The sequence below is a fragment of the Thermobia domestica genome, chromosome 18, assembly GCF_964235325.1.
Source record: "Thermobia domestica chromosome 18, izTheDome1.hap1.1, whole genome shotgun sequence".
NCBI lineage: Eukaryota > Metazoa > Arthropoda > Insecta > Zygentoma > Lepismatidae > Thermobia > Thermobia domestica.
In genome coordinates, this window is record NC_137471.1 from 148,378,829 (window position 1) to 148,450,917 (window position 72,089).

At 36.6% G+C, this 72,089-nt stretch overlaps 1 protein-coding gene across 1 annotated transcript; it reads left to right on the top strand.

Annotated features, from left to right (window-relative positions):
- The first annotated feature begins 7,716 nt into the window (after positions 1–7,716).
- Positions 7,717–26,369, top strand: LOC145676141 (uncharacterized). The gene is made up of 3 exons (XM_081747049.1): positions 7,717–8,009; positions 14,419–14,537; positions 20,173–26,369. The coding sequence occupies exon 3, from the start codon at positions 21,289–21,291 to the stop codon at positions 22,195–22,197; it is 909 nt and encodes a 302-aa protein (XP_081603175.1). The 5' UTR covers positions 7,717–8,009; positions 14,419–14,537; positions 20,173–21,288; the 3' UTR covers positions 22,198–26,369.
- The last annotated feature ends 45,720 nt before the right edge of the window (positions 26,370–72,089 follow it).

Consider the following 72,089-nt stretch of genomic DNA (forward strand, 5'->3'; position numbering starts at 1 on the left):
TAAATCTAGATTTTGTTAAGAGGAGGAAGAGCAACTGGTTAGGATATTGGCTGAGAAAGAACTGTATTATGAGGGACGTGCTAGAGAGTATTGTGGAAAGAAAGAGAGGGAGAGACCGAAGCAGACTAGTTGAAGCAAGGTATTAAAACAGAAAATTGCTACATTAAGACGAAGAGACTAGCTGAGGACCACCGAACGTCGAACCTTGCCTGTTGAAGCAAAGAACCTGCCAATAATGGCAGAAAGCTATGATGATGATGATGATATGTTTAGCAATATTGACCAAAAAAGAGGGAGAGACAATTAAAATAATACTTATTATAATCAAACCTCTTAATATTTTAGTATAATTTGAGTGAAAACTGAAAACGATTCAACTGTCTGTTTTTGTGTAAACTCAATTTATATAAATACTGTTGATCTGTATTAGAAATACAAAATAATGGCATCAAACTCCAAGTTACTTGAAGTCTCACTTGTGAATAAGGATTACTAGCATCAAGTACCCACATCGTTGGGTTAAACTATACTAAATAATAATAATAATAATAATAATTCGTAAGTCAATCACTTTTTTACTATTAGTAAAGCGCTCTCTAATATCGGTCATTTTCGATTATTTTTATGTTTCTCTCACTTCCTCCTCCCCAAGTTGCGGGGCTGAATTTGGATTTAAACGGCATCACAAGTGTCACTCTTCGTGTCAGAGACCCCGAAAACTATGGTATCGGCACTAATATTTGGTCATTTTTTATAATTTTTATATATCTCCCCTCCCCTCCGCCAAGCTACGGGGCTGGATTTTGATTTAAACAGCACCGGAAGTATCATTGTTTATCTCACAGTCAGCGATCCCCAAAACTATAGATTCCATTTTAATGTCGATCATTTTTAAATATCTTTCCCTCTCCCCTAAACTGCACCGTCAAAGTGATATGACAGAAACCATCTCAGGTCCGATCTTCATCAATGTTGAAAATAAGATTGAGTTCCGTCGGGTGGATCAAGAATTATTAAGTTTCATTTATTATATATATTATATAATATTTATTATATATAATATTTATTATATATATTTATATAATATTTATAATATTTATTATATATATATCCCCTTCCACCCCTAGGTTTTACCATCAAAGTGAAACAAACTCTAAGAAACTTTCCAGGAAAGAACCTCATACATGTTAAAAATTTGATTGAGATCGGTTCAAAAGTTATTGAGTCACAAACTTAGCCACTTTTATTTTTATGCATATTATTTTTTTGTTCATCTTCGCCTCCCCTACGTTGGTCCGTCAAAGTGAACTGACATATAACATTCCAGGCTTGAACCTCATCTATGTTAAAAATTTGATCGAGATTCCTCGTTTGATTCATGTTATTAAGTTTCATTTATTATTATATAACTCCTTCTTCTCCTCTCCTCTAAGTTTTACCGTCAAAGTGAAATGACGAAAACACTCCCAAGCCCAAACTTCATCTATATTGAAATTTGATCGAGATCGGTCGGGTGCTCCAAGAAATTAGGAGTCACAAAAATAGTCACTTTCAATTTTATAATATAGATTTATTGTTGTGGTATAATTTTATATCGCTCAATTCTCGATGTGTCGTATACCTAAGGAGGCTAAAAGTTATATTGATAAACAATTATTCAACGTATAAGCATCCTCCCATGAAATCAAACTTGCGGTCACATGTACCATGTTTTTGTCAATGTCGTGATAACGTTATTTCGATATTAACCCTACAACCACACCGTGCTTTTATTAGGACATGTATCACACCGTGGGGTCATATACGACCCCAGTCTGGAGAGTCGTTTTATTAGACTAGATACGGTTATATTATGTTAGATTAGATAATATTAGGTTAACTTAGGGTAGAAAATGTGTGGTTTGTTAGATTATATATGTTTATGTAGATTTATGTATATATATGTATACATGTATATATACAGTATGTTATATCTATATGTATTAGATTAGGTTAAGTAAGGCTAAATGAGGTGAGGTTAGGTTAGGTTTATTAGATTATATAATCTTATACATTTCACGTATCACGTTTTATATATGTTGACATAATTCGTTTCTTTACCGATTATCCAATTAGTCTAAAATACACGAGTTCTACATTATAACAATATTAAATGTTTTCATTAGGTTTCAATTGTTTGATATTTTCATTGTTTTACATGGAAATAAATGAAGCAGTTTTCATTGTTTACCATTGTTTACATTTTGCAATTCTCGCAAATGTTGTGTCGGTGTTCAGTACACACACTTCTCTTACACAAGTAACACACTGCTACTCCTTCTCTGTCTTTCTTCCGGCTACAGAAAGCACATCTACCTGGTCGTCCAACTGGTGTCACACTTTGTACCGGTTCCTCTTCGATGCCAAGAGCATGACGAATATTGTTCCTTAGCTGTTTTGGCAACCTCTCGTTATTTGCTCTCCTTTTGATGCGTTTTTCACAGAGTGCCAATGCAAGAGCCTTCAAAAAATCGGAACGCTTCTTCAGTGTTGAACTAGATCCCGAATTGCACCTGAAGATAACGAAGCTATTTAGTGCCGCTGATCTAACATACCATAAAAAAAAACTCTTAATGGCCACCTACGTGTCTTCCTGGCAACTGTTTTCGAATGACAGTATTGATCAAAGTGATCCACGTCTCCTTTAGTTTGGTTGTAGAATAAGTTTATTTCTGGTTTCTGCGTCTCATTGTCTGTCAGCTTGATTATGCATAGACGATATCAGAACTACGCACCTGTTTTTTCTTGGTACAAAGGAGACAGCGGTTTTGTTTTCCTGAAAAAGAAACAATGAGGAATAAACTGGTTTCCCTTTTGTTTCAGTTACACATGGTGGAAGTTCTGGTTTGTTCTTCCTCATAGTGCCAACCATAGTGAGTCCTTTTTCCAAGAGCTTATCAGCTACCTCACAGTAACTAAACCAGTTGTCCATAGTTAACATTTCTGTTTCTGTGATGGATGGATTGTATCAGATTCAACACATATGCAGTTGGAATTGCAAGCTGTGAATCTCTTCTCTCTTTTCCAACATATGGTTTTGCTGCACACATATACGATGTTTTGGCGTTACACATCATAATAACATTATCCCATATTTATCGTGCTTGCTGGGAATGTACATTTTGAAAGGGCATCTACCCCTGAACCCCAATAATTGTTCATCTATCGTGACATATTCTGAAGGAGTATAATATTCAGAGCAGTGACGCACAAAGATATCCCACACTTCACGGATGGCAGCGAATTTGTCTGTAGATTTCCTTTGGTCCCTTATATCTTTATCGTCAAAGCGCAAGCAGTTTATGAGAAATTCAAATCTATTTCTTGACATAGTGCTCCTAAATGCAGGTGGACCAAACGCTTCAGACCACATATCACTTACTGCCAGGTGAGAATTTTTTAGAACACCAGCTAGATAAAGCAAACCAAATAAGGCACACAATTCAATTTTGTCAGTGGGGGATAGATAACTCTGATCTGATTTGAAGACACACTTTTGTCTTTCTATTTCTTCATTAGTAAAACTCACAATTGTGTTCAAAATGTCATCTGAAAAAAACAGTAGCCAAATGTCCTTTGCATCGGTTCTTTGTTTCGCTTCCTTCTTGGGCCCTGGGAGATTAATAACAATGTTTTTTTCTTCAACGTTCTAGTGGATTTTTGGTGGGAGGGTTTAGTGTACCACTCTACTCCCATTCTACCCATAAATGACTTTACGTTGTAACAAGTCGGCAACATCATCGTTATCAACATCAGCTTCAAATTCATCCTCCGATTGATCATCCTGCTCCTCATTATCCTCGTTTTCACTTAACAGTTTATCAGCATCGGATAGATCATCATCTGATTCTTCTAAAATGCTTACAATATCTTCCTGGTTAGAAAACTTCCTTGATGCCGCCATTCGTAAAAAAAAATCGCCCACTAGAAAATGATTTGTTATATGGCTATTCAAAACAAACTATTTTTCATTAATCACACCGTGGGGTCATATATGACCCGAGCACTGAAAATAACACAGAACTTTCCGCACCAACACAACAATGCAACTTGCAGTGTCAACAGGATGCTCCGAACTGAAGCTAGACGAAGTGTTGTGTTTCCCTCTCACAACGGCGCTGGCGCAGAACGCATTTTATATGCACTGGGGTCGCCGGTGACCCCACGGTGTGATTGTAGGGTTAATTTTATGAGCATACATTAAAAATTTCCAACGGATGCTTGAGTCTCGGAGCCAAGTCCATACCCATGTAGTCGACATACCCTGTAGGTGTACGGTATTACCGATGTTCAATACTACATTTCTCTTTAGTTTTGGAAGAAAAACACTACTATTTTTTTGAAACGAAACGAAATATCTAGTTTAACGTCCCACGATTATGCATCGAGGCTAAGGGAGACGGTAATGGAAAGAAATGAATGAAATAGTGGAATGAAGAAAGTAGAAGGAAACACCGCGACCCGAGAAAACCCACGCACACGGTGTTTGCTTACCAAAAAGTTCGCATGGCGCAAATTAGAATCCAACCAGGGACCCGTATAACTACACGTGACTACTGTACCACCGAGCCGGTATTTGTGCAAGAGTCTTGGTCTTGCAGGTATGGTCTTGGTCTTGGTCTTGGTCTTGCACCCCTTGGTCTTGGTCTTGGTCTTGCATCGGGATTACTGGTCCTGGTCTTGGTCTTGGTCTTGCATGCAAGACTCTTGCAAAAACTGCAAGACCAAGACTATTGCGCTCATCACTACTTCTTACCAGCCTCTTTATGACCACTATTTTGAAATTTATAACCCAGAATGAAACATTAAACATCCTAAGTCTTGAACAGTGTCTTATTTGCAAATACAAATTTTCATTGTATTATACATTCGGTGATTTTTTGAACCTAGATCAGTTCTTTTCATGATTTTCATTTTGAGTTTAACATCCCTTTTAGCAGCGATGCTTATGAGTGTTCTTTTCATTTATTTAACAAGAAATTTGATAATTAAATTTTATTGCGAAACATTGTTTTCGACAAAAGATACAGACAGGGGCGGATCCAGAACCGACTTCTGGGGGCGGTGGGTTGTCATACTGCTACTTTTAAAGGCTCCAAACTTTGGGATGGATTTTAGTTATATATATAAAATAAGAAAGTTTTCTCTTCGGGGGGACGATCGCCCCCTTCCCTGGATCCGCCCCTGGATACAGAAGTGTTTAATTTGTCATAATTGTGCGGCATAAATATAGCGTGAGGATTTATCCAAAATTGACACGTACAGGTCATGCTGGAAAGACTACAAGGTGCAATGCAGTGCTACATTCTTGTCGCTCTTGCGCATGACGTCATCTTGGTAGCAGACGTGACCAGCGAGAGTCAGATGAACTTTTAACAGGCGCTTGCTCGCTGGTATCTTACACGCAAACATCTCTTCTATTTATAGTGATCTTCAACGAAGTAAAAATTTTAGTAGAAATAATAATTATATAAACGGAATGTAATCAATGCTTAAGCTAAGTGAATTCAAAGGAAGATATTTACAACAGCAAAAGAAAGAGCAATATCAGTTCATATTAAACAACTTTGAAGCTTGAACAAACTAATATTACTCACTACATTTTTTGCTTTTTCTTTCTTTCTTTTCTTTTTTTAAACATCTGAAGTAATACACTCGAATATGTATAGGTCTGAATAATCTATAACACAGTGTGTCGTTTGTGCATTTCATTATTATATATTTATATATGCTCAAGTATATTTTCGTAACACATTGATCGGTTTTGATTTACTGTTATTATTATTTTGCTTGAAAGAGAATTCTTTACTGATGACTCCATATAAATTTTGAGAATATCTCAAGGGAAAATTCATGGTTTTCGTGAACAGAAATGCACGTACGTATATTTTCGTTATGCTTGGACAGTTTTTTAAAGAAGTTGCTCCCACGTAAGTTTCGTCAGAATCTCAGGGGAGGTTAAAAACTTTATTGAGCAGGGACGCATGTATTTAATGTTTTAAACATCGTTTTTATTTTTGATTTACAAAAAAAAAAGAAAAAAAAAAGTCATCTTATTTGAAATCGCTGATCGCTTATTTATAGAATTTGTATTTAAACAAAAAGTTTGGTGCAACTGACAGTTCTCTGATTATTAGTGTCAAAATTTACGCCACAACAAATTGTATTATTAAACATTCGTACAAAATAGAACGTTACATATACTATTGTGTTCTAAAAATATATAGAAATAAATATGTATATACAAAGCACCTCAAACAAAGAAATTGTAACTGGGCTATTTCAAGCAAGAAACAAAGTACTAGGCGTAGGTGAAGACGATGTAGGGATGTTACAGCTAGACTAGAAAACATAAACCATAAAATTACATAATTTTCTTGATAAGTTTTCTCTTTTCTGTGACTTGGACTAAAGAAGACAAAAGATAAACGCAAGTGAATGATTATCTGAAATTTGGTGGAATGAGAATGCGGGAGTACCCCGCGATACTCACGGACACGATGTTGTCCACCAGAAACTCACTTGACCGAGAAGTGGACCAGTATCCCTTGCACCAGAGGTGAGCCTTCTGCCACTGAGCCACCGTGCTTCCTTAATTGGTTGAGAATCTACCATATTTTAAAATTTGCTACAGTCATTTTTAATTTTGTAATTCTGGAGGGGGCCCCTAAATATGTATATATAATTATCCAAAGTTATGATTAAAATGAACAAAAATTTCAAAATCTGAGTGTAAAAATGTCCCGACAATGTCGCCCTGACATGGTAGGTGGATACTTTATTCTCTTGATCTAATACATTGATATATATCTTTGTAACCGTTAATCGTTATTACGAACCTTCCATTCGTGAGTTAATTTGAAGTGCAACATCCCGTTTTAGCACCGAGGCTACAGGGAATGCAGACCTCCAGAATGAAATGGGACCTGAACTACTTTAACGCGTTCAATGCTCTCCATTTGCGTAACTCGAGGGAGGTAAGCCTCCTAGATCATCGTGCCTCCCTTCTCGAGTTACATGCCCGCCTCTGTGGGGAAAATTTTGTCTCAATATCTTATGTAGAACGAAATGATGATAGAAATGATCACCTCTGTCGGTTCCCCTCCCTCATGATTTCGAATCCGGGTCTTGCCTCAAAGTTCGTCTTTTTAAATCGTACTATTGGATTTTTGTATGCAGAATCAACACAAGCTACTGTAGCCCTATATACTACTATTACATAGTACGCGCCTTTTGCCCGGGAAGACCCGGGTTCGATTCCCGGCGGGAGCCCTTTTGGTTCGGATTCCACGTTAATCAGTAGGTCCACGTCTCATATAGCCTCGCTGCTGAACGGGACGTTAAACTCAAAACTCAACTCAACTCAACTACTATTACATACTATTAATACTAAAAAGAAACTACATAATGTAATCGCTTTTTTATAATTTCATTTAACATTGCGTTTATTTATTACTTTTATGTAAAACTTACCATATTTTAGGTTTATTTTGTCCTGTGGCCTGCAAGCTAAAATCCATTTCTGGAGACATTACCCCTCTTTTTGAGGAAATCTAAAGTATTTTATATTAGTTCCCTTAGTTTTTCTGTAATAATTACTACAGCCGTACGCATATTTTTTTTTCAAGCCCGAGAATCCACAACCGGAGAAATTTCGCAGTTCTGATTGGTTGAATTGTTCATACGTTATAATTCCATTCTGTGACAGAAACGGAGTAGTGACACAAATCGAATCGTTCACCTGGATTCGAAGTAACTAGTGGAGCTGTAGAGGGCATAAAGCAGGAAGAATAATGTATATTCTACCTACAAATATTAATTACGTGAAATTAGAAAATAATGTAATTAGACTTTGTATAAGAGAAAGGAATGAATGGAACTCGTGGTTTAAGGAATTTGAAACATTAAATCGACTTACTTATCGAGTTGAACGAGGAATTAACAATGATGGAAGACAAACAATATATAAGGTAAGTGAACTCCATGATTTGATTAATTATAACCCTTGTAATTCTATTCCATAATTTAGTTGCGTATATAAGCTAATGCTATATACATTTCAGACAATATCTTATAAAAGAATACATTTAAAACAGGAGTACTTTCCAAGTTCAACAGGCGTCACATTGCAAATACTGTCCAGTGTATAAACATTGCAATGGAAAAATTTAACTAAGTATCGTAGTGCAATTTTCAGCGCAATAATGGTGCAGATTTGCTGTACATGTTTGTACACTTTACAAAACAAATTCGTAATAATATTTTAATAGACTACTGTGTAAATCTAAATGGTTGTGTTCTTACATATGAGACACGTGTCTACGTAAAAAACATTAAAGTCGATCTTAAGCACGGATTCACCCATAAGGTAGCTAGTAAGCACAGGATACGAAGTGATGTATCCGAAGTCAATGTACTAACTCATCACGCGCTGCTATAGAAATGTCCGAGAGTTGAGCGATTCATGAAATTAAGAAATTTACGCTGGTAATGTGTTATGTTACTTTGCAACACCAATCTGTAATGTCTTTAGTAACGCACAAATGCATAATTCAATACTTAAAGTAAGAGCTTTTAAGCCATATACAATGTCTTGCGCCAACCTCTATGTGTTCACCGATCTTCTCTGACGCGCCTGCTCCATGTTCTTATTATGTACGTACACCGAAGCCTCTTAAAGTAAATCTGTAAAAAGGAATACACCCCCCCCCACAAAAAATGAAAATTTGTATTTTAAACGGGGTTCACTCGAGCAGACTCTACCAAAAATAAGATTTATAAGTTAAATACGATGTCAAACACTTTTCGTGAAAGAAGTAGAGTGTGAACATAAGCAATTTCTATCATTAGATATCATATTGAAATACGTTTTGAGTGGGAGTGAACGTATTGTAAGTGTAACTGCCGGTATTTACTGAACCGGAAGGCGGAAGAATACAAGAATGCGAAGAAGGTGGAAATAAATAGCGGAAATGTTGTGTTCATGTTAGCAATGGACATTTGTGATGGATATAATGCAAACATACGATTTTATTACAAAGGACTATGTCATAAAGAGCGTCATATCATGAAGTTTTGGCAGCGTCATGGTATGTTGAAACGTAAAATGTACTACGCGAAGTGTCGAAAAGTAAGTAAAAATTCAAAACAAACGAAGTCCTATGTTTAGCAAAAGGGGCCTCTTTTCTCTAAAAAACGTTACAATTTTGGTAATTTCTGTTCACATTCGGTTAGTTTAAAGTAGATTATGTTAGTGTATGTTAAATTAGTGTAGGTGTCTCGCATAATTTTCCAAAAAAATGATAGAATTTCGCTTATTTATATAATATTAGGGAAGTTTATGTTAGTTCAGGTTAGCTTAGATTTGGTTAAGTTATGTTACGTCTAAGTACTTGCATCATTCATTTCTTCTGTAAATTTTGAGTTTTTTACGTGCTTCTGGATCCCTTGTACTAAACATACTCCCAAACGAATTTCTCCTCGCAGCGGACCATTTGTACCCGGAAAACTAGTGAAGCCATTTTGAAAGTAAGAGTTATTACAATTATTTAAGTGTTTTTAAAATTTAAAAATATTGCGGATATTTTATGTATTTCTCCACTATCTTTTTTTATGTGTATGTCCCCGTCGCTGACGCGCCTGCTGCCTATGGACGCACCCCCTCGCTCCGCTCGGGGTCTGACTCGGTTTATGGCGTACGTGCTTTTAGTGGCCACCTAGCACAAGTTGGTTCGTGGTTTAAGCATTAGCTCTTCATTCAGTGCATGCTCTGCTAGAAGAAGTCGGAAAATGCGATACATGTGTGAAAATTTGGTAGAGCCGTCTGCTCGAGTAATGCTTTAAACGTATTGAATTACGCATTTGTGCGTTACTAAAGACATTAATATAGTAAATTTTGATTGACTGAAAAACGACTAGGCCTATACGTGCAATGCACTTAAAACCCGTTTTTTTGGGGGTTTAAACTTTTTTGTTTGTTTAAATATTTTGCTTTATGTATTTGTATCACTTATGAACAGAAATAAGTTTATTTCAACTTGGTGTTATTATGCAACAATCAGGTTATGCAGGAAGCGGTCACATAAGGTAAGAGCGGAATCCAAACTGCTTCTCGGCTTACATCCGAGAGAAATTGTCTTCCATTTTAACTCGAAACCGGGACTAATTGGCCACAAATGCGATACGTCTGCCGACCAAAAAAACCAGGTTTAAACGAAAAAGAACAGATTTAAACAAAAAAACTTTTTTTGTTTTTTCAATAAAAACCATGGTTTTTGCCAACTCTGCTTGTTGATATAACTATCAAGAGTAATTTCAGAAGGATTAAAGATAAACAGTTACACAAGTGAAACCATTATACAGAATTATATGTACAATTTCAAAATAGTGCAGAATACAGAACTATTTCAGTGCAAGTTAGTTCGCTACGACTTTTATTAATACAAGTTAAAGAAATACGACGACTTAATTTACATATAAGTAAGAAAAATGAATAAAGATAAGAATTTTTTGAGTCCACTTTGGCTCTGACCCATTTATACCAAAGATACTTCTGATTTTAATAAATGCCTCTTGTGGGGTTTGTATGACCCCCTCCTCCCAAAAAAGTACGGCATTTCGATGTATTTTGAAATGAAATGAAATCTTCAAGTTTTACGTCCCACGTTTATGCCGGTTAGGCTAAAGGAGATGGTGATGAGTAAAATGAAGAAAGTGGGATGAGATGGGAGAACCCCGAGAAAACCCACGAGCATGGTGTTTGTCCACCGCAAAGTCCACACGGCGTGAGCTGGGATCGAACCAGGGTCCCCGAGTACCGAACTAATTAGTTTTTCTTTGCACTTGCATAACAATAATGCAATATACAACTTAAAAAATCACAAAAGAAACATTCATAAACTTATAAAGAAAAAGATGCTTTTGTAATATAATCTCTGAGTAATGAATGGGGAATTTAGATCTGAATATAATACTAATAATATACGGGAGTGAATCGTGATAACCCACAAGTGTGTATTCATCAAGATTTTACAAACATGTTTCGTTTTTTGGTTTGTGGTTAAACCCTGCAAACAAGTATTCACGGCATGTTCCCTACTGTCTTATTCTATGACTGCATACTTACGTTTATCTTTTTTTTTTTCACAAAATAGTCTTTCAACATTAGCAAGTGTTTCTGAACGGTTAAAAATTCTCTATCCCATTTTACGGATGCACACTACATTCATGAAGTAAATTATGCACCTTGTATGGTTGCATGCTTACAATCCTGAAATGGTAAAGACGCAGCATAGGTAGGCCAAAAACAGTAAATTTATTGTTAATTTGAGTGATTGCATACAAAAGAGCACTCTATTAGATATTAATTTCCACCGTCGGAAAAGTTTAGCAAAATGTATGGAAACTGTATTAACCCAGTTATGCCTGATAAAAATTCTAATATTAATTATTTAATCTTTTTTATTTTAGCTCATATTACTACCTTATGACGAAAAAAGGCAAAAAAGATTATCCCCCACTTCCAGTTTCACCGGGAGGGGGTGTCCTTCAAAAAGTAACGCACTTACAGCACAGTATCCATGGAAAGTTCTTATTTCGGTTGGTGTGCCTACTAAATTACAATAATCATAATCTGATTTCCTAGTATGAAACAACTGGATGTAAGCTTTACCAATTTGATTCGGCACTCCTATGTAAATACTCAGGAATCGGGAACGTTCCCTTTCAGCATTGAGTTGGGCGGTATACAGGTGGACCATTTATCTTGATACGCCTTTGTAACTTCTAACTAATAAATATAAAACGTTGAAATTTTGCGTCATTAAAATATCGGCAGGAGGAACCTATTTTTGACATGCTATTCAATACTACTAGACTAACAGTGTTGCTATTTCAACAAAGTTGTACTTTATCAAACCGTAATACGTCAGTTTATTAGAAATGTTGACCCTATTTGGCAATTTTGTAGTTTCCTGGAACTAATCCATAGAAAAATTGCTAAAAGCGAATATTTTTAGTTCTGTAGGTGCCTAAAGGAAGTTTAATCTTCATCAAGGTGGGAAAAAAATCATGATTTTTTTAAAAACATTTTTGATGATTTTTTTAAAATTTAAATCAAATCTTTCTCCTCGTATAATATAAGTCGCGAACTGAAGCAAAAGCATTAGGAATTAGTATTAAATGTTAATTATGCCATTTAAGTGAAAGTATTGGGATTGAATTTTGAATTAATCCCCAATCGTTAACCTATATCAATCCCAAACAATGTTTTTTAACAATTTTAAATTATGGCCTTTTTTGGGGGGGGGGGTGTAAATTATAGATTTTCCGTCAAGCATCATTCCTATTTATCCTAGGATCATGGTTCATACCACCTTCTCTTCAGAATAGAACAGCCTTTAAAACGATAACATTCACATTTTCCCTATCATGTCCCTGAAGCGGAAAATTTTGAGAGGTCGAGATTTTTTCTGATTTTTTTTTATTTTGATCTCCTCTGGACTCCCCTATGTTAACGCACAGATCTCAAAATCAACTGGGAAATACTAAGAGTGTACTAAATTTCGAGCTTCTATCTTGAATAGTAAGGGCGGGAAAAATATTTAACAATGAGCTAAGAACATCCCCACAATACCCCAAATGACCCGGATGTAATATAAAAATTTACTCATTCTTATTTATCCTAGAATCATGATTTGTACATTATTCTCTTCGGAATAAAACAAAGTTTCAAACGGTACCATTCAAATGTCTCCATTGTGTAGGCTATCTGGGGCTGGAAAATCACGAGAAAAAGGATTTTCAGTTAAGAAATATCCCATTTTTACTTTTTATCCCTCTGTACCGCCTCTATTTAAAGGTAAAAATTGAAACAAATTGAAAAATACTAAGGGGTGAAGTGAATAAGTGTCCAAAATTTCAAACTTCTAGACGCAAAAGTAAGCCCGCGAAAATTAATATCCCCAGATTCGCGTATAAAACAGGATCTCAGGTAACAGTTTCCTGAGACATCCCTATTTATCCTAAGATCAAGGTTTGTACATCATTCTTTTCAGAATAGAACAGCCTTTCAGATGGTACCATTCATATGTCTCCATCTTAGGCGGGAAAATCGCGAAAAAAGCTATTTTTTATTTTAAAAAATCCATTTTTTTTTACATTTTTTCCCCTCTAGACCACCCTGTTTTCACGCAGAGATCTGAAATCATCTAAAAATGCTAAGGGTGAACTGAACGAGTATGCAGAATTTGTCTTCTGAATGCAAAATGTAGGCCTGCCAAAAAATAATAAATATAGGCACAACAGAAAATATCTTTTTTAAATGTATCATGTCATCACATCCTATGTCTTGACGCAGAGAGGCGTGAAAGCATATGTAACATGCTCTACAATGTCTTCGAGAAAACAAAGTAAAAAGCTTTATTGGTACTTTTTTAATCGAATAATGGAGATTTTAGCCTATCACTTAAAAATAGGTGATGTAATTTAAAAGGTTAAGCGTTAAGGAAAAAGTACAGCAACGCTTATCAAAGTGACACATTTTTTTTTAACAAAAGTTACTGATATTTGGCAGGGGCATATTTTTAAGGAATTTGTAACTAGCTTGCGGTATTTTTAACGAAATACATAAATTTTGCCCAAAGTTATAAAATAAAAAAAATCGAGTGGGGATAGGACACTTCTAAATACGCCCTATTATCTGGGAACAAATATATAGACGCGCACACAAAAAGAATCTTCGTCTTAAATGTCGATAGTGATTTCCCCGTTGGAATAGTTAACGATTTACAATATAAACTATATGTTACGAAGAGAAGAAAACAGGTTTGCCCTGTTACCCGTTCAAAACGGGATTTTCCCTAATCATCCTCTGCATGACACTTGTTTTCATACAATGCTGTACATACTGTACATTTGAGTCTCATTGTATTATGATTGTCATCTTCCATAATCGAAATAACAGAACAGAAACGGGACTTTACTTATTTTCACTTTAAATTATTTCGGAATTTGATTTAAATCAACGATTTTTATTTTAAAAATCAAGTGATTTAAATCAGACTGATTTAAGTCAATCCATCCTGATCTTCATGCTATTTAAATAGGATTTTTTAAATACATATCTCATGGTTTCGGTAGGCCCTAATTGAAATTGTAATAATAGGTCGAAGGGTCTGGGAGCGAAGCAGAAGCTTAACTTAATTTATTGTAGTATACATTGTGTGACATACATATGGTTTCCTACTGCAGTAACTAAATTATGCACTACAATCTCTGAACTTCAAGTAGTTTTAGTAGATTTTATTTATTGTTATAGTAATTAATAACAACTTCAGAATGGATTTATCACATCGATTTCAATTTTTTTTTTCATTATAGGCAGATTATCGCTGTCATCACAACACGCATCCCAGAGATAAAAGTAAAGCTTCAGCGAAGCACACAGGATGCCCATCCCACATCAGAGTAACGATAAAGAAAGTTGGCAAGAGATGTTGGTATGTCAATAACTTATATTTTTATAGATTATGTGATATTTAATTTATGATATCTTAATGAGATGATTGGCGTCTCACCTACACCTGTATTTTCCGATTTTTCGAGCTACCTTGTAATTCGACGTTCAAAATGCTGTTTACTTTATTATCGTTGCTGGAGTTTGGTTCCAAACTAAGGCTGTTTATCCTAAAGTTTCCAAAAGGGCTGTACGATTTCTGTTTCCATTTGCCACTACATATCTGTTTGATAGAATGTTTTCTCACCTCGTTCTTAAGCAGAATAAATACAGGAACACTTAACATGCAGCCAGATCTGAGTCTGAAATTATCCAGTTTACTCCAGACATGCGGAAATTGACATCTCAAAAACAGCACCAGCTGTCACATTAGGTGATCGTTGAATTTATACTTATTGACCTACCTGGTATGATCGTAGTTTATTGAATATCCATTTACGAAGCGGGTTACTTGAGTTTCTGGCCTCAGAGTGAAAACATGACGCTAGGTGCACAGTGATAGCATTTTATCCAACATAGTTGAATTGTAAGTTGACACTCTTAATAGAACGATCCTGCAGCAATTCTATCCCATGATGATAAAACATTTTGTCGTGCGGTACAAACCACAACTCTGCAGCTGCTATGACGTCATTGTCTAAATTCAGTTTCTTTTAGGTCCATGTTAAGTTTTCGGAAAATATAATAGTCTCAGGGGCCATATCTGGAGAATAGGGGATGGTCAATGATATCGAACTTCATTTTACACAGATTGTGCATTGCGATGGCTTGCTTTGTGGCAAGGAGCATTGTCTGGCAAGAAGACTGTGCATTTGGACAGTTTTCCTTCAATGCGGTGTGTAATTTTCCAGCTATTCGCTCAATATTACCCCCTAACAATTCCCAAAATCGACATCCTTCGCTTTCTCTACGGCATTTTTTCGGCCTGGGAGACCCACTATGGCACCACTGCATAGACTGAGTTTCGATCTCGCATTCAGACACATATATTTGCGTTGCATCAGCAGTAATAATTTGTTTAATAAAGCTGGAAGCACTCACTAAAAGAAGGCGCAAAACACTCTGCACAGTCCCGTGAGTCCGCTTCTGATCTGTGAAGAGTTTGGGTACCCACTTTGCGACACTTTTTTAAACAAAGTTTTTCATGCACGATGTAATTCACATGTTCCACACTGATACCAAGGGTCTCTGCAATATGTGAAAGACTAGGTCGCCTGTCTGCAAGATTCGTGTCGTGCACACGATCCACAGTTTCCACGGTGACCACTATTTTTTGGTCTTCCACATCTCTCCTTATCTTCAGTGCTCCTCCAAACCCTGCTATCAAGATTTCATTGTGCTATATGAAAGACAATCATTGGCCATTGTTTATATCAATTCATCACAAATTTTCTTCGTTCCCATATTCTTTGAGAAGAGGTATTTGGTGACTGCTCTCTTCTCACATTTGGTAAAAGAAGGGTTGTGAAAAACCCATTTTTTTAAACCCCAGCCCAGTGGGTTTTATTGGGTAAAATTGGGTTTTATTGGGCAAAATTGTGTTTTATTTGGCAATATTGGGTTTTATTAAATTTGCATATATATTTAAAGCCATATTCCTATAATCCTACTTAGAATACAATATGAACATTCATATTCTATTGTACAAATGAAACTAAGAAATTTCTCGTGCGACCGCAGTGATTCACTTTCATTTGCTAATTTCATGGTGTATACTGATAGTGGAAATATTTTAACTATACTGGAATTTAATTTTGATACTGGAATTTTGATCCACATACTGGAAAAATTATGAAATATACAAATATTATCCTTCTTTTTAATCTACCCTGGATTTTTGAATTCCAAAAGTTCAGGGTAATAACAGTCTTGTATCATAACTAGAATAGAATAATATACAATTATTTATGCAAGTTGTAATATAAATTAATAATACATTTATATAATACAAATAATGCTCTAGGCTTACTGTATCAGACCTCCGATCAGGTTGTCTACTGGACATGAAAGTTATGAGGTGGGGTTGTCGGTCAAGAGATCATGAGAGTAGTGATATTGAGTTTCAGGTCAAGTGTCTCTTGTTGCAAGGCGCATTACGTATTGATTTTTGAAGAAATATTTTGTTAAGTCTACGAAGTGTTTGTTGACTTTTTTTTTTTTGTCGTACACAATGCAGCACAAATTTTTGTGTACGTACTTCTTTGTTTTTATATTGTATATTAAGAAGGAGGCAAGGGGATTGGCCTAAGCAGCTGTGATTTTCTCTGCCCCTCCCCCCCCAGATGATTGCACAACATTACCTATTTATCGCGTTTCTTTGTCGTTTCAAGATCGAATTTCAATTTTCACAGCTGCTTAGTGAGGAGAAGGTGGCGGCCAATTTTAAAAACAGTTAATTATTTGATTTGTTATTGTAGCCTAGCCTGCTTCATATTTTAACCCTTTGCGGATCTTTTCCGGAACCCGGCTTTTTGGGCTATTTTTTAGACTTTGTCAAGCAGCTACTGCATCGTCGCTATTTATCCTAGGATCATGGTTCATATCTCATTCTCTTCAGAATAGAGCCGACTTTCAAATGGTACCACTTGCATGCTCATACCATATACCAGAAGCGGGAAAGAAAATGTCAAAGTGAAAATTTCGGAGGGAAAATTTTTTTTCTCGAACTTTCCTCCCTTCCTGGACCCCCCTCTGTGAACGTAGCCATCTAAAAAATACTGATAAATAGTACTTGGTATACTGAATGTGTGTGCCAAATTTCAAGTTTCTATCTTGAATAGTAAGGGCGGGAGAAATTTTATCAAGAATTCCCACAATGCCCCAAATTCCACAAAACACTTTGATCTCATTGAAAAATATTCCTGAGACATCCCTAATTACCCTAGGGTCATGTGTCGCCCATATTCTCTTCTGAATAGAACTGCTTTTAAGGCGGTATAACTCACGTGTCTCCATCATGTATCTAAGGCGGGAAATTCCAAAAAAAGGGATTTTTTGGGTCTAAATTTCCCTTTTTCAACTTTTAGCCTTTCTGGACCCCCCCTCCTGCGCAGAAATCTGAAAAAAATGTGTTAAATACTACTCGGTGGACTGAATGTTTGTGCACAATTTCAATCCTCTAGGTGCAAAAATAAGCCCACCAGAAAAAAAATTCAGAAAATACCCCATGTTACCCTATACAGAAGTATATTTTTTAAAAAATCCCTGAGACGTCCCTAATTACTTTAGGATAATGATTCGACCGTCATTCTCTTCAGAATGGAACTGCCTTTCAGACGGTATGACTCACGTGTCCCCATCATGTACGTGAGGCGGGAAAATCCTGAAAAACGGGATTTTGGGGGTAAAAATATCCCTTTTTCACCCCTTTGCCCCTTTGGTCCCCCCCCCCTGTTTCAACTCTCAAATCTGAAAAAAAAGTCTGGTAAATACTACTCGGTGGACTGAATGTTTGTGCAAAATTTCAATCTTCTACGTGGAAAAATAAGCCCGCCAAAAAATATTGAACATAGGCTTAGTAAATGAGAAAATAAATTTGATTTATGACGTCATCACATCCTATGTCTGGACGCAGGAAGGTCTGAAACCATACGTAATGTCTTCTACAATGCCTTTGGACTTGAAAAACAAAAAAAAAGAAAAAGAAAGAAAGAAAAACCAGACGAAAAAGCTCAAATAACGCAATGTACCATGAAAAACGCGTATGGTACAAACTGTACCATAAGATCCCCAAAGGGATAAATGAGGATTGATGTCAGTACTGTCATGTATTTAGTCAGCATTTCCTGATTTTTAGTCAGTAAATTTTACCCTACAGCTAGTTTGCAGACCTGAATATATTATGTACGGTATACAATATACTGCATCCATTGTTATGCATTTACTTACTTACATTAGTGTTGCACTTATCTGTTCAGAGACAATGAGTGAAATAAGAGGAAAGACTTCTTTCAGAGATGAGTGGTTGGACAGAACAATAAATTCAAATTGGAATTTGCTTCAGAGGTTAGAAAATAAGTATGGGTATTGCTCTTTGTGGATGACAAATTTTTATATTAGCAATATGGGATTTTTTCAGTTCGATCTCATGCCGAAAGCAAAATGCATATTAAAAGAGTAAATTCTTCAAGTTTGAGCAAAAAACTGTTTCACATGGTACCTGCTAAGGCAGCAACTACAGACCCTGTTCCTGTGAATGCTGCTCCATCAACTACAACTCTGTTTCGGTGAAAACTGCACTTCGTGAAGTGCGAACTTGAGTTGTTAATAACGAATATACTTGTGTTATTGATAACAGAATCACAACATTCAGTATTTGTGTTATGCCTAGAGATACTCAACAATTTTATCATCAAACATGAAGTTATTACTGCAGAAATATTGTGGGCTATTAATCAAGTTATAACCCTTCTTTTGCTAGAAGTTTGGCATTTGTAGTGATCTTTTTAAAGTGATGTTTCTCGGCGAAATTGCGAAGCAGTTCAAGATGCACATTGACTGTGCCCACACTTTCAAAAAGAATTGACAAACGTGGTTAAAGAGTGTCCTATCATCTGTGTTTCTTTTGATAAAAGTTTCAGTCCTGTCGCTCAGAAGGGTCAAATGGATATAGTTCTAGAGTTTGGGAGAAACAAGATATCTTATGTCCGCATTTTTAGGTCATGCTACTGCTGAGGATCATCTGATGGCATTTTTGGAAACTTGAAAGACATTGGTTTAAATACGAAAAAGATGCTGCAAGTATCAATGGAACTGAAGGTGAATGTAAACCTGAAGTTTTTGAACGATCTAAAGAAGTACTTAGATGATTCACTTTCAGTTCCGAAGCTGTTGGACTTTGGTAGTGCTTCGTGCATGCTATTCACGGTGCATATAAAACGACAAATAATAACCCCAAATGGTACATTCACAGATTTCCTGCAGATATTTCCTTCAATATCTGAATCCCGTTATAGTGCACTGAGCACCCTTAATATTCTGAAAAAGCAGAAATGCAATTTCATTTTCAGTAGTTGATATGGCTTTAAAAAAAAAAAGAAAAAGTTTGTCCACCAGCATGGAGAAGTTAATCCTTTTTCACAAACTCTTGGTGCAACGATGTAAGATTCTTATCCAAAGATGAAAGCTCCTTCGTGGCTACTGTTAGCGCGCGCGCCTTTGGCGTGAGACACCCAGGTTCGATTCCCGGCGAGAGCTCATGTGGTTCGGATTCTACGTTAATCAGTAAGTTCCGTCTCCTATAGATTCGCTGCTCAAAATCAACTCAGCTCAACTCTTATGCAAAGATGAAAATAACGGAGTGCCTTATGTGGTTTTAATCCTCGATTGGTGCAATTGGACATTAGTGTTATAAAATCGTTATTTTACTTGATTTTCATTATATGTAATTTCTTAAATAATCTTTTATTTCTTGGGGGCTGCAGTTAATTATTAGTTGTTTCAGGGTGTCAACGACATTAAAAAGTTTTGGAGACGCTGATATAAATGAAACAGTTAGATACTTTCTGTCAGATAATTGTAAGAGAATTAGTCGTGTTTCTCGCTAAATTTGATAGCTTTTCTCGCTTTTCTTTTTAATACAATGAGTTATTTAATTGTTTTTGTTATGATTATTTCAGGTCTAAGAACATATACATGCCCAAGTATCCAACAATCGTTAGAATAATTGGTGACCACAACCATCGTACCACGGGATCTGAAGCTTTGAAATTTCGGGACCCGTCTACAGAAACAAGAAGAACTTTTTTTGGAGCTTTTCAAGGCAGGTAACAGCCCATCTCAAGCAATGGAAATCCACAAGAGAACACTAATGGAGGAACACGAAGACTATGCTGATGTCTCTGCGGATCGTTCCATTTGTCCAGACTTACAATGGGTCTATAGATTATATTATAAGGTGTTTAAAAATGAATATGGGGAGTACACGCCGAACAAAATAATGGAAAGTATTAAAAAAAAGTGGCAGATCTAAGATGTGAAAATCCTAGGATAAGTTTCTGCGAAGTAGACAATAATTTTATCGTTGTTCTGTGTACACCATTAATGGAGCGTGTGCACCGTCTGAAAAGTAGTGCGGACATAGCATTTGTTGATAGTTCAGGTAATGCTGATAGGTTCAACTGTAGGATTTTTCTTTTAATGGTTGACACCATTGTTGGGGGATTACCGATAGGAGTAGTTGTTACAAGTTCTGAGAAAGAGGATATTTTGACTAAGGCTTTGAGTGAATATCAAAAGCTACTTACACAGTATTCTTTTGGTGGTCGTGCTCTTCCCGGGCCAAAAATATTTATCACTGATGACTGCATTGCACTGCGGAATAGTTTATCTGTGTGCTTTCCGGAAACATTGTTAATGCTTTGCATTTTTCATGTCCTTCAAGCTGTGTGGCGTTGGTTATATTAAGCCACGAACTCTATTGACAAAAGAGACAGACAAAACCTTTACAGGAGCTTTTCTAAATTGGTATACGCTTCAAGCAAAAAAGAATTTGAGGATGGTTTGGAGAAGCTCTGTAGCGATAATTCATTAAAATATCCACAATACGCCTCGTACATCAAAACCCTTAGTGAAAGACGTGATGCTTGGAGCTTGTATAGCCGCAAAAGTATGATAACTCATGGAAACAATACAAATAACATTACTGAAGCAGCATTTAGAGTTTCGAAGGACAGAATTTTAATGAGGCACAGAGCTTTTAGCATCCCTCAATTACTAGATTTCTTGGTAGAGATATGCCATCGTATTATGAACGAAAAATCATTAATGTTGCTAATGGTAGATGGGATGAGGTGCTGCAGTCACGCTACAAACCAAATCCAGAGAAGATCGAGAAGCTAGCAGTGCATTACGTAAGTGGATCATTATATAGTGTAGCATCTGCTTCCGATGAGGCGACAACGTACCTAGTTGATATGGACTTGGGAAGGTGTGATTGCATGATGGGAAGATCTGGTGCACCATGCAAACACCAACATGCAGTTTCCATAAAAGCTAACGTAACCTCAATTAATATACTTCCCCAGGATTCGAAGACCAAGGAGGAATTATATTGGGTAGCAACCGGAAAAATGGATTTGCCTCCTGATTGGTTTGGGTCTCTTACGTATAATAGCCCACGTAAAGGACAAGCCATTCTAGCATCATCTGCGGCAAGTGGCAATATAGCCAGTTCAGAGAAGAATGGTGAAGAACACGTTTCAGAACGTGCCTCAATCTCTGGTGAATTACCAATGATTGAACACACAGCGCAACTGAAAGAGAAAGCCACAAGAGAACTTCAGGAAATTTTTGAGGATATACTGATGAAATACGATAATAATCCCGGAGAATTTCATTCTGCTATTAAAGCTTTACATCGGGCTCATAGACGTCTTATAACTGAATCCTCACTTTTGTCAGCTCTCCACTCGTATGGCAAAAAGGGATTGGGATTGTTAAAAGTATCGGCAGGACGCAGAGCAACCACCATTCCTGTACAACCCACAGCTGTCTTACGAAGGCGAACTCAGCTTCCAGGAAGAAAATGTCTTCAAACTGGACGTCTTCCTAAGTATAGTTTCACTCTCGAGCACGGATATTCTCGAAGTAAACGCTCGTTTATACATCCAAAATGTGACAGGCAGAAAGCGGCGGCTCCCTAATCTTTGTCAGAATGTATAAGTCAGAATGCGTCCTTAGGGAAATCACATGCAAAAAAATGAAAAAATGTCGTAAAACTCACTTAAATGTAAGTTTTAATGTGCAGGTTGATAAAGGCTTACACGCAGGGAAATGTTACTAAAAAAAAAAGCAAGTTGGGCCTATGTTTAGCAGAAGGGGTCCAGCTCTTTTCTCTAAGAAATGTTACAATTTTGGTAATTTCTGTTCACATTCGGTTAGTTTAGGGTAGGGTTGGTTAGTTTAAGTTAGGTTAGGCTAGTTTAGGTTACGTTAGCTTAGTTTAGTTTATGTTATATTAGTGTAGGAGTCCCGCATAATTTTCCAGAAAATTATAGAATTTCGCTTATTTCTACTAATATTACGTTAGTTTAGGTTAGTTGAGGTTAGCTTACGTTAGTTTATGTTAGGTTAAGTTAGATTTGGTTACATTATGTTACGTCTAAGTACTTGCATCACTCATTTCTCCTGTAAATTTTGCGTATTTTACGTGCTTCTGGACCCCTTGTACTAAACATACCCCGCAAGTTGTACTAAGACTTACTGTTAAGATACAAGTATCTTGTATTATATAGTATTATACAGGGTGTCCAATATACAATGCAACCTGGAGTTTGGGATAGTAGAACTTTTGAACCGGAAGCGGTACACAAATATTGGTTATACCAAAATAAAACATTGTTCATGCATATATTTATAAACTAGGAAGCAACGATTGAAGTACACTAGGAACCACACAGTGTTGCCAGATGTAACCGAAGGATTTTACAAGTCACGTAAATTGACTCATAACTCATACATATAGATGTTGTGTCGTTAATTTTCAGTTTGTATAGTTGGAGTAGCTTGGAAACTATGGAATGGAAAAAAGAATTTTTTAATTTCCACCGATAACTAATCGAATGAGGCCTCTGTAAGGGGTTACTAGGGAAAACGTGGTTTTCATAAATTAACATTCTGAATTGGCAACAGTGCTGATGTTTCAGTGCATTTTCGCGGATCCCAAGAGCTTCCGATATCCTTTGATCTGATTGACCGATACAAATACGACATCACGAGTCATGACATACACCGTACATATAGCACAAAGTAAACGCTAGCTGCTGTCGGGGCTGATTGGACTAGCGAAACATGCTAGTAAGGAAAATCGTTTTTTGGCGTGGGTTCAAACCCTGCCTCCTGCCTAAGGAGAGTTTTTTTAAAATTTTTTATAACACTTCTTTTGTTAAAATAATACTCAGAAAATGATTTAACGATTATTTTTTAAAATTATCATTAAAATAAGTTTGCCCTTGTACTATACAGATCCAAAGCAAAAGCAGCAGCAGCAGTAGTAGTAGTAATAATAGGTGACGTCATCGGTACGTGGTCATTAAGAATGCTACTTCAGCCATGTTCTGACTGAACCTCTTGGGATCGGCGAAAATGCGATCTGTTTACATTATGCTATTTCTAAAATCAATGGAAAAGAAACTTTGAAATTATCGCGATAAAACTTTCTTACATGCACCCGGCAACACTGCTATTCATTGAATCAAAACGGGGGCACTTCTAGAATGTGCCGTGGAACTGACAATTCAGTTCGTGATGAATAGCAGTGTTGCCGGGTGCATGTACGTAAAAGTTTTATCACGATAATTACAAAGTTTTTTTGAAAATTGTTTTGAGGAATTGCATCATGTAGACAGATCCTTAACACACATTTTGATGCACTGAAACATCAGCACTGTTGCCAATTCAGAACGTTAATTTATGAAAACCACGGTTTCCTTAGTAACCCCCTTACAGAGGCCTCATCCGATTAGTTATCAGTGGAAATGAAAAATTCTTTTTTCCATTCCACAGTCTCCAAGCTACTCCAACTATACAAACTGAAAATTAACGACACAACATCTACACGTATGAGTTATGAGTCAATTTACGTGACTTGTAAAAAAAAAAAAAAATGATTTACACCTTCGGTTACATCTGGCAACACTGTGTGGTTCCTAGTGTACTTCAGCCGTTGCTTCCTAGTTTAAAAATATATGCATGAACAAGGCTTCATTTTGGTATAACCATTATTTGTGTACCGCTTCCGGTTCAAAAGTTCTACTATCCCAAACTCCGGGTTGCATTGTATATTGAACACCCAGTACTTGTATATAATATACAAGTTTTATAATATACTTGTATAATATAGTATTGATATTAAAGCAAAGGAAACAGGTAAATAATAAGTGTATACAACAGTTATCAGAGTACGTATTACAAATTCGTAAATGTGAGAGATAGAAAATATGTTTGTCAATTTATTTCAAGGTTCAATTTTATTTTCACTTCGAATACTTGTAAATTTGATTTCACCATAACCTTCGTTTGAAAACATAGTTGTAAATAAATGCGAGAATATGTAAAGATAGAATTTTCTGTGTTAGATTTAAGCATATTATATGTGCTAATGGTGGCCAAACTAACTAAGCTTAAATCATAAATGGGGGAGGGAATGATTGCACCAGTGTGGCATATCAAATTAGCACTGCAATAGTTGAAAGTGAAACAATATTTGATAATTGAAATTTATCTCCTGTGGCTAATTATAACTGCCTATAACATGCTATTTATTAGTGCTAATGTAAATGATTTAGTTAGTGCTGGTTGTAGCTAATGTGAAGATGATTTGCCTTACATCTTTTTTATTGTGTTAGTAGTTTATCTCAATATTTGACAGACATTAAATAGTAACTATACGATTTATCTGCTTTTTCCTTTTGATAAATGGAATCAGTTGTTAGGTAGTGTTCGGTTACTAACAATCGGAGAGAAATAATAATAAATAACTATTATATTTAATCACAGTGAAAGTGCCTAACTACATTTAATACGGTAGATGCGAAAGAAGTGTTCAAACTTAATCGTCTGAAATTTACGTTCAGTATAATATACCTAATTTAATCACTTTTTATGTATTTCGCAAGTGTATAAACGAGCTATCATCGTAATAAACTTTACTAACTTCAATTTGCTTCCAGATGTGACGTATTCTTTCAGTAATATATCGATAGTTTCGGATATTCATGTCTTCTTACCAGTAGCATCTGATTGTACTTGTTACTTCGAAAATTATGCTGAATCTAATAAAGCGATCATCGGTCTTAACCTTGGCAATACTGTGAATACTGATGAAAGCTATTCGGTTTATTGATACACAAAACTTCTAGTCACCTTGTACTGTGGTCCTCTTGTTCATTTAATTTTTGAACAATCTGATAATTTTGAAGGCTTCTTTCTTCTTCGTCAGAGCCGTTAAATATTATTTTTGCGCTTTCTGGTCTACATTCCTAGTCCTTGAATAAACTGAAAAATCTACATTGTACTTAGTCAAAGATATTGTATTTCCTTTGCACTATTATCTACATTACTTAGTTGATAGAGGAACTGTAAAACAAATTCTACACTGTCCACTGTAAAGCTGTAGACAAGGACTGCACCCCTATCCGTGTGGTTATGTTAGTCTATCAATAATTAATATGTTTGTTGTATAGCTTTGCTACAAGTCCTTTTTCCTTGATCATTGATAATGACACACACACACGTACATAACCACAGGGATAGTGTTTAGTCTTCTATAGTTTAACAAAGTGCAGTGTAGAATTTATTTCACAGTTCATCTACGAACTAATTAATGCAGATATTAATGCAAAGGAAATACAATAAGTCTAAGTGCAATGTAGATCTTTCAGTTCTTCGAAGGACTAGAAATGTAGACAAGAAAGTCCAAAGAGTGTATTTATGAAGAAGAAAAATGCACTGGAAATTATCAGATTCTTCAAGCATTAAATCATCCAGAGGACCACCGAACGAGGTGAGTAGATGTTTGGTAATGTTGTATTGTATTGAATTTATCTAAGCTATTTATGTTGAATTGGTTACTTATTTTTAAATGTTAAAAATAACTTCTTAATGTTTTAGTGTTAATCTCATTAATGTAACACATTCGTTTGTAGCACATTGAAGTAATTGGCGTTTATTTGATGTTTCTATTGTTTATTTTTGGTATAGTAAGTGTAGTAAATTCTTTCCGTAAGCTTGCTACTACAAGAGAAAGTAAAGAATCGTCATAATGGAACTCACTGTAAAAAATATAGTTAATAAAATTTTTAAAAAATGTGAATAAATATACTCCTATTTTATTTATTTATTTTTACAATCAGAATTTATTTTGTACAAAAATTTAAAAGCAGTACTGAGATACGTACTGTCTTCCTTTTAGGCTTCCAGTGACACAAATTTTGCATAAATCTAATTACCGAACTCCTTGAGATGAAGAAACAATACTGTCGATGTATTTTTCAAGTGTAAGTTCCAGTAGTTTTAATGAGTGTGTGTCTCGAACGGATTTACAGACACAAAGTAAATTATTTGTTAGTATTTTCTTGGGTAGACAGATTTATGTGTCACAACTTGGGCTACCCAAATATTTAGCTCCACTCAAAGTACGCGGAAAAGCTTCACTAAGTTTTACATACAACTAGAACTTTTTCCCCTCGTTAAAGGTTCTTCGTCCTTAAGATGTTAATTTTGATAGTCTAGAGAACACGTTGAAAGATCATAAATTTATTTCTGTGTTGTCCACCAGAGAATTAAAGACTTAGGCCTGCTTTAGACGGAAGCACATAATGGCAATTTCTCATTATTATTATTATTATTATTATTATTATTATTATTATTATTATTATTATTATTATTATTATTATTATTATTATTATTATTAAAAAAGTAAAGCAACAAATGCTTTGGCGTTTTTCACGCCATAGCATATTTTTTTGTACTTCTTGGATACAGTGCATGCCCTATTGAGTAAGATACTTCAATACTAAGACATCTATTTATCATGGTCATACTAGGTGTAAAGATGTACCAAACGTTTAGAGGTGGACTTCTTTCTAACGATACAGTGGGGTCCTGCTAATCTGAACTAATTGGGACCGAACCCTGTTCAGATTACCCGGATTAACAATAAAATCGTGGTTTGAAGCGGGTAATCGGATCTATTGTGTTGCAATATATAGCATATAATATTTCAAAACACGTTTTCTGAGAACACTATATGTACTGTACTGGATAAGTTATAAATGTTGGGAAAATATGTTGCCTTTATTTTCCCACGTAGCGTAGTTACAAATCTTTCCATTATGGGTGTATTATCTTTGTGTTGTTCACTCTGCAGCAGTCGGCAGTTTGTCAGCTGTTGTCTCAGTGCGAACATTGTTTCCTCTTTTTGAGCATTTGCGTATTACAGTGCGAGAGTCGATTGTTATGGCGAGTAACGTAAACAAGATAAGCTAGACGCTGTAAAGCGTTTAGATAATGATTAAATTGTGACTAAATTGGCCACAGAGTTAAATGTTGGCAAAGCTACAATTTGAGTGAAGAAAAAACCGTGCAAAGCTTGAACAATATTTAAAAAATACAAGTATCAATGAAAAAAAAAACTGTGTTTAACGAAAGTTTATTTTGTTTTTTTACGAAAACGTGCATCTATTTTCATCCTCTTTGTTATTAACTTCCTAAAATTGCGTATTTTTGCCACAATAAATAAATAAATAAAAATTTTCCTCCCGGACTTGTTCGGAATACCGGGACTTCACTGTACTTAAATTGAAGACTGTATCTTAGTTCTTAAAGAGAAACTGAAAGACATTCACGAACAACATTCCATGAGTTTGCTTTAAAGAAACAAAACACGCAGTACTGGTACTTCCAACTGTGCCTATTTCCTCTTAGTGACTGCCCTAAGTGGTTTCTCGGTGTAAAGTCTCCCGTTTTAATTGCACCATTAAGTTCGTTGATAACACGAATATAATCTTCGATCTTCTTGCTGGTTCAATGACAAGGATGCCTTTGGTGTACGGTGTCTCTGGTTCGATTCGTGGTGTAAGAGTCCAGACATTTGAATGAATTACGGTAGTTCGAATTCTACCTTTGGTTTACGTCTCATGTAGCATCAGTGCTTTTTTTACGATGAAGCAAACAGAAATATTTTCCTAATGAATTATAATCGTTTTATCTTGTTGTGCAACTTCAAGCTTACTGAAAAAAGGAAAGTAGTAAGCTGTACCCATTCTGTGCATGCAAGAAAGGAAGCGAAAAAAGTAGTCATAGCGCACTGTGTAGTAATTCCTTCTATTTTCTGATCTACTTCGAAAACTTAAGGAGACTGGTGTTGCAGATGTTAGCCAGGTAATATACTCTTGACATAGCCTGTTATACTGGATGTGCAACGGGAAAGAGTCAAAATTTGTTGAGGTGATTAACGTGGAATCCGCTTCACATGAACTCCCGCCAAGAATCGAACCCGGATCTCTCACGCCAAAGGTGCGTATACTAACCACTTAGCCACGAAGGAGCTCTTAGTCAAAATTTGTACAACTCCATGTGTAACAAATTACCTTTGTGTTATTCTGGACAAATATAAAATATGGTGTTAAAGAACTAAGCCAACAAACTGAAGGAAGCCATTTTTCAAGAAAAAGTAGTTCATATAAGCATTGGGAAAAGTACAATGTACACATCGACATTATATTATAAGAGTCTTTGTATTATCTCAAACGAGTGTACATAGTTTTAGAGCTAGGATTGTCCAAAATGCAAAAATCAACACACGCTATTTTGAACATACGGAGCTTGGTGTAAAAAAAAAAAAAAAAAAAAAATTCTTCAATGTGCAATATATGCATAGAAGATTCCCTAAGGACAAAATTTCAGTCATACTCCTAGCAGAATTATGGAAGACGGCCAGGACGTTAAAATGGGTTCAAATTATGCTCTTTAACAAACATGAACTTTTCTTTATTTTGATGTGAAGAATCACCTCTTTCACTTTGTCGACATAGTTCAATAACACTAGGGGCGGAGCTATGGAGGAGCATTGCCCCAACTTTTTCACAAAAAATAAAAAATGCTACGTATAAAATAATAAAAATTCCACGGTTCTGAAGGTCTGTCCCCCAGCAGAGAATTTCTAACTCCGCTTATGATTAACACCCTGTATATATTCGCTCGGCAAAATCGTTTTGGTGCAGATTTACAATAGGTAGATATGAAAATGGTGAATAAGTTGGTTATTGGCTATGTAATGTACTTGGCAGTAAAAAGTTAATATTTCACGAATTTTAGTGTGCAACCCTAAAAAAAAAAAAGTTTAGGGTATGTAATCCACTTTTTACCCTTCAGAAACACGTTCTAAGGCAATTGGTGCTAAAAGAATTAATGTAAGTCATTCTAATCACTAATGTAAGTTTGCAGTCCTAAAATGGGATAGTGTGGATTTGGTGACTCCACCCACATATTGAGGCTACTAGTACAATAAGCTTTTCAAATTGGCGTGGGAGAGCTGGGTACGATTTCTGGCGAGAATTCATGTTGCTCGGATTCCACGTTAATTAGTAGCTCCCGTCTCATATAGCCTCTGTGCTGAAAGGAACGTTAAACTCAAAATCAACTCAACTGAACACAAGCCTTTCAAAATTATTTTAGGCTACATCATTTCTTTCGTACTTTTTTAATGTGGCCTTCTTAAAATACGTCACACCTCTGTTACATCAGTAGCACCCATATTTTCAATCTGTACGTGGTAATTTAGGCATGAGGTTGTAAAATGAGACAGCAAACTCTCTGCGAGTTCACTCAAACACACAATTCTACCAAATGGAAATTTATAGGTAAAATACGATATGAAACATTTTTCCTCAAAGAATGAGAGTGTAAATGTAATTACTGTCAGCACACAGCATGTTGAAAAAGGGAGTATGTTTAGTACAAGGCTCCAGAAGCACGTAAAAACACAAAATTTACAGGAGAAATGAATGATGCAAGTACTTAGACGTAATATAACGGAACTAAACTAACCTAATATTGGTAGAAATAAGCGAAATACTATCATTTTTTTTTTGAAAATTATGCGGGACCCCTACACTAATATGACATAAACTAACATAACCTACCCTAAACTAAGCGAATGTGAACAGAAATTACCAAAATTGTAACATTTTTTAGATAAAATAGCTGGACCCCTTCTGCTAAACATAGGCCGAAATGAGTTTTGAGTGATAGTGGATGTATTGTGCTCTTCCCGTATCCACGTTTCTGCATATACCTCATGTCGATGACGCGCCTGCTCACTACGGACGACCCCCTCGCCTAGCATGGGCCTCCCTGCTGTGCTCCAGTCCTGATTCGGTTTGATAGCATTTTTGCTTTTTAGAGGCTACCTAGCAAAAAGTATCTATACTGAGCCCTCCTTAAGTCAATCTGCAAGTTCTGCTAATGGAGCTCTTCATTTAACGCATGCTCTGCTAATAGAAATACAAAGTTCGGTAACTATTTACTTTGGGCAAGGCAATGATATACTATCAATACATATTATTGCCGAGCGAGCATCAGCGAGTGAAGGCGGGTTAGAGCCCCGCAGGGCACGTTGTTTTCTGCCTTTCCTTCTTGGGAACTGTAACTATAACTGCGGGAACCGGTTCAGATTCATTGCTTATTCACTGCCTTGCCTAAAGTAAAGACTTGCCCAAAGTTCTAACCAGACCTGAAAATGTAAGATATGTGTCAAAATTTGGTAGAACTTTGAAATCAAATGAAATGAAATCTGTGAGTTTTACGTCCCACGATTATGCCGGTTACGCTAAAGGAGACGGTGATTATGTGAAATGAATGAAATGGTGGAATAAAGTGGGAGGAAACGGGAGAACCCCGAGAAAACCCACGCACAAAGTGTTTGTCCACCACAAAGTTCACTTGGCGGGAGCAGGGTTTGAACCCGGGACCCCATGCACCACAGGTGAACGTTCTACCACTGAACCACCGTGGCTCCACTTTAGTAGAACTGTCTGCTCAAATCATGTACTCTGCAAATTATGTCAAGAAAAATAAGATATTTATTTTAATTTGCGTGTTGTAAATGTGCATGTAGTTTTTGTTATACTACATAATTTTCGAAGTTACTTTTGTTTAAGTGACGCAGTGAAAACTGTTTAATAAACTAAAAGCTACTAAAGGTTATTGCACTACGAAAACGCAATGTATTTATATTATTCTACTTGTGCAAAGAGAATTGTGCTTATTACAAGGAATTATGCTATGTATGTATTAAGAATTCTCTATTATGCTTTGCATATAGCACAATACAATACTCTAGTAAACCATAAACACGCTTATTTAATTAGAGAATTCATAGTACGCTCAATGCTCGTTTTTTGTTTAATATTCCGGTAATCTAGTTCTGTCACAGAACTTCTGTGAGTCGAATTGAAATCACGAAATCAAAACCAAGAGTGATTTGTGACGTCAGAACACTCAACCAATCAGAATAGAGTAATGTGGATTCTCGGGCGTAAAAAAAAAAAATATGCCAGCCGTACACTTCACAGTTAGGCATTCTTGATATAATTTAACGGAACAAAGTAACAAAGAATTTCCACTTGTCACTTAAAGCCGCGCCTTTTCCCGTTCTCTTTTGCAAACCAGATAACGTCACAGTTCCGACAGCGCTCCAGGCGACATGCGCATGCAACCACCTTGCAGTCTTTCCACCATGGTACAGATTAAGATACTATTTTTTCATCTCTCGATAATTTTAAAGAAGTAGCAGTTACTGGTAAATAGAAGAAAATGATCGATACGACTTCAGAACACAATGTATATATTACGCTTATAAGTGCATGTATTAAGGATATGCAGAATACGAGTCCTAATGCATTTTGGTGGTCGCTAACGCTTTCGCCTTCGGTGTGAGCGGTCCCGGGTTCGATTCCTGGTGGGGGCACTCGGTCGAAAAAGTGTAAAACGCTTTTTCATACCAGCCATCCTGAATGAGGTTTTCCTGGGTTATAACAAGATGGATTGGCATGAATTTTTAAACTAACCCTCGTATTATTCCAACGTCAATTCTTGGAAATAAAATGCTACTAATCAACAGTTGGAAAAGAACAATGCTCAGGAATTTCTCACCCAAAAGGTACCTCACTTTTCCAGACACTCTTACTTCCTCCCGTCAGTCCATATTTGGAAGAAAAATTTAGCTACTCTCGAGAGAAACGCTCACGCAGTGAGCCCTCATGACGATGACAGAGTTTTACGTGACAATGTAAAGTCTATCAATAATCGTTGATTGTATAACTTATTCGAACAATCAGTGTTTTTAATGTGATTTTTATCAACTTATGAACCATTCATTATATATAATTAGCAATATTATAAAGCAAAATCTTAATGTTCTCTACGAACTATATTTTAGTTTAGTCAGTGTATTCTTGCGCTGTGAACTGGCAACTATGCAATGCAGGAAGAGCACCAGAGAGAGAACTTTCAGTCTCTCTCAATATGTGAAGTTGTAAGTGTATATACCCTGATAGGGGAGAGAGAGAGTATTTATCATAATGTGAAAGAGAGCGTCACTCCCCACCAAGTACATTGAACGTATTCAAGATGTGCTCGAAATAAGTTGATTTCAAAATTTAAAACGAATGTGAATAGTATTTGAGTTTTGTGTATATCAAATGCGATGCGAAAGCAGGAAGCAGTGACAAGCATATAAATGATGTTTCAATAATAACAATGAACTTGTGTTAACAAGAATTGTTCTTAAGCACTTCCCTCACCAATGCAGCGATTTTGCAAAAGAATCTTGTTGTCTGTCAAGGAATGGGACAGTCAATTCATCTCTTTCCAATAATGGATGTCAGCTTTTCGGTAGTGTACCAGTGAATTTTATCTCGTATAGTCGTCGAAACCGTCGTGCGCACTTACGCGTCGTTCCGAAATCTTTGGGCCAATTTCTTTTCGAGTGAAATTTTAAAAGTAATATGAAAATATTAATATTGTTCTAAATCATATGTAGTGTAACCCACATAGTGCATAATAATACAAAGTTATTTACAATTCTTGTTATCATTTCTGAAAGTGATGATAGTGCTAACTAAATGTGTTTAATAAGTCATATTTTCTTTTAGCGCTTCAAATGTGTATAAGTTAAAGTGTATGCGGCATAAAGTGTTTATCAAGAGGTAAGGTACTTCCAAGCAGTGGAGAACAAACATTACTTTCGTCTCTCACTATCCATCTGGCGTGAATCATGCATTGCTGCCCCACTTGTACTTCTTTTACAGGTACTGACCAGTATACCTTGGAGCTGACGTACCAGCGACGGTGGGTATACAGCATATGCTCCTGATATATATAACGCCCGAATCCTAGGACCGTGAGAGTGGGACTATTTGTTTACTTACCAGTTCCTTATTGGATCTATTAGTCTTTTACAAATGAATGATGTTAAGGAAGACTCCAAAAGAGATCCAAGGTTCGAATCCCAATATTATTATATCTGGCTTTCGTCACGTAAACAAACTCCTCTTATAAATGGCGCCCGAACAGGGACAGATGTTTTAGTGGGGAGAAAGTAAATTTTTGAACTTCACTGTTCTATATTCAATGCCATTTAGTAATTTGCATGTTGTATTTTTAAGCATAATATTTTACAATATCAACGCATAGTGAAAACGAAACACTGTTCGAAGCGGTCAAAAAATTATCCGCAGACTTGGCTGCAACTAACCAAATTTTAAAATTCGCTGCTGTACAAAAGCAGGTAGGTTCTAGTGTATGCACACAAGAATGCGAAACAATCACTGAAAACTTAAAATGTGAACCTAGCAATTAATGTTCTGTGAAAGAAACAGTTCCTTGCATTCTTTTACACGTAGTGTTGTTTACATTTTTATATTTTTGTGTTCATTTTAGAATATATAATTCATAAATCCACGTACAAAATGCTAGCGTTAAATTTAATGAATGTAAGAGCACAGATAGAATTAGAATACCTTAACGCAATAAATGAATACAAATTTAGTACTGTTCCATTTTGTTTAGAAGAGTTTCATAATATTTTAGGCCTCGATGCAGAAACTCATAGTTTCAATAGGGTAGCGAAACTTGCAATTTGCGAATATGTATTCAATTTTAATTGTGAATATAGGAAAAACCTACAAAAGGAGGTTAATCTCCGCGTACGTGGTATTAGGAAATCAACTCAGTATGAAAAATTGAAAGAGAAATGTGCTCGCGGCAAAAATGTATATTTTCAGTATGTAGCAAAAAAGTTGAAACTTCAATGTGATGACGTTAATGTCAAGAATAAGGTTATTGAAATAATAGTTCAACGGCTACAGAAAAAGTATTCTAATGATGTTAGTTCTTTTAGTGATCATGATAGTACGTTCAATGAAAAGGAGAAAGAATTACTTCCAAGCAGTGGAGAACAAACATTACTTTCGTCTCTCACTATCCATCTGGCGTGAATCATGCATTGCTGCCCCACTTGTACTTCTTTTACAGGTACTGACCAGTATACCTTGGAGCTGACGTACCAGCGACGGTGGGTATACAGCATATGCTCCTGATATATATAACGCCCGAATCCTAGGACCGTGAGAGTGGGACTATTTGTTTACTTACCAGTTCCTTATTGGATCTATTAGACTTTTACAAATGAATGATGTTAAGGAAGACTCCAAAAGAGATCCAAGGTTCGAATCCCAATATTATTATATCTGGCTTTCGTCACGTAAACAAACTCCTCTTATAAATGGCGCCCGAACAGGGACCGTGAGAGTGGAACTATTTGTTTACTTGCAGTTCCTTTCCAAGTAAGTTGAAAGTCCTCCTCAAAATGCTCTTGGTGGTATTAAATCTATCCTCAAAAAACGTAGTAAGGATGTCAATTTACATACTATGTCATGTAATGTGGGTCAAACCGATAAGGAAAACATAATTCCGAAAAAAGTTAAATTCGCAGATGAATTTAACGTGTACCCGTTAGCACATGTTCGTCATAGTTGTTCTTTTGAGGTTAGAACTAAAAGTTGTAAACGAAAATTGAAAAAATGTTGCCGATGATATTGATTCATATCCAAACCCTGTTAAGAAAGGTAGGTTATCTGAAGTTCCTAGAATCACATTTTGTTCAAACTAATGAAAGTGAAAATAGTAAGTGGAATGAGTTATTTCAGTTGTTGGAAAATAATTCCGTACAATTACAAAGCATCAAAAGCCAATTGGAAAATATTTCTGTTTTACAGAGTAATAATGTTTTTGCTCAGGGAAATGAAGTAAGTAATGAAAATGTCAGTGTAAATGTAAACACCGTGCAGGTTGATTTCATGGAGGCTACCTCCAATAGTAGTACGAGTGTGGTTAACGTAACCACCACTAGGGAAATAAAAAGTGATACTGTTGTAGTATTTTTAGACGAGATGAAAGTCTGCACTTGTCCCTTATGTGAAAGAAAATGGGTGGATCAGCTGTTTCCCCCCTCCAGCTCAATGCTACTTGTTCGTAAAAAATGTTTGTCTGCAAGTCCTGTATTTTTTGTGGTGTATACACGGCATGTTACGAATTACCCTAAAGTAAGCTGCATTAGGCAACCAATTCAGATTGGTGAGTTGCATTATTTTTCCAGTGGTAATATATCTTTAGTGTTGCTGAAAGGTACAGTATGTATGTTCGTAATTGTACGTTTTAATAGAAATGAAACCATTCCATGTTCGCTTGGCATATATCGTGCAACTTGTAAATCTATGAAATTTAGATTCAGAAAAGGTAAGGACAAATGTATTGAACTAAGTCAAAACGTTCAGATTGATTATACACCAATCAACATTTTGTATTCAGCTCGAAATGTTACTGAGAAATTTAGAAACAGAAATTTTTGTTTGGAAAGTAAAGAGAGTAAGCAAAGATTCTTCCACCGTGCGAAAATAAAAAATAACGTGAAAATTGGCAAAAAGGTCCGTAAGTTAAGTAAGGTATTACGCATATGTAGAAAGTGTAAATTCTTCGCTGCCAACAGTGACAATGATACTCAATGCGTAAATGTTCCAAGTGTACAAACTAATCGTAAGAAATCAGCTGATTCTCATAGTAAGGTAGTACATAAATCTACTGCTTATAGAATGTTGCGTTCTTGTATTAACAAAATCCCATGGATGCCTACTATGGAAGTTAAACTCAAAATTTTTGAATGCATGAGAATTTTACTTTACGATGTTGTACTAAATCCAATACGAAAAGGAATTGGGTAAACGATATTAATACATAGCCGGATTGCCCATTTTCCATATTTTGACCTTGCAATGAAAAATGAATATATATCCATTGCAAAAGTTCTTTTATACAAAATTTTCAGGTGTTAGTAATTATTTTTCATGCTATAAATATTTATCAACACTGTTAGTGTTTTACTAAATTTCCAATGCTCAAATAAAATGAATAAGATTTTATTGTGTGTATCACGTTAATGGCTATAGCTGATAGATTCAAGAAAATTTTGAATATTAATTTTTTCGTTTCATATATTGTTGCACCTCATAAGATATTCAAAATGTTGAATGAGAGATACCATTTTTGAAATCTTGATATTTCTTCATCATACGTAATACGAAATTACTTGTAATAGTATATTTTTTCGTTAACGCATTCACGACGAAATTTGATTTTTTCGAATCATGGAGAATATAGTGTTTCTTTTCGAAGTGCAAGAGTACATTTGCGTAGTGAAAATTTTCAAATATAGTGAAAGGAAATAAGTTTAAATTGTGAAAATGTGGGAAATCTTTACAGAATATTCCATCACAGTGTTGCAATTTTACAAAATTAAAAATTTGTCGAATCACAAATTTAAATATTCTGGTGAGAAACCATTCGGTAATAAACCTGAATAAGCACGTTTTAAATTAATGCAGTAAAGATTTCAACTTTTAAACAACATCCATGCGTCAATTAATAGTAATGTATACTTACGATGTGTTATCTTAATTTATTTGTTTTAACCAATCACAATTAACCTCTGGGATTACTAATCAGCTGAGGATACTTGAATTTTGGTGTGGTAAGTTATTGTAGTAGTATGGTTTTACACCTGTACTCACCTTCATAGCGCATCGCTGAATGAAAACAATATACAATGAGACATCTTATTATAAATGAATACTTACATGATACTTGTTAGCAACTATTGTTGCATTCACTTTGTATTAATCTTTTCGTTGAATACGAAAACATTTCAAGTTTTAACTTGAAGACATTGAAGCAAAGGTTCCTCCAATATTGTGGGTTATTCATATTATGTAATGCCCGGAGTAGGCAATGTTCTTATTAGTCCCCTCTGTATTATTTTTAAATTTTAACCAAACGTTCTATCTTTTCACTTTGCTTCGGGGATGGAAACATATTAATAAATAAATGGGTTAGGGTCTTGCCAATGTTATGCAGGCAGTATATTTTTATATACTTTGAGCGTGACGAGCTCACATGTGCCTAGTCTTTCATTTTAAATAAATGAAATATTTTTAGTGTTATATTTACACATGTGTTTTTAATATGTAATTTTAATAAAATATAAAATTAATCGTGTGCACTATATCATATGTTTTAGTTGTGTTGAATCATTTCGAATATTCTTGATAAATGTCTTGTGTTAGCATGTCAATGAAAGTACATTTTTGAATTTTATGAATAATGTTGATGTTTTCATTTTAATAAATTTTCTACACATATAGTAGGAAGGAATATCTCATTTTCGTGAAAAATAATATTATGATAAGTTGAATTATTTCGTGATATATGCTATTTTTGAGTGACATTGTGTGTTTTATCTTAGAATTAAGAAGAATTATTGCAGAATCTTAAATCAATTTTACTATTTTAAATTTATTGGTACACATTTAGTTTGTATTGTTGTGTATTCTTAAATATGGCATTGAATACAATACCTTACCAAATGTAATGTTTTATTAAATATATTGTCGCATTGTATATATTAATATGTTTGTGTAACTTGGTTTGAATTTTGAAAGACATTATGAAGTACAATGCTAAATAGTATTTTGAATTACAAATAACTATTGATTTATATTCAAATATTGAAATTATTTTGTGTTTACATTTCAAGGAGTAATTGAAATAAATGAAAAATATAAACAAATAATAAAAATGAAAGGACTCAAAAGACATTTACGAAATGGCCCTCGCGTTATCGTAAATGGCCCTCGCGTTCGTTATTCTTCGAATTTCGCGATTATGTGCGTCCGAGTGAACCTACGAACTGTTCTTCTTCAACGAAAACGAACTTCAAATGACATTAACTCTCTATGGACTAATGGAGTGTTGTGATTGCTGTTGTGTTGCAGTGTGATTATGAAGACTTGGATTCCAGGGTTCTTGCCCACTTCGGTGATACCTTCAGTGGACAGTCCGTCGTCCACCATCTATAACAAGATGGATTGGCATGAATTTTTAAACTAACCCTCGTATTATTCCAACGTCAATTCTTGGAAATAAAATGCGACTAATCAACAGTTGGAAAAGAACAATGCTCAGGAATTTCTCACCCAAAAGGTACCTCACTTTTCCAGACACTCTTACTTCCTCCCGTCAGTCCATATTTGGAGGAAAAATTTAGCTACTCTCGAGAGAAACGCCCACGCAGTGAGCCCTCATGACGATGACAGAGTTTTACGTGACAATGTAAAGTCTATCAATAATCGTTGATTGTATAACTTATTCGAACAATCAGTGTTTTTAATGTGATTTTTATCAACTTATGAACCATTCATTATATATAATTAGCAATATTATAAAGCAAAAACTTAATGTTCTCTACGAACTATATTTTAGTTTAGTCAGTGTATTCTTGCGCTGTGAACTGGCAACTATGCAATGCAGGAAGAGGACCAGAGAGAGGACTTTCAGTCTCTCTCAATATGTGAAGTTGTAAGTGTATATACCCTGATAGGGGAGAAAGAGAGTATTTATCATAATGTGAAAGAGAGCGTCACTCCCCACCAAGTACATTGAACGTATTCAAGATGTGCTCGAAATAAGTTGATTTCAAAATTTAAAACGAATGTGAATAGTATTTGAGTTTTGTGTATATCAAATGCGATGCGAAAGCAGGAAGCAGTGACAAGCATATAAATGATGTTTCAATAATAACAATGAACTTGTGTTAACAAGAATTGTTCTTAAGCACTTCCCTCACCAATGCAGCGATTTTGCAAAAGAATCTTGTTGTCTGTCAAGGAATGGGACAGTCAATTCATCTCTTTCCAATAATGGATGTCAGCTTTTCGGTAGTGTACCAGTGAATTTTATCTCGTATAGTCGTCGAAACCGTCGTGCGCACTTACGCGTCGTTCCGAAATCTTTGGGCCAATTTCTTTTCGAGTGAAATTTTAAAAGTAATATGAAAATATTAATATTGTTCTAAATCATATGTAGTGTAACCCACATAGTGCATAATAATACAAAGTTATTTACAATTCTTGTTATCATTTCTGAAAGTGATGATAGTGCTAACTAAATGTGTTTAATAAGTCATATTTTCTTTTAGCGCTTCAAATGTGTATAAGTTAAAGTGTATGCGGCATAAAGTGTTTATCAAGAGGTAAGGTACTTCCAAGCAGTGGAGAACAAACATTACTTTCGTCTCTCACTATCCATCTGGCGTGAATCATGCATTGCTGCCCCACTTGTACTTCTTTTACAGGTACTGACCAGTATACCTTGGAGCTGACGTACCAGCGACGGTGGGTATACAGCATATGCTCCTGATATATATAACGCCCGAATCCTAGGACCGTGAGAGTGGGACTATTTGTTTACTTACCAGTTCCTTATTGGATCTATTAGTCTTTTACAAATGAATGATGTTAAGAAAGACTCCAAAAGAGATCCAAGGTTCGAATCCCAATATTATTATATCTGGATTTCGTCATGTAAACAAACTCCTCTTATAGGGTTTTCCTCATTCACACCAGGCAAATGCCAGGGTGGTACCTAACTTTAAGTCCCAGGCCACTTCCTTCCATTCCCAATCCTTTCTTCCTTCCCCTTTCCCGAATTGTGTGCTCACCGAGGGACGTCATCCCTCAAAACGTGAAGGGCTAAATTGCCTTAAATGCCGATAGCCCAGAAATCTAAATCCTAATGCATTTTGTCCAGGATAGTACATTTCCTTCCCATGGATGGGTTCGAAGAGAGAGACTTTTCACTTAGGCCTATATCACAGGAAATTTTGAGCGGGTGCCGGTAATTTTTATTCAGAGTTGGTAACCATAATACTCACCCATTTTAATTTTACGAAAGAAGCAGCATATATGGGGATGATGGGTAGCATTATATGTTTGAAAACAGTTGCGCGTATACCTTACCAAAAAATTATATCCTTACTTTCATGCCCACCTGCAACGGGAGTCAAGGAGGACATTGCCCCCTGAATTATCAAAATTGGTTCGATTCCTCAAAATACATATCAAAACAAATTTGCTTATTCACACACATTACTGTAGTAAACTTACGCCATGAGCGTAAGTAATTGTTTTACATGCAGTAGAACTTATATTGTGTGTTTCAAGGGGCTTGTATTTGCAATTTTGCTTGTATGTCAGCTTCCCTCCCTGGAAAAACCCCGTGGGCGTTACTGCTTAAACTACTGGTGTTTAACATTGTGTGAGCAGTGATTTCATGGTGTGGCCTGAGGATACTGCACCAGAACGACGAAATTTCCATGGGCATTTCTCTGATTGGGCTTAATCTCTGGGAAACCAGTATTTTAGTAGTACTGTACTTCTTACACTCGTTGCTTATTCAGTTTGTCCAGGGAGACTCTTCTGAAATTGTCAATGTGTATGTGTGTGTGTGTTTGGGCATATACCATCAGTTGTGAACATCGGCGCAAATCTGTCTTCAACATTGGGGGGGGCGGGTAAGACCGTTCCCATATTATATATATATATATATATATATATATATATATATATATATATATATATATATATGCGTTTGTGTGTGTGTGTGTAGTGGTCGAAGTGAGACGGTATGAAGTGGTATGTCATACCGTCTCTGGTTTTTCTATGATCAAGACAATATTTAAATAGCCGGTATGTTGAGTCAAAATCATAATGAAATATACCCCGTCTGCTTTTTTTCCACTTCGAACACTATATATCGGGCTCAAGCTTCCCCGAAATAAATTTGTTAGTTTTTCGCATTCCACGTACAACAATAATCCTCCTAACCATTTCTACGAATGTCATTGACTTTCCATTTTCTTCAAGAGGAACGGGAATGGGAATGGCGGAACTTCATAACGAGAAACTACATACTTTATACGGTTTACCAAACATTGGTACAGCGTTTGCACACGTCCCCGGCAATGCTGGATCCGGTTCTGACAATGCCGGCGATGGAATCGGCGGCAATGTAATCAAATGGTAGCTTGCACACGCTTTCCGACCCGGCAAAAAAGCCGGTGGAACTCCCGTCTCCGATAAATGCAGCCGGACTAGCCGCCGACATGTCGGCGTCGGCTCCGGCTCCGGTTTTGTCGGCGGCAATGTTTTATTATGCGTGGATGCACACGCAGCCGGTAAAGACGGCTGCTGCGGAAGCACACGCAGCCGGCTTGCTGATGGTTTATTCAATCTAGCTACAGTGAGTGAGTGGCAAGGCGTTGTGTATTCTTGTTTCTTTTCCTGTATTTGGATTTTTTGTTTAATTTTTTTTTATTTTCTTTTTTTCACATCATATGAATATATAATGAAGAATGAAATAATCAAAATGGCTGTGAGGTACCACAAATATAGTGGCTTGCTATTTACATAAATTCTCAGCAAGGGAAATTCGGATTTTGTTTGAATTATCCATCTACGGCAACGCGGAAAGCGAGTTTCACAGATGTATGTATGTATATTAATTTGTTATCTTCTACAGCTGAAACTTACTTAAACGATTTAAACAAAGGGGTCGTTGGATTCGTTTTGATAGAGAATATGTCTTAGCATATATGAAGTCATAATTTTTAAAAAATCAACATGGCGGAAATGAACAAAATGGAGATACGAAGAAATAATGAATTTAGGATAATTGTCCAGTGTTTATCCTGTTAATTATGCAATCCAGTATGTACGGTATAAATATCCATCATAATCTTAGAAGTAGGCATTCCCAAGCATAACAAAGGTTGTAAATAAAATTAAAGTAAATAAAAACTACAACACAACTACAGAAAGAACTGAAAAAGCACAAACAGAACAAGAAAATTTCCATTCTTGTGGTTGCATGCTGTTTTACTCTATAGATCATAAAAATATTCATGTACTCTGTCTTGTCTGGTATTTGTTCCATACAACGATTGTGGACTGAGTGAATAGGCAGCCGCAATGTTGCCTTTCCAGAACCTATTATTATTATTATTATTATTATTATTATTATTATTATTATTATTATTATTATTATTATTTTAAATAGCTTGGTCTCAGCCTATTTCAGTTTTGAGAAATTTAAATAGATGTTAAAATTATGGCAACAAAAGTGAAACAAAAAGAAAGAAACCAAAAGAAGGCCATATACCTCGTGCGCACACATCTACACACACAAAGAGCAAACAACCTTGTTTTTTCGATCTTCTGTTTAGTCTCCCCCGAGGGGAAAATATAGAAAAATAATAGTTTGCAAGACTCCTTCCACCAATCATTGATAGCGATTAGGTTTCTCCAAAGCATTTTCCTTTTGTGTGGATTGTCTTTCTTGGCTCCTACAAGATCATAGTACGTAATTTTCAAGGGAGGGGGTTGTTGAAAGAGGGAAAGGAATGCATAAAGAAGAATATCTTGTATAACAGTATGATTTGATTTAATCAACACAACAGGCTACAGCCGAAATTGCCTATGTTTTTGTTTTACAAGATGCAAGATGCATTGCAAAACGTTATCTATGAATGTTATATCGGACATACTACATATGTAGACCTATCTAGAACAAAATCTCCCCTGGAAAAAATCCTCCTATGCTGAAGAAAATTATAATTTAGTTCCGTTTCCTCCGTTCGATTCCAGGAATGTACTCGATTCGTTTATCTGTATGCAACTATGCAAGCCCACAGGGGATCAAGGACAGAAATAGGTCAATTTGACAGGGGGTGGATTAAACTGACGTTTATCATTTATAGGAAACTATTCTGGAGTGCCATACTTTCTGCGTGAGTGCAGCTACTTATTTCCGCTTGAAGTAGCTTTTTGATTTAGTGGATTGTTTTCTGCAGTGCACTGAAATCTTGCTTCAGTGACAATTCATTTCATCGTTCATCGAGTGACAATGACTAAAGTGTTTCAGTACGATGTTTTGAATTTCATTGAATTAGTGGAAATGAGACCTTGTCTATGGGGCAAGACTACAGACTTATAAAGACAAGGTCGAAAAGCAGAAGGCCTGGAAAGAAGTATACACAAACCTTGCACAAGACTTCGACACTATGGACAAAAAGAAGCAAGAAGCGACAGGTATGTATAGGATAATATAAAACAATAGTGATTCAAACGCTTTCTGTTTACTTACAGCTGATACATAAAATGTAGATTATAAGTAAATGCAAATAAAATGTACAATCGAAGACATAGAAATGGGCCATCGAAAAAATCAGGGGAGGGGAGGGGTAAAAAGAAAACTTTCCCTAGTACAAACTAAGAAATTCTTCAAATATCTTAGTTCATGTGTCTCAGACTTTCTAGAACATGCTTAAGGAAGCTCATGTGCACAATTTCTCCTAGTGTGTAGTAAGAAAAGCTTTCTTTTCATCTTCCTGAAAAGTTTCGTTTTTGGGCAATGGTTATTATTATTATTATTATTTTAATGCTACGTCCTGGAGGAAGGAGTTACGTAAAGGATTAAAATATTATGATGATGATATGATGATGATGATGATACCGAAAGGTAGCTACATTTTCTTTGCGAGCATATTCGTAAAAGCTATTTCCCCTATTTGATTTATCAATTTGCCTTTAGACACCTTTCGTTTTTCTGTATGTACATATATGCAATTTTAGAAACAGTTTAAAGTTTTCCTGTGGTAATAATTGTCCAGCAGTTAGTAAGCGCAGACAACAAAGGAGTATGTATTAACTGAGTCAACGAGACAGATGCACGGGTTTGTATCCTCTTTTCACAGAATACCCTTTAATTTTTCAATACCGTAGGGATAGTCTGAATTCTGGTTAGCCCTCTGTAGTTAAATGTATTGTTGGTGTTCGTGACCAATCATGCAGGATGTAGAAGAAAGATAGATTAACTCTGTATCTGTCATCACTGGGATAATTATATGTACTCGGATATTTTCCTAAGAATAACAAGACCGTTCATCTAATTTTAATTGTGTGTATAATAATAAATCACAGCCATATTCGATCCACTACTGGATGAGGCCTCTCTCCAGAGGGAGGAATTGGTTTACTGCTCCCACGCTGACCAGACGGGTTGGGAGAGGAGAGCCGAAGCTTTCACTGTGATCGTCACTATCTACATTCATAGCAGTTCTCCAATTGCGTTACGATGCTGGGTATGCACCGTTCCAAACCCACGCCTTGGAAACCATCGCAGCGCCGGGGATCGAACCCGGGAACCCTAAGTCCGTAGTCAGCGACGCTAACCACTAGACCACCGGGACGGTCTCCCTCTCTCTCTCTCTTTCTGAGAGAGAAAGAGAGAGATTCTCCCCATTCGGTTTATTTCATAATATATTTTTAGTAGTTTTACTGCTTAAGCTTCAGGTTGTAATTGAAAACTAAAAATGTACTGTTTCCTGAGAAAATGGCTTCTAATCTTGATAAATGTCAAAGTTTCTCAGAGCTTTACTTAGTTTCACCAAACCAGTGTTGAAACACTATCTTTACTAATTTTTTCTTAATACTACATTCTTAATCATTGCAGAGGAAAAATAGCCTTTTCTGAAGTTCCAATGCACGATAGAACTGTACAAACCTCAGTCGTGTTCTTATATTACTAAAAGGTTGTAAAGCAATTTCAGAAATGTCCAACGGACATTTAGTACCGGTAATACTATTTTAGCCCAAACTAGTTTCCAACACTTAAAATTGTAACAATACATTTCTGATACAAAAATGACAATTTGATTGCGAAAATTAGACAAGTAAATTCAGCATTGCTAATAAAATTAACTTTTGCAGCACCTCCAGGAAAATCTTAAGATTTAGCACCAGTGACACCATGATTTGAAAGGGCACATGGTGTAACAAATGAGGGCACTTATCCAATTTGCCAACCCTTTTTAACATTATTTTTCATTTCTTAGTGATTGAGATTTTACAAGTGTTAGTTGTTTTTTATCCCGATGTGGACTCCCATCTTTCCGTATACGTATACGTCCGTGTAACAGCATTCTGTCGTATTTGTTCTAGAGTCTGCAGAACTTGCTGCCAGTGCTGCTGGCTTAAGTGTGGGTTTCAAACTTGTTTGGATCAACTTTTATTCCCTTAGATGATTTAAAGAAAAAGTTCTAATACACAGAAATTACAAATAACTGGTCTTGCACGAAATTTGTTGCAAAAATATCCCTAATGAAATCTAGAGTTAATGTGTATTAGAAGCATTTATATTTCTTTTACAGAAAAAAACTCCTAATGAGTACAGATGCCTAAAAGTCACCACAGTGTTTTATCTTCAATTGTATACAAAAGAATAAAGAGAGAGGTCAACCGACAGTTTGAAGATATAGTGGCAAATGTTGAACTCTGTAAGAATAATGAATCAGACAGTACCATTGTTTGTGACAAAGATGATTTTCATTCCGTTAAGAAAACAGCACGTGAAGTCAGTGTTAGTGACATCGAATTCAATGAATGTAGTGAATTAAATATTAGTGATGTTGAAAATAGTGCACAAAGTGACATTACACATGGTGACAACGAGGATAACGTTAACAATTCTATGTCTGGTATAAATGTAGAAAATCTAAGCGTTGAGTTGCGGTCGTGGGTACAGAAACATAATATAACTACCAGAGCAGTGACTGCTTTGCTTCATGTTTTGCGAGTGTATGGTCATTCTGATTTACCATCACATTCAGAAACACTTATGAAAACAAGAACAATTACGATAGAGCCTAAACAAATTGCAGGGGGATTATATTTTCATTATGGATTAAGGTGTTGTCATCATTGCGTAACGCACACAAAAATACCTTAATTGTACTGAAATACTATAGTGGATGGATGTACTTTGCTCAAAATATGTACAGATTTACATGTGTAGAACGCGCATTTTTTTTTTCTAAGAAAGCGGAGATGCGCGCTATATAAAGAGTGATTCGAACAGCGTTGTCCTAACGCGTTTTTTTTTCCTACATTCCATATGTTTAACATGCAGATTTCGACATGTTTCACTATAGATGACATGTACCATTGGTTTAGATCTGCTTTTGTCTCGACGTTTGCTTAAAATTATATTTAATTCCGGTTAATACTAAATCTTAACATTATTCAATTTCGTGTGGGGTTATTTCTCTCTCTCGCGTTAATACATTACGGTACTCTAAACATCGTTTTTAACATTTGGACTATCTAGTTTTGTATTTTGGTATTACACAGGAAATTACAAAAAGCATTATACGTTCTTAAAACAAATGGAAAGCACTGGTATTTTAAACAACGCTGCACGATATATATTCAAGACACAATTTATTTTTCCGACTTTACCGTAGCAAAGCCAGATAGGCATATGCATGCATATGCACGTTCTACACCCGTAAATCTTGTATTATTTTTTCAGTCGTAAAGGTCTCTGCCCTTTTCTTATGGAAAATGGATCTCGGTCAATTTAATATTTCTAACTATGCCACTGTTCCCACCCACCCGGAAAACCGGGAAATGTCAGGGAATTCATCTTATTCGTGAAAAGTCCTGGAAAATTCAGGGAATTCCATGAAAATCTGACAAAACCTGGAAAAGTCAGGGAACTTCAATATGAGTTTATAACTTTCAAATCCAATTTTTAATGTTTCATAATGCTAAGCAGGAATTTCTTCTGGTTCATCGCAAGACGAGCCAGTAGTTTAACATTTTTATAAATGATGTTACGGCGTTTAAACGACGAATATAAATGTGCATGCATAGTATACCTCTGGTCCGAAGAAATAAAGTTGCTTTTTTACATTATCTGTAACCCTGGAAATTTATAAATTGTGTCCTGGAAAACCTGCAAAACTCAGGAAATTCGTGCTTGCCAAATCAGTGGAAACCCTGTATGCACAAACGAAAGGTCTTAATGTGTAGGTAAAAAGTTCCAATGGGCACAAATCTCTAACAATTATATTTCTCGAGTTATGTGGGTTTAGTCACGCGATGTCATGAAAACCGCGTGATACATTATTCGTCAAAAAAACTACTTCGGAGGATACAAAGCCAGTTAGTTAGTCAATGACATCAAAGCTAGCAGAAACTCATAATGGCATTGGCTAACTGGCTTTCGATCCCCTCGAAACTGTATTTTCGCAAATAATGCATCACGCGGATTGTCGAAGTAGCTTGTAGTTCACGATGTGATCACAGACGTTGTGCAGTCCCTCGTCTGTGGCCGTATTGTGAACTACAAGCACTTAGACAAGGTCTGTCCACTCATGGGCACATTACAGTTTTATTTCACGCGGTTTTCATGACATCACGTAACTGTAAATCCATATAACTCGAGAAATATAATATTTAGAAATTCGTGCCCATGAAGTCTTTTTTATCTACACTTCAAGGCTTTTCGTTTGCGCATAGTTAGAAATAATTTGACCGAGAGCCATTTTCCATAAGAAAAGGGCGGGATCCTTAGAATTATATTTTTCTTGTGATATAGCTTGAAAATATTGACCATTTGCACTTTTCTTTAGATTTCCTCTCGTTTTGTGTTTATAAATAAGCGTTTGTTTGAATAAAGTGTGATTTTAGTTTCAATTACTTTCTTTGGTTCTTTCCAGATTTTATGCCTTCGTATATTTACTTTAAAATTCATTATTAACTTCTGTAACACTCGTAGTGATGCACAATCAATGCATTATTGTCTAATAAGGCTAGTTCAATTTGCCACACAAATGGAGGTGAGAACTCGTGGTTCGTAAGTGCAGGATCTCTCATAATTTATATTTACAGTTTGTGCACTTTAGTCTCTACATTCAAACATTCCAACAGGTAATAGCTTACCAACATGTATATTTTAAATCTAAAATCGAATGATGTGTGAGCTCCTCCGTGGCTAAGCGGATAGCGTACGCGCCTTTGGCGTGGGAGTCCCGGGTTCGATTCCCGGCGGGAGCTCATGTGGTTCGGATTCCACGTTAATCAGTAGGTCCACGTCTTATATAGCCTCGCTGCTGAAAGGGACGCTAAACTAAAATCAACTCAACTCAACGAATGATGTGTGTCACGACTGAAAGGGTTTATTTTTTAACTCTGCTTGGCAACACATGTCTTAATTCTTATCTCCTCGATGTATTTTTTATACTTATTTGTTGCTTCAACCAAGATAAGTTCAAGAAGTTTAATTGTTGCAACTTTGCATTAAAAAATGAGAGAGGAGAAGTAAAAAAAAATTTAAAAAAAGAACCATCAAACAATAAAAGCAAAATATAACCTTGTGGAATTCACCATGTCTGACAATTTTAACATTCTCGGTTGACATTTTTATCGACAGCGACGAATTATATTTTAGAGTAAAAAATACATTCGGGAGATAGAAAGATGCAGGAGCGACGGAGGAACGTCTATATAGGTTCATTTTTGTCTTTATTGGGGATCTTTTTAATTGGTGTCCAACAATTCCCTAATACCCTGAATAGTATAAATAATAATTGAATTATATTTTGCTTCAAATTATGTGAAATTCTTTGTTTATCGTTAATAATTGTCAAAACTCCTTCGTCAGTTTGTAGTCCACGTCCTCGTCCCACTTGCCATTTGTCCGCGTCCTTAATTTTCCACCAATTAGCAGGAGGCTTCTGCCAACTTTGTAGCCCAAAATGCCTGACGTGATTTAATTTTTTAAACAATAACTATAGTAAGAATAAAAAGAGAATTGCTTGTTCTTAATGCAATTGTTCTATGCTTATAAATGTTTATTCAAATGCACCTTCTCCCATTTTTATTCATAGAGATTTTGACTCAAAATCTGCAGAAACGGAATGAAGCAATTGATATTCCTGCAGATTTTGAGCCAAGGCTCTGAAACCTCTATGAATAAAAATGAGAAAAACTGCATTTGAATACCCATTACTTCAAGAACAAGCAATTACTTCTTTTTATTCTAAGCTATGGTTACAATAATTCAATCACATCAAGCATATTTTGGGCTACTAAATACGGTGTCCCATGTTGGCAGAAAAAGCATCTGCTAATTGGTGGAACACAGACTTGTCGTCGCGGCGGGACCGCCGATTTCTGTCACTGATGGGCCACCCAACAGTAAAATTGGAAATACGGAAACCGGGCCGCCCGCGAGCGTCGCCACTGACCCACCAATTTCTTGCGACGCGTCGCTGGTGGGCCATCCAAGTGTAACGTAACAAAAATATATAAGCGGGCCGCTGGCGATTATCGCGGTGGGACCACCGATTTCTGTCGCTGGTGGGCTACCCACCAGAAAAATTGGAAAAACGGACACTGGGTCGCACGCGAGCGTCGCTTCCGGGCCACCACTTCGTAGCGACTTGTCGCAGGCAGCCCATCAGTGGCCCACCGGCGTTTACGGCATGGAGGTGTCTTACCTCTGACTTGGTTGGACCTATTTCTACATATTGCATGCGGTTAGTCAAATAGGATTGGAACCATAAATTAGCATGACCTCTAATACCATAACTATGCAATTTATTCAATAAAATTTTGTGATTAACAAGGTCAAAGCTTTTGCGAGATCCAGAAAAATTCCATTTCATTTCTTCTCTCTCTCACTTTAGATATATCACTTAGAAAAGCAACTACAGCATTGCTAATTGATTTGCGCCATGGTGTATTATTTTTTTAATTCCTATTTTTTGCGGTTTTGATGCGGTAGATTGTTCGTTTACTACTTGCCATAGTGTTTTGTTCTTGTTATCAGATTTAGATATCCTATTTGATGTGTGCATTTTCTTTGCTGCTTTTATTACTCCTTTAAGAATACTTCTATATCTATTAAAATATTCTTTTAGTTTCCTATTATTCGTCCTTTTCACAATTGTATGTAGTTGTTTTTTTCTCATGCAGAAATTAATTATGCCTCGTGTTATCCAGTTGCATCTAGTTTTTTTGAGAATATACCTTTATCTTCTTAAGTGGAAAGGCTATTTCGAAATAGTGCCTAACGGTATTAATGAACTGTCTGTATTTATTGTTTACGTCGTTTTCTAGTAATGTGTCCATCCAGTCTTTCTTGCTAAGAAGATATTGAAAGTACTTAACGTTCGTTTCATGAAAATCTCTTGCCCACTTACATTCTTTTCTATCAATTTTCCGATCTTGAGGTTGAAGTGTTATGCTTATTTGAACTGCATTATGGTCGGAGAGTGCTGTGTTAAGATTATTTGCTTTAAGGGAACTAGTTTCATTATCTATTATAATTTGATCTATACAAGATTCTGAGTTTTCTGTAATGCGGGTTGGGGTGTTTATAGTGTGTTGTAGGCCGAAGGATTGCAAAGTGTTTGATAATAATGTTAGGTGACTTGATGATGTCAGGAATCAATGTTTAGGTCGCCACATAATACGATTGGTTTACTATGTTTCTTAACTAGAGTTAACAGTTGTTCTAGTTTTTCAATGAACCGGGGAAAGAAGCTGTCAGGTGTTCCATCCAAGACCATTATAATAAACCTGTGTCCTGATTTTTCGATTTGTATTACTGCACCCTCAAATATCTGTTCCCCATTTAGATACATGCTGTTGTTTTTTATTTTATACTTTAATATTTTTTCTCATAAGCATTAAAGCACCACCGCACCTATTGAAGGTCCGGTAAAATCCACCAACACATACATAATTTGGTAGGACTGTATACTCTATTCCACTTTCCCTCAACCAGTGTTCGGTAATACAAATTACATCTGAGTTCATCAGCTCACTGTCGTTTCTAATTAGTATGTCTAGTTCATCTATTTTATTTCTAATGAATTGTATATTCTGATGTAGTACCTTTAGTTCAACTGTATTACATTGGTTTGATTGATAGCATGCTGACCTAAAAGAAGTACTGTGTCGATGAGTGGATCATTTTTTATCTCTTTGATGCTTCGATTTTCATCTAACTTAGATACATAGCCCCCATTAACGACTTTAGAAGCGATATTATAGTCTCGTTGCATAAAATATCATTATTAATTAGTTTTTCGGATAATCACCTTTGTCCATTGATCACACGCATACTAGTACTCGGGGCGCCTACCGTTCAATGTGTATGTTTCTTTTGTGGTGCCATGCATTGAGAAATTGGGAGGATAACTTCTGCGTTTCTTTTGTTGTGTTCGGAAACGTTATCATTGCCTTCTGCGTTACCATTAAAGAAAGCAGCCATGGATTGCGAACTCACAGTAGATCTATCTGTACTCCTTTTTTTAAAGTTACATGTTTGGTTTGGTACTGTCTTTCCACTATTAAGATTTACTAGTGTTACTGATGTACGCCCCAAGTTGTGTAGAATCTTTTTTGCAACTAATAACATTTGGCTATCCTCACTGTGCATTTCAAGCAATCCTTTCCCCATAGCTAAACTAAAACTTACGTTGGAGAATAGAAATGTGTTGAAAGCTCTAGAGGCATCTGTGCATTTAGACGTTACATTTGTATTATTAGTAACATGTTTGCAGGCTAAAGATTTTGTTTGCCCATTTCTGTACTATATGATTTTGCAGTGGACTTATTAATTGATTTACCTTGTCTACAATGAAAAGCTTATCTCTGCGGTTTAAATGTAGACCGTGCTGAGTATGGTGCGTTTGGTCGAGAGACCCAAGATCGACAATATGTACATTAGTATATTTGTTACATAATTTCCTGATTGGTTTTCCTCACTTCTAAATTGACTCAAGATTTATCAATTAAATCTTACCGGTGAGGGACTGTACAAACTAAAACACTGATATTACTTAATTCATCTAACACACTTTCATAAGCAGATATTACACTATTTGCTTCATTTTTAGATACATCATTAGTTCCAGTGATTATTAACACATAATCCTGTTTTGTGAGTTTCTCTGTTTCTTGTACGCAGTCTTTCAACACTTGCTCGGATCGAGCTCCTGGCTTAACAAAGTTAACTGTTCTTACCTTATTTAGTTTGTTGTTCATAGGTGTACCTAACCCTCGACCTTGGCTATCTGATAATATAACTACTTTCTTCAGGTCACTTTCCTGTCTATTACTCACTTCAGCATTCCTATTTCTTCTGTTGTTATGTCGAGTCACGTCTAATTTTGTTCTCAGCTGGTGATGGGTTTCACCATCTTGAAACAATTTCGGAATACTTTCCCTGTCCTGCGACGTACTGCTTTTAAAATGTTATTTGACCATTTCATCTTCAAGCACTACAAAACTATCCTGAGTTCTAATGCCTTCTGGTGAACCTATCTGTTGATATTGTGTGCTATTTACATTACAAATACACATTTGTGAGTTCAGATTATTTCGCGGTTTACTTTTATTTGTTTCGACCTTTTCTTTGTCCTCCAATAACTGCGTTTCGTATTTACTGTGGGATTTTACATTTACATTGTTTTTCTTCTGCCGAACATTTCCAACAAATTTTGCTGAGTTTTTAGTTATTGGTTGGGTGACACTATTATGCACTGAATGAGGGACATTGTTTCTTTTCACCTGTTGAAGGGTATTGCTTTCTTGCGAATTAGGGTGTACATTAATATTGCGTTTTACAATTTCACTCCAGGATGCACTTGTATTTTCGTTTTGAGAGATTTTTCCATTATTTTTCAGAATGTCTTTAGATAATATGTCTATTATTAACTGTTTCGATAGAATTTCTTCTAGTTTTGCATTCAGTTCGCTTTGCAGTTTTTCACAATTAATACAAAATGAACCCTCCATTGTATAACATAAACAAAATTCTAACACAAAAAAAACTATAATTTTCAATATCAATACGATTTTTCTGAAACTATAATTTGAGAAAACCATCAAGTTAAAATAGGGTGAGCTGGCAACGCTGACGTTCATAGAGTTTGCAGCTATAAGATTACAAATGGCCGGCAATTTATTGTAATATATTCTTCAAAATTCCGAGAATCCACTACGAGCTAATAAAATGAAATCTACACAGTTATTATTATTCTGGCGCAGCTTTTCACTTTTATCCATTGGAGACTGGATTCAACATTTCTTTTCCTCCAGAGGGCTACCTCGCATTTAAAATACTAAAATAATACTCCTAGTGGAAGCACAAATACAAGTATTGTTTAGTTTCACAAATTATTTACATCTCAGTTTCTATCACTACGAAAGCACATTTTCGATGTTCTTTTAACCACTGCACAACTCACAGATAAAATAGTGTAGAGCAAGCTCTTCTTAGAATAATATTACCTCTAAAATTCTTGCAATAAAACGAGAGAATTTCATCACTCGTGCAGCGTACGTCCGAGAAGTTGGCCCCACCCATTGAAACACTAATGATCTCTTCTAGTGCAATCATTAGTGCTTCGTTAGTGCTTGTTAGAACACCAACTCCCAACATTAGTGCTTCAAAAGTTTGGACGCTAGAAGCAAAATACTTTGGGGGGGCCAACTTCACGTTAGCCCCCCTCCCAGAAAGCACTAACGATTAAACCTAGTGCAATCGTTAGTGCATCGTTAGTGCTTCCAGAAAACACGAATAGTTTCGTTAGTGTTTCACAACTAGTGTGGTTATGGCCAGTTATATGTCACGAAATTCCCATAAGGAACACATGGGGAATTTTTAATTGGCTCTAATTCCCAACAAATTCAAAAGCACTAATGATCTCTTCTAGTGCAATCGTTAGTGCTTCGTTAGTGCTACTTAGAACACCAACTCCCAACATTGGTGCTTCAAAAATTTGGACGCTAGAAGCAAAAAACTTTGGGGGGGCCAACTTCACATTAGCCCCCCCCCCAGAAAGCACTAACGATTAAACCTAGTGCAATCGTTAGTGCATCGTTAGTACTTCCAGAAAACACGAATAGTTTCGTTAGTGCTTCACAACTAGTGTGGTTATGGCCAGTTATATGTCACAAAATTCCCATAAGGAATACATGGGGAATTTTTAATTGGCTCTAATTCCCAACAAATTCAAAAGCGCTAATGATCTCTTCTAGTGCAATCGTCAGTGCTTAGTTAGTGCTTCTTAGAACACACACTCCCAACATTAGTGCTTCAAAAGTTTGGAAGCTAGAAGCAAAAAACTTTGGGGGGCCAACTTCACATTAACCCCCCCAGAAAGCACTAACGATTAAATCTAGAGCAATCGTTAGAGCATCGTTAGTGCTTCCAGAAAACACGAATACTTTCGTTACTGCTTCACAACTAGTGTGGTTATGGCCAGTTATATGTCACGAAATTCCCATAAGGAATACATGGGGAACATTTAATTGGCTCTAATTTCCGCCAAATTCAAAAGCGCTAATGATCTCTTCTAGTGCAATCGTTAGTGCTTCTTAGAACACCAACTCCCAACATTAGTGCTTCAAAAGTTTGGACGCTAGAAGCAACAAACTTTGGGGGGGGGCAACTTTACGTTAGCCCTCCCAGAAAGCACTAACGATTAAACCTAGTGCAATCGTTAGTGCATCGTTAGTGCTTCCAGAAAACACGAATAGTTTCGTTAGTGCTTCACAACTAGTGTGGTTATGGCCAGTTATATGTCACGAAATTCCCATAAGGAATACATGGGGAATTTTTAATTGGCTCTAATTCCCAACAAATTCAAAAGCGCTAATGATCTCTTCTAGTGCAATCGTTAGTGCTTCTTAGAACACCAACTCCCAACATTAGTGCTTCAAAAGTTTGGACGCTAGAAGCAAAAATCTTTGGAAGGTCTAACTTCACGTTAGCCCCCCAGAAAGCACTAACGATTAAACCTAGTGCAATCGTTAGTGCATCGTTAGTGCTTCCAGAAAACACGAATAGTTTCGTTAGTGCTTCACAACTAGTGTGGTTATGGCCAGTTATATGTCATCAAATTCCCATAAGGAATATATGGGGAACTTTTAATTGGCTCTAATTCCCGCCAAATTCAAAAGCGCTAATGATCTCTTCTAGTGCAATCGTTAGTGCTTCTTAGAATACCAACTCCCAACATTAGTGCTTCAAAAGTTTGGACGCTAGAAGCAAAAAACGTTGGGGGGGGGGGGGCAAATTCACGTTATCCCCCCAGAAAGCACTAACGATTAAACCTAGTGCAATCGTTAGTGCATCGTTAGTGCTTCCAGAAAACACGAATAGTTTCGTTAGTGCTTCACAACTAGTGTTATGGCCAGTTGTATGTCACGAAATTCCCATAAGGAATACAAGGGGAACTTTTAATTGGCTCTAATTCCCGCCAAATTCAAAAGCGCTAATGATCTCTTCTAGTGCAATCGTTAGTGCTTCTTAGAACACCAACTCCCAACATTAGTGCTTCAAAAGTTTGGTCGCTAGAAGCAACAAACTTTGGGGGGGCAACTTTACGTTAGCCCCCCCAGAAAGCACTAACGATTAAACCTAGTACAATCGTTAGTGCATCGTTAGTGCTTCCAAAAAACACGAATAGTTTCCTTAGTGCTTCACAATTAGTGTGGCTATAGGTATAGCCAGTTATATGTCACGAAATTCCCATAAGGAATACATGGGGAATTTTTAATTGGCTCAAATTACCAACAAATTCAAAAGCGCTAATGACCTCTTCTAGTGCAATTGTTAGTGCTTCGTTAGTGTTTTTATAACACAAACCACAACATTAGTGCTTAAGAGTTTGGACGCTAGAAGCAAAAAAACTGTGGGGTGGGGCCAACTTCACGTTAGCCCCCCCCCAGAAAGCACTAACGATTAAACCTAATGCAATCGTTAGTGGATCGTTAGTGCTTCCAGAAAACACTAATGTTTTCGTTAGTGCTTCACTATTAATTTGGCTTTGGCGAATTACATGTCACGATACGCCTGTAAGGAATACATGCGGAATGTTTCATTGGGACAAATTCCCGCGAAATTCTAAAACGCTAATGATATCTTTTAGTGCAATCCATAGTGCTTTGTTAATGCTTTTTTGAACACCAAGTCGAAACATTAGTGCTGCAATAGTTTGGACGCTAGAAGGAAAGAACTTTTGGGGTGCAACTTCACGTTAGCCCCCCAGGAAACACTAACGATTAAACCTAGTGCCATCGTTAGTGCTTCCAGAAAACACCTAATGGTTTTGTTTTGCTTTACTATTAGTATAGATGTGCCCACTTATATGTTACAAATATGTCCAAACTCACGAGGTCGGCGCTCACGAGTTCGAAACTTACGCTAATTCGACCTCAACCTCACGAAGTGAGCGTGAGATAAGGCTGGTGATGTGAGCGTGAGGTTGAGTGAGCTCTGGGTGAGACGGGTGAGGAGAGCGTGAGGTCAGACTGATGATTTGAGCGTGAGGTCAGACTGATGATGCGAACGTGAGGTTGAGTGAGCGTGAGGTTAGGCTCGTGATGTGAGCGTAAGGTCGAAATGAGTTTGTGAGTTCAGGTCGAAATTAATTTTTTGAGCGTGAGCTGGAGTGAGGTTAGGTCAAAGTGGTCACCTCTGTTTACGAAACTCCCATAAACACATGGGGAATATTTTACTGGGACTAATTCCCGACAAACTCAAAAGAGCTAATGATATCTTTAATACAATCTGTAGTGCTTCGTTAGTGCTTCCTACAGTAGTGACTCTTAGCACTAGTGCTGCAATAGTTTGGTCTCTAAGAGCAAAAAAATATTCAAGGACAAACGTGAAGTTAGTCCTTTTTTTTTTTACTCCTAGCATCCAAACTAATGAAGCATTAATGTTCAGATTTCGTGCTCTAAGAAGTATTAACGATTGCACTGGAGAAGATCATTAGTGCTTTTGAATTTAGCGGAAGTTTAACTCAACGAAAAATTCCCAATGTTTTTCTTACGTGAGTTTCGTCACTAATAATGAAGCACTAACGAAACTATTAGTGTTTTCTAGTACCACCAACAATGTATTATCAATTGCACTAGGTTTGATTGTTAGTGCTTCCTGGGGGGCTAACTTCACGTTTGTCTATTAAACTTTTTTGCTTTTAGTGACCAACTATTGCAGCACTAGTGTTAAGAGTCACTGCTCTAGGAAACACTAACGAAGCACTAAAGATTGTATTAAAGATATCATTAGCTCTTTTGAGTTTGTCGGGAATTAGTCCCAGTGAAATATTCCCCATGTGTTTATGGGAGTTTCGTAAACAGAGGTGACCACTTTGACCTCACCTCACTCAAGCTCACGCTCAAAAAATTAATTTCGACCTGAACTCACAAACTCATTTCGACCTAACGCTCACACAACCTCACGCTCACATCAACAGCCTGACCTCACGCTAAAATAACCAGCCTGACCTCACGCTCACTCAACCTCACGTTCGCATCATCAGCCTGACCTCACGCTCACCTCACCCGTCTGACCTAGAGCTCACTCAACCTCACGCTCACATCACCAGCCTTATCTCACGCTCACTTCGTGAGGTTGAGGTCGAGTTAGCGTAAGTTTCGAACTCGTGAGCGCCGACCTCGTGAGTTTGGACATCTTTGTGACATATAAGTGGGCACATCTACACTAATAGTAAAGCAAAACAAAACCATTAGTGTTTTCTGGGAGCACTAACGATGCACTAACGATTGCACCAGGTTTAATCGTTAGTGTTACCTGGGGGACTAACGTGAAGTTGCACTCCAAAAGTTTTTTCCTTCTAGCGTCCCAACTATTGCAGCACTAATGTTTCGACTTGGTGTTCTAAGAAGCACTAACAAAGCACTAACGATTGCACTAAAAGATATTAGCGTTTTAGAATTTGGCGGGAATTTGTCCCAATGAAAAATTCCGCATGTATTCCTTACAGGCGTTACGTGACATGTAATTCGCCAAAGCCAAATTAATAGTGAAGCACTATCGAAAACATTAGTATTTTCTGGAAGCACTAACGATCCACTAACGATTGCACTATGTTTAATCGTTAGTGCTTTCTGAGGGGGAGCTAAAGTGAAGTTGCCCCCTAAAGTTTTTTGCTTCTAGCGTCCAAACTATTGAAGCACTAATATTGGGAGTTGGTGTTCTAAGAAGCACTAACAAAGCACTAACGATTGCACTAAAAGATATCATTAGCGTTTTAGAATTTGGCGGGAATTTGTCCCAATGAAAAATTCCGCATGTATTCCTTACAGGCGTTACGTGACATGTAATTCGCCAAAGCCAAATTAATAGTGAAGCACTATCGAAAACATTAGTGTTTTCTGGAAGCACTAACGATCCACTAACGATTGCACTATGTTTAATCGTTAGTGCTTTCTGAGGGGGAGCTAAAGTAAAGTTGCCCCCTAAAGTTTTTTGCTTCTAGCGTCCAAACTATTGAAGCACTAATATTGGGAGTTGGTGTTCTAAGAAGCACTAACGATTGCACTAGAAGATATCGTTAGCGCATTTGAATTTGTTGGGAATTTGACCCAATAAAAAATTCCCAATGTTTATCTTACGTGACTTTCGTCACACACAATTTGCCATATCTACACTAATAATGAAGCACTACCGAAAACATTAGTGTTTTCTAGAAGCACTAATGATGCACTAACGATTGCACTAGGTTTAATCGGTAGTGCTTTCTGGGGGGGCTAACGTGAAGTTGGCCCACCCCACAGTTTTTTTTTTTTGCTTCTAGCGTCCAAACTCTTGAAGCACTAATGTTGGGAGTTGGTTTTCTAAGAAGCACTAACAATTACACTAGAAGAGGTCATTAGCGCTTTTGAATTTGTTGGGAATTAGAGCCAATTAAAAATTCCCCATGTATTCCTTATGGGAATTTCGTGACATATAACTGGCTATAGCCACACTAATTGTGAAGCACTAACGAAACTATTCGTGTTTTCTGGAAGCACTAACGATGCACTAACGATTCCACTAGGTTTAATCGTTAGTGCTTTCTGGGGGGGGCTAACGTGAAGTTGCCCCCCCCCCAAGTTTTTTGCTTCTAGCGTCCAAACTATTGAAGCACTAATGTTGGGAGTTGGTTTTCTAAGAAGCACTAACGAAGCACTAACGATTGCACTAGAAGAGATCATTAGTGCTTCATTGAGGGGGGGCAACTTCTCGGACGTGTGAAGCGTCGAATGGTGACGTTCCTTTGTTAACGCCCTATAGATAGTATGTTAAGGGGGAGCTATCTTACAGGAAGAAAATGCTGCGTCTTTGGATGTACCAGTAATTTTCTAGAAACTATGGTCTTTCGGTTCCGAAGAAGTTGCAAGGTAAGTAGTTGTACTTTAATACTTGTAATTAACCACATGGATTTATATTTGTTGCTGTAAGGTTTTAGTCAGTAACCAGTATTCACAAAATTAGTCCTATTAACTTTTATCAAAATTTTGTTGATTTCAGTTCTGTGTACTTTAAACGGTTTGGGTACACTATAATACACGCTCCAGCTGCGCATCGATAAGTAGTCACGTTTTAAAAGGATATAATAGAAGGGTAGGGTAGAGTAAGTTAGGAAATAAGTACACTGGGAGTAGAAATGGGGTAGCTTAAGATTAGGCACGTTTTGACCTATTTTTATAAAATTAATAGAGTGTAATTTCTCGTTTCTAAGAGAGTGTACCAGTTGGAGCGAGCTTTGTAAAGATAACGCTATGTTTGTGAAAGGCAGAATCGAAAAAAGATTAGTGTAAATGTAAGCTTAAAGGTGCAGAAATATACACAAACATTTGCAAGGTCCTTCCATCTTCAAAATGCAAGTTAAGAATAGGTGTACCAATAGAGAATCTTAATTTGGTTCACTTTAGGAGCACAAAATCATTATAGCTATAAACAGTATTTTTGAGCAACATTACTCAAATTCCCTAAAAGACTAACTATATGAGATTTGCTCCGTGATACAAGCCATTCGCTAATACCCGCTTACGGTGATGAGAAATTACACTCAATTAATTTTTTAAAAAAATGAGTCCTAACTTTCGTAACGCTAAGCTAATATTTACCCTGCTGTATTCTACTCCACATTTTTAAAGCAGCTTTACTTATCGATCTGCAGTTGAAGCGTGTATTTTAAGGTGCATCCAATTAGGCCGCCGACGGATCTGTGGCAGCGGTTATAAATTGAGATACTTTATATGTATGACAAAAAAAAATGTCTTGCTTATAATTTAGATTTGATAAACTGATGTATTTGAGTCAGAACTGAATGGAAATTACTCACATCCCAGTACCTTTAGAGTTATAACTCTCCGTAATATTTTCCAACCATCATTTCTTCAGGTTGCTATGATCCCGTGCTGCGTCAAGGAATAATTCTCCTAGTTCCAATCTTCTAATCACTATGAACCTAACTTTGCCGAGAAAATGCTGTATTTTTAAATATTATATTAGTTTAATACCCCACGAATATTCTCTTAAAGGGACAGATGATTAATGAAAGTGAATAGAGGAGATACATTTTATGATACAGGTAGGAATCAAACACGGGAACGCGCTAGCCACTACACAAGCATTGAGGACTAAAATGTAGTATTTATCAGAGTTTAATAAACCTCGATAAGAAAAATAACTTACCTGAACCTATGTCGATTTTTTCGAATTCACTTTAAGTCTCTGCGAGCTTGAAAAGTTAAAATATCTGAGTTTACCATTCGTATTTAGTGATGCACCTTTTTACATATTATAAATTAGAATTTAGAGAAAGGCATCCTCATTCTGAAATGTCTAGTATTAACAAAGTATAACAAACAAATAAGAACTATGTGAACAGGAAATTACCTAAATTACCCTCCCTTTGATCTAGTGGTTACGTGGTCCCTGATTCGATTCTCTGTGAGAGAACATTACAAAATTTGATGACCTCACTGTGGTTGTGGATCCCCCTGTAAGTCCATGTCTCACAGTGCCTTGCTGCTGATTGGGCGCTAAACTTCAACAAGCTAAATCTTAAGTTACGTTTGCGTTTGTTGTGTATCTTATTGCTATATATTAAGCAAAATTAGAAATGATTGATATTTGAAGCTGAAAAGTGGTTTTGTGTTCCCATATCGTACGTAACCTGCTGAGACTATCTGCTGCAAGTACATATTAAATATATGGAGCTTTGGTGGCAATGGTAGATCGCTCACTACTGGCATGTGGGGTTCCTGGCTCAAATCTACCTTCCGCCAAGTGAGGTTTGTAGTGGACAAGCGCCGTGTGCATGAATTTTCTTGAGGTGATCCTGTTTGTTCCCACTTTCACATTCTTCGCTTCAATATTTCTGTGACTATCATCACTGTCTCTTAGCTTCAGAGCATATTCGTAGGACATTAAATTGTATGCTATCTTCACTACGATTGATTTCTGAAGAAGACGTGTTACAAGATGGTAAATTGGGATTTTGTGCTCCTTTTGTAAGGGAATTCTCCACTTCTTATTGCCACCATGACGCTTCTGATTGACTTCTATCTCGTTGACCTCAATTGTTACGCGACTTCGATTACATTGTGAGTAAAATGTTTCACGTGCAAATTCGTTTTCGACTTTTTTTGAGGGATTAATAAGAATTTTCGTACTAAATATTTGAAGCCAGTAGTGGTCATTGTAATTAATTTCTTTTTCGTAATATAAGTATAAACAAATCATACCCATCATTTTTTGTCATTATAGTACTGGTAATGCTAATCGTTACTTTGAAATTAAATATTACAAGGTCTGTATGATAAGTAATGAGACTCGCCGCGCCGCGGCGCGCGTGTCGCTGGAGCGGGTTTGTCGGTGATGGAGGATGTAGGGGGGGGGTCCGAGCAAAGCAACGCACCGCGCGTCAGTTGGCTCCGAGCCTTAGTGGAGCGCGGACAAGCCTTGGACAAAGCCCTTGTGAACATTCTTGTCACGGCGGAAAATCAACAAACATGGAGGGTTCCATCGAACAGCGTTATGCGATCAAATTTTGCGTTCGCCTGGGGAAAACGGCTACTCAGACGCTTTCTCTCATCACGGAGGCCTACAAAGAGGAAGCCCTATCCAAAGCCCAGGTGTTTCGTTGGCACAGTGCGTTCCGGAACGGCCGGGAAAGCGTTGAGGATCTGGAGAGGGCTGGACGCCCGACAACAGTGACTACGGACGAAACTGTGGCAAAAGTGAGGGATCTCCTGAACTCAGACCGTCGATTATCGTTGAGATTGATTGCTGATGAACTCGATATGAACCACACAACAGTGCACAAGATTGTGACGGAACAATTGGGAATGAGAAAAATCTGTGCGAAACTGGTGCCGCGAGTGTTGACTGACGAACAAAAGCAACGACGTGTTGATTGTTGTCAGGAACTGTTGAACCTCATGAACAGTGACCCTAACTTTGAAGATGACGTCATAACAGGTGACGAGTCGTGGGTGTTCCAGTACGACCCTGAAACGAAACGTCAAAGCGCGGAGTGGCACACTCCTGCGTCCCCGCGCCCCAAGAAGGCCAGAATGTCGAAGTCAAAGGTGAAAACAATGTTGATTGTTTTTTTTGACAATGTGGGGGTGGTCCACAAGGAGTTTGTACCCCAAGGACAAGCCGTCAACGCCGCCTTCTACAAACAAGTCCTTGAGAGACTGCACAGGAGCGTCAAGCGGAAAAGACCGGCGATCGCTAGCCGGTGGAAGTTGCATCACGACAATGCCCCTGCCCACACCGCCTTCTTAGTGACCTCCTTTTTGACCCGGATTGGGGTGGAAGTCCTTCCACAACCACCCTACAGCCCAGATGTGAGCCCGGCCGACTTCTTCCTCTTCCCGAAGCTGAAGCCACGCTTGAAAGGAACCCGTTTTGCAGACGTCACAGCCATCCAAGCAGCCGTGACCACATTTCTAAAGGACATGCCGGCTGCTGACTTCCAGGGGGCGTTTGCAGCGTGGAAACATCGATTGCAGAAGTGCATCGACGCAAGAGGAGAGTACTTCGAAAGCTTTTAAGTCCCTGTACAGATCAGATCAATAAAACAATGTTTCCAGACCTGGTCTCATTACTTATCATACAAACCCTGTATGTAGTTGTCTAATATTATATGTGCCAACATTCGTTTACTATCGGGCTTCTATATTCCGGGTTTTTGTTCACTAGTCCTTGATACTTTTGACTACCTTGTTATAATTTTAGATCTATTAACTTTTGCGAAGAAAAGTGATTATATATGCGGAGGCCTCTGTACCAGTTATTCCTAGTAGTGGAAAAAATGTTTTGTCGAGTATGATTCTCTTGAATGGGGCAGAAAATGTGAAACTTACTTGAAAGTAAGTTAGGTCTAAATTTTGGCTGGTGTATTTGGTGAGCTTGTCATCTGTCCGTATCTTGATAACATGACGAGAGAATAGCTGAGATTTGAAACTTCCACCAACAAGCGCACGTCCCTTTGACATAGTTACATGTTTGTAACTGACGTGTTTGGATTATCTGGATATTCATGAGACGGATCTCGTATATATGAATTTGAATGGAGATTGATGTATTTAATTATTTGCTTTGGGTACTCAGATCAACAAAGGGAGTCAAAAGTAGATTAATAATCTTAAAATTTGGAACAGTTACGCAGGGTACATTTTGTGTGATAAGTTAAAGTGATAATAGCAAGTTTTGGCTTGTTTCATATTCCGACATTCTAATGATATTACAAGTAACAAAAGTATCTGTAATAAGCCAGTTAACGTGACGCTTTAACCACTTACCATATTTTTGTTGTTTCTTTATTTTGACAGGTGTCAAAAATGGATAAAAGCTAAGAAGAATCCTCGATGGATAGAAAAGGTTGTAAAAAACGCATACATGTGTGCAAATCACTTCGATGACACAAAGTTTAAATTTCCAAGTAGAAACTGTCTCATTAGTGGTGCTCTACCGATGGTAGATACTGTATGCCGAAGTGATAATGTTGCAGAACTAACCAGCTCTGCATGCGCCAATGAGTACAGCCTTCCATCAAGTGAGAAGTAGAAAAGCAGTCTAGTTGTTCTTCAGAAGCAGACTTTTCTGTTGTTTTCCTTGATCACAACTACTGTGTTCATTCCTTACTCCAGTCTAGTCCTCATGTTACCTCAAAGTCCAAGAGTTCTTTGTTCCAGCAACGACCTACATGCTCCATTGAACTTCATCCTTCTGATCCTTCCACTTCTTCAGATGCCAATTTTCAACCTTTATCTTCGATTTCGGATCACCGTTATAAGGAATGTCAAGTGTTAACTCCTTCGCATGAAGGAGATAATGCTTTATCCATGCCTGCTAGTAAAAGAAAATCAATTTTGGCTACTAGTGGTGGGACAAGGAAGTCTCAGTTAACTCTTAAACAAAACAGACTCTACGAAAATATTAGGAAAAATAAGAAATCTTTATATCATATGAAAAGGAAGTACAGGAAAAGCACATCAATTTTGGAAAAGTTGCAGGATGCAGATAACGCATCAATGGAGGTGGTACAAACTCTTGCAAAGTGGATGTCCCTGGCTTCTGCAACTTTTCCAGCAGGACACATTCGTTGTTCTAAGTTACGCGCAAAGAGTCGAAGATAGACTTTTGACGAAAAGTTGTTAACCCTTTCCTTGTATAAAATATCACCCAAAAGGTATACCATCCTAAGTTCCATATTTGCCCTCCCAAGTAGAAAAACTCTAACTAAACTACTGAACTCCTTCTCCTTTCATCCCGGTATTAACAAGTCTGTTTTCAATACACTTTCTCATCCTCTTAAAGAAAAGTGCGAATTGGTTCGTATGTGTGTTCTAATGGTTGACGAAATGTCTATTACACAACATATTCAATATGATTCATCTTCAAATAGAACCATTGGATATGAGGACTTGGGTACTTAGGCCGTACAAACCATATAGCCAATCATGCTCTTCTATTCATGATTAAGAGGCTGAGAATTGGATGGAGACAGCCTATTGCCTTCTACTTCACACAGGGTGTAGTAGAGTCCGAAGTTCTGTCTCAGATCACGAAGGATGTACTGGCTTCATGCATGAGTGCTGGTATTCACGTTTCAGGCAATGTGTGCGATATGGGGGCTAATAATATGAAGGCGTTGAAACTTCTAGGCTCAAAAGAAGAAGATCCGTGGTTCTTGTTTTCTTCCGGTGATCATGAACAGCAGCAGAAGATATTCACCTTGTATCACCCAACTCGTCTCCTCAAATGCACCAGAAACATGATGTATCGTCATGATTTTCATGTGCCTGTGAAAATTGGGGAAAATCTGGTAGTGAAAACTGGGAGTTGGGCACACATACGCAAGAGCCATGAGATTGATTCGACCCAGTTGATGTTTAGATTCAGTTGGGTTTAAGGCTATGAAAGTCAGCATAGCAGCCCAAGTTTTAAGCCATGCGGTTGCATCAACCCTAAATCATCAGGAAACTTACGGTAAGTTTCATTTTTTAAATTATTTTTCTTCTGCTCATATATTTGCTTGTGTAATTTATCAAATATTTGGTAAGGTATGTTAACAATAGTGTGAATGTTGAATTATGAAAGTAACCTTATATCTTTCCACAACGCAAGTTAAAATTAAGAATTGACTACCTGAAGTGTTCGTTTTCAGCACGGGAGGAGGGGAGCAGGTTTAAGGGAAATATATATAGACCTCAATCTTCAAATTAAACATACTATATTGTCTAAATAAATTAAATTCTTGAAATGTTTTCATCGGCTATCTTCATTCCGCTGGATTTTGCCTGCACAAATTCCCCGTTATTATTGTCTTAATAATCTTGTAGTTGTGTATTTAAAGGTTAACAAAAACTCCTCCGTTACAATGATAGAAATAAAGTTTAGTTTTATTTCATTTCGACTTATTGCAAAGCATTATGTTTAAAAAGAATACTGGTTGCTGTAGATTTCAATTGAACAAAGTTAACTCCTTTTCATCAAGTTTTACCCCATATGTGAGTATTGGATTGTCATTGCTGCTTAGGTTTTTTCTCTTCAGGAAAAATGAATGTGATAATAACCCAAGCAGGGTTACCACAAACCTGAAAAATCTGAGAAAGGCAGTGAATTCAGCTTACTCGCAAAATGTCTGGATGATTACATGCTCGCTATATACGTGCACTTGTATAATAGATGGGGCTCCTTGGTCGGGAAGAACGTGGTTATTTTTTTTACATTATATACAGACTTGGAAATTTGTAAATAGTGACTCGGTAAATTCGGAAAATCAACAAAGTTTTGCTCGCCAAATAAGTGGGAACTCTGAATCGTTGGAGTGGTCTAAGGTTTGAGCCGTGATAGTTGAAGGTCCTGCCTTACTTCCGAAAACCATGATGAGTTGTTTGAGGTTGGAATAGCTTTCAAAGAGTACTCCGACAATTCTTACGGCCTTACTTACCCTTCTGTGGAGCTAGTTAAGACTGTGGGACTTGGAACCGCTACAGTAAAAACTGTCCTTCCAGAAATGAGCAGAGGCGAAGAAACATTACTAATATTATGTAGTAATTCTGTATCTATATACTTAATACCTACGACAGAGTTAGAAATAAGATCAATTAATAAAAAAATGAAGACGAAAAGGTCTTCTGGGCCCAACGATATTCCTTATTAATTGTTTAAAATGTGTGCCGAATATTTTCTTATACAGTTGACAGATATATGCAATTCCTCCCTTGAAACGGGAACATTTCCAGAAGATATTAAACTTGCAAAAATAAGACCTATACACAAAAAAGGATCAACTACTGACCCAGGAAATTATCGTCCTATCTCTATTCTATCTGTTTTCTCCAAAATTTTAGAAAAATGTATAACAGACTGGTGTCCTTTTTGGAAAAGAACAATATCTTCGCGAGGAGCCAATTCGGGTTTAGGAAGTGCAAATCAATTAACAATGCTGTAGTTGCTTTTCTGAGGGATATATATAAAGCGGGAGTGAGAAGAAATAAAATATATGGAATTTTTCTGGATATCACAAAAGATTTTGACCTTTTTAATCACAAAATTTCATTGAATAAATTGCGTAGTTATGGCATTAGAGGTCATGCTAATTTATGGTTCCAATCCTATTTGACTAACCGCATGCAATATGTAGAAATAGGCCCAACCAAGTCAGAGGTAAGACACATTAGGCACGGAGTTCCACAAGGATCAATATTAGGTCCTATACTTTTTCTTATATACATTAACGATCTTCCCGATTATATAGTTCCAAACAAAACCGTACTTTTTGCGGATGATACAAACATTTTTGTTGACATTCCAAATAACATTTGCTGCGAGGAATTCATATTTAAGAAGACGACAGATAAAATTGCAGAATGGGTAAAAGCAAACCAACTTAACTTAAATACAGCGAAAACAACTATAATGAGTTTCAATGAAGGAAAACTGAACTCTCTAAATATACATCAAATACGTATAGACGAAGAACTCATGCAGATATCTGACACTTAAATTTTTAGGGTTAAAATTAGACTCTAAGTTAACACCAGATGATCACGTGAATGATTTGTTGAGAAAACTAAGCGCGAATATATATCTTATACGTGAAGTTAGTAAGATTCTAACTACAGAAACATTGAAAACAATCTATTTCGGCTTCATCCAGTCAATTCTATCGTATGGAATCATTTCCTGGGGTAATACCTGTTATGCGAAGAAAGTATTTACAATGCAGAAGAAAATGTTACAAATATTGTTATCAGTTCCGTTTCATACACCAAGTAGACCACTGTTTCAGAAACTTAAAATATCACCATTGCCGTGTATATACATTCTCGAAACAACGCCATTCATACATATGAATAAAAGAAACTTTCAACTCAATTCGGACCTACACCAATACAACACAAGAACAACGAATCATATTCATATACAAAATTTCCGTCTAACAAGAACTCAAAATTCGTTACACCACATAGGAATAAAACTTTATAATAAATTACCAGATCGTATCAAACGAATGCCAAATTTGCAGTTTAAAAGACACCTCAAGTTGCTGTTACATAAAGATCTTTTCTATGGTTTAGATCAATATCTTCAGTGTGATATTTCTTTGTAATATAGATATTACGATTTACTTGAATTTTGAAATATATAAAATAAGGTACAATTTATATTTTCTCTAAAAATGCACTTTTAGTTTTATTGTTACGTATATATTTTGTATTATTATTATATATATTGTATTATTATATAATATTTTTTTAAATAACTGTATTATTAATTGTAGCGTTTCTCTTGTAATTATTATTATTATTAATTGTAACCGTAACTGTATCTCTTGACGAAGCCATGAACGCTAAGTTCTTACGGCGGAAAATGAAATAAATAAATAAATAAATAATTCCAGAAGAAAATAGAAACTTCTATTTCTTCCAAGTGAGGATCCAAATAAAAACAGCAGAAAATTTCAACATGACCTAAGGGCAAGTTACCTCTCACACGATCGTTAAGTAAGGTCGTGAGTTTTAGATCGTGAAATGCAGTTTTACTTCAGTCCCATCTGAGACAGGCATTAGGTTTTCTTTTCTCGGCGTCATTATTGTCATAATCAATGCACTTTATATTTAGTATTGGCTCATCGTTGTACTTTTTAAACTTTTGATGCGCTAAGCATTGTAATTGAGTGCATTACGTATGTAACATACTTCACTATATGTAACTAGTATGTAACACTGTTTTTCGTCTGTCTTTGATTTAGACACTGAGTGGTTACGTTCTATTATCACGCCAGAAACAATCGTCAGACTGACTTGTTTTTTCCCCTCCTCTCCGTGCTTCTACCCAACGGAGAGGCTCACAATGAAACCTGTTGGTTAAAGCGACGTTCATCTGAACGATTCGTTTATAAGTGGCGTGTCCTTAACGGTGACGGAACTGTTGGTAACAAATGTCGGTCTAACAGCAAAATGTTTTTCTTTTTGATCCCAAACAGTTAATTTACTTTCGCCGATTACAGCGCCATATTATGCATTGAGGGAAAAGTGTTGATGAAACCTTACATAGTTTGGGCCGTAGAATCCAAATCGGCAATCAAAAATTGGGGTTTCCACTTGAATTTCAAAGTTGACCCCACCCCAGCTCCCAGGGGGTGGGTCTAGAGAGGCGAGTTTGGTTTCTTCAGATTTTTTTAAATATTACTAAACGAGTGTTTTTTTTTGTTTTTCGATTCGAGGTTAAGTTCTCGCGTTATTCCACCGTTTCTAGACTTTTGATTCACTCTGTATATATATATACACTAACAGCGTTTTAAGTTGAAGTACTCTGAAAATAACAAATAAAACACAGTTCTGACTAGAGCAGAATGAAATTATTAAAAACTATACTTACAATGTGTTACAGTTTCAAGGACCTAACGCCCTCTTCATCAGGCATCAGGCATCTTCTTCTGTATCTGGTGAAGAGGACGTTAGGTCCTTGAAACTGTAGCACATTGTAAGTATAGTTTTCAATATATTTCAGTCTGCTCTGGTCAGAACTGTGTTTTGTTTGTTACTCTACTTATCCAGAGCCATGCAGTTTGTTTATTACTCTGAAAATATTGAATTCTTTTAGGCACTACCCCAATTGTCTCGTTCCTGTAGACCCTAGAGAGGAATGGGACAGACTGAAATGATATTCAGAAAAAAAGCAAAGTGGCGAGAAATACAGTATATTATATTGTTATACTGAAAGTGATTAAACAACATTGTGCACTACGCTATCATCCTTCTAAATATTTCAGTTTGACAATAAGAATAATAGTTCTGCCAATAAAGGTAAGCAGGCATCTTACCACTTTCCTGTGTGATAATAATTTTGCTTTTTTTTATTAAATCCAAAAATAGGGTTAAAGCCGAAAATTAGATTTAAAAAGAAAAGAAAATACGCCAACAAAGCAATGCACACGTTATTGTAGTCGAGTTCGACTTTTCTGGGACAGTATACAGCGAATATGAAAATAAATTGAATTACAAGAAGACAAGAATCTCTATTCTAGAGATTACTGTTTAATGGATGTTATATGCAGAGAGGTTAAGGCAAAACGAATACGAAGACTGCAGATACTGTTATCTTACCCATGACAGGATAAGTTAATTTCAGAACTATATTTTGAAGCTCAACCGAACTAGTATCTTGCTGTTTACGAGAAACAAATTTAGAACATCCGACTTTGTTACGCATCCTTTTCACTTCGCATCCATTGCTCTAAACATTTTAGACAATTCCTACATAATACACTACACACTTTTTGATGTAAAATTTAAGAAATATAATATTACAGTTTTCAACATTCACATTAATGTTTTCCCATCCTATTTCTTTCATTGATAGATCTACATCACTAACAGAATTACTAAAGGATATATCAACACAGTGTTCTCGAGAGAAAATACTGTCTTTGATTGAGGACTCTGAATTTGTATCAACCTTCCTATTACTTGTTGTAAATGAATTCTAATACCGACATCTCTTTCGCTTTAGCTTTGCAAAGCCTTCTTGTTTGGTTTTATCTTTTCTGCAGTTGCTGTTAGTATTCTTGTTCGACCACTACTATTTATCCCACGGTTGGTTTTATTAAGGGGGGTAGGCAGCCTTCGGATAGGGATGGATATTCTGAGTGGTTACTAACGTAGTGGAAGATATTGCTCCAAAATATAACAAATGTAGTTTCTTGGATAGCTAATGTAAGCGAGCTTTGAGGCAGAAGCTCTGATGAACCATGGTCCATACCTTTAGATGTGCCAGCAACATTCCGTGCGGTAAGGTTGTCTATAATTTTCGTTGGTGAGATGGTGCGTTTCTGTGCAACGACGGATTTGGACGGTCATTTACTGAAGATATCAGGTATTAGTCTTCTGTAAAAGGAACACTGTTGAAAGGGTATTTTACAGCCTTTTTAAATTCAGATACGATATTCTATTGTGTTGTAGCACAGGAGTATACCCGTCCTATAACTCATCAATAGAATGAGGAGAAATAGTTTTTTTCCTGGATTATTAATCAGCCAGTCATTGCACACCCGATTGTAATGGGTCTTCAGAGGTCCACTAACCGAAATTTCCAACAGTTGCAGTTTGTGACTGCAATTCGGAAAAAATGTTCATAACACGCCATTTTGTTAAGCGTTCTCTACTTCAATGATGTTCACGTGGTTTTGTGATGTTAGAGGAGCAATATGATTGGATTTTCTTTCGAATATTTTGAAATTTGGTTAATGTGTTCTAAACAAACACCAAATATCTCAGCAATCATCCATCCAGTGATCCTTGCTATGAGGTGGTGGTTTCTTCAGGAAGGAATCCTTGTACCCTACTCTCGAATATAGAAAAACTGGAGGAATGCTATTCCTAACGGCATTGAAGGTACATAGGACTGTCACTTGTAGAGCACGTTTCGCTCAAGTTACCTGTCCGACTTCTTTCTGTCCTCGTGAAGCTATCACACGTAGTGTTATGTGTACGGTACTAAATCCAGTTTGATCACAGTTAAAAGTATACTTCAGAGTGATGTTACATTTGTTATATGCTAACTTCAAATTGTTCAAAAAGTCGTCCACGTTTTGCTTATTGAAACTGGTACTTTTTCATAAACTTTTGATTCCAGAGATCGCAGTGATAACTGAGGGGGGTGCTCCATAAAACCATTAAGCCAGCCATATTCGCACTTTTGTGCACAGTTTAAGATTCCGGCATATTCTTCTTCAAGGCATTTTCGTATGCGTAAGTCAAAGTTCGTCCGCCCCTCGTTCTAAGCACATAGTTCATCTTACTTTCACTAAGGAGAGTTTCCCACAAAATAGATTTTCTTGAAATATTACAGAATCTCTATTTGCGTCTTCCTTGTACTTTTTAATATGTCTAGCAAA

Bases quoted from the DNA above. Each gene is read 5' to 3' on its own strand.
- LOC145676141 (XM_081747049.1), top strand. From the start codon at position 21,289: ATGCCATCGTATTATGAACGAAAAATCATTAATGTTGCTAATGGTAGA.